The 72,089-nt window shown below is 34.6% G+C and overlaps 1 protein-coding gene and 1 pseudogene across 2 annotated transcripts; one reads left to right on the top strand and one right to left on the bottom strand.

Moving 5' to 3' along the window:
* Window positions 1-16,783: 16,783 nt before the first annotated feature.
* Window positions 16,784-26,652, top strand: LOC115992061 (annotated as a pseudogene).
* A 9,988-nt stretch (window positions 26,653-36,640) lies between these two features.
* LOC115991913 (wall-associated receptor kinase-like 8) lies at window positions 36,641-68,583 on the bottom strand. Of its 2 annotated transcripts, none has more exons than XM_031115897.1 (4): window positions 68,403-68,583; window positions 66,472-67,251; window positions 48,517-48,636; window positions 36,641-37,938 (listed from the first exon to the last, which is right to left on the bottom strand). In XM_031115897.1, exons 1-4 carry the CDS (start codon window positions 68,521-68,523, stop codon window positions 36,743-36,745), a joined length of 2,217 nt encoding a protein of 738 aa, XP_030971757.1. In that variant the 5' UTR covers window positions 68,524-68,583; the 3' UTR covers window positions 36,641-36,742. The 2 variants fall into 2 exon arrangements, with proteins under 2 accessions (XP_030971757.1, XP_030971756.1); XM_031115896.1 differs by having other exon boundaries at window positions 66,472-67,270; window positions 68,422-68,582.
* Window positions 68,584-72,089: the final 3,506 nt, after the last annotated feature.

Raw genomic sequence — 72,089 nt, 5'->3', positions numbered from 1 at the left:
TTTTCATTACTTGTGTGTTTTGCTTTCGTGTTTTGAGTTAGTCTAGTTTTATGCATTGTTTTGTTTAACATGTTTTTGTTTATTTATTTTTCAGTTTTGTTTTATTTTGCTTTTCATAAAAATAAAAATAAAATTTGAAAAATTAGAAAAATACAAAAACAGTGTGTGTTTGTGTACATTGGTACTTGTGTACCTTGGATGGCCATTGAAACAAATTTTTCTAAACTTTGTATCATTTGTAACTTAGATGAGCATCTTTATGCACAACTACGCAAGTGAGCTTTATGGCTCGTGTTTGTGACGAGTAAGATTATGTAATTTCTTGTACTTAACACTCGTATCACTTTTTTTGACAAGAAGGACTAGAAAATCCTAAGAGAAAGGCATAAATAATTATCTCACCACTGTTGCCCTCCAATCATGAAATGACATCTGTATGCTTTAGCATGGCAAAAGTGCAATGTCAAATGCTTAACATCATTGAGTATTTCTTTTCTATCTCTTATATACCCATGCATGATTTGCTTAAAAGAAAAATATGCAAAGAAAAATAAAATGAAAAAAGAATCAAAATGCTTTATATATGATTACAAGCGTGTATTCTAGGAGATGTGGGAGTTATAGAATGTACCTTGAAGGTGATAGTCCCCATCAAATAGTTATGATTGTGTGTGAGTTAAAGTGATTTTCTCATATCTCAAATCGTCATAACATGTAAACACTTATGCAATCTTGCGATGTTTTTCACACACATCATGAAATATTCTTTGCTACTATTGATACATGTGTAGGTACAATATGATTTGGCCATCACAGGGAATACATGTGTTAATGTATACTCACTAAACTGTCTTAACTTATTTTTGAAATATAAAATTGGTTAGACTTGTTGTGTGTGTGTGTGTGTGTGTGTGTGTTTTGGATCCATATGCTTGACATTTTTCTTATTGAGAGATGATTTTGAGAGCTTAAAATGTTGTTTGGATCTTTGGTTGTATAGCATGCTTGATTGCATTCATATCTGTGTTTTCTCTTCTTAAAAAACTGTTTTTAAGCAATCTCGACAACTGCTAGACACCTCTCGACAACTAGGCTATCTATCAAGCTCCTTCAACTGCTTTTTATCGCATTCTCAATAGCTTTTTGATCCATCGAGAAACTTTCTGGATGCTCGATAGATTCTCATAGCTTCTTGATCCATCGAGATTCTCTAGTTGGGGACACCTCTTGACAGATCCTGGATAGCTCTTCGACAGATAATTCACGCGTTTTAAAGCTCAATACCTCTCGATCCGTCGAGCTTTATGACTTTTCTATATATAGGGTCTGCGCAATTTTTTCTTCATTTCTCCTTGATCTCTCTTGATAGTTTTCATCTTCTCATCTTCCCAAACCTCTCTTTCACACTCCAAACCTCCAACCCAAGTGTTCTTCGGTCTTAGAGGGTATTTCCAGCTTCTGGTATGTCTCTCTTTCATTCATTCATCATGCATTTCACATTTTTGACCTAACTTTTGGGTTTTTGTTGAAAATTTAGGGGTTTTCAAAATTGTTGGGTCTTTCACAAAATTTTTGGGTTGGTTTTTGTGAAAATGGTTATAAATCATCATGCATTGTATCACATTTGCATTTTAACTATATTTTCATGCATTTTAGATGTGTGATTACTATGTTAATTTGTTGTGTTCTGGTAGGTTTGGATTGGGTTGAGCCCATGATGTTTTTAAGTTTGCATATCACATGTTCATGCATTTTCATGCATATGTAACTTCAATTCTTTATATTCTTTTATATTGTTTTGTTGGTGCTTTTCTAATTGTCTCTCTCTCCCTCTCTCTCTCTTTTTCTTGCGTTAGTCTGCTCTATAGCACCCAAACGCAAATCCACTTCATCCCAGAACCCTCTTTGTTCTTGGGCATCCACTTCTTCTTCTGACCCTACTCCTTCTTATGTACGGTTTTATGATGATAAAGCCTGAAAGGACTTTTCGAAGAACTTTTCTCGACGAGGCATTCATTCGGAACACCAAGTCATCCTATCAAATTTTTCCAATACTGACCTTCCCATTATCATCCAAAGTCGGGGTTGGGGGTCAATGTGTGACATCCCGGTCACTTGTCCCTCCATGATTATACAAGAGTTTTACTCCAATATACACGGATTCGATACTTCTGTACCTCAGTTTTTCTCTCGAATTCGAGGTATGCGTATAGTAGTTACTTCGGATATTGTATCCGAGGTACTACACGCTCCTAGGGTAGCGCATCCTGACTACCCTAGCTGCGATTTTCTGAGGACTGTGTCCAAAGATGAACTCTCGTCTCTCTTTTGTGAGACACCTTCATCTTAGGGTGACTGTCAAAATACCCCTTGCTCGGGCTGTGCAAAAGATCCAAGATTCCTTAACATGGTAATGACATTCATTCTTCATCCTTTGTCTCACTATAACTCTATTACAGAGCCTCGTGCTCGATTTTTGTTATCCCTCTTAGAAGATATTTCTATTGACTTTCCTTCTCACTTTATTCTATCCCTTATAGATGTCTATAAGGATACGGCAACCCGTGATAAGCTCATTTTTCCTTTGGCTATCACGCGGATCCTTCGCCATTTTTCTATTTCCTTTCCCGAGTTTCCTCACTTCATGGTTATGAGTGCCATAGATGCTGCTACCGTCAAATGAAGCGAGTCACAACTTAGACCGAGGCAGCCTTAGACAGAGACGACGACTCCTTTAACTTCTACCACTCCATCCACCTCCGCTCATTCATCTTCTGCGGGTGGAGTGACTCTTGAGGCCATCATGGCACAGCTTATGTGCATGAATGCTCGCCTTGACACATTTAGTGATGAGTTGTATCAGGTGAAAGCCCGTGTCGGTCGTATCACAGGACAACAGGTTGTCATGGGTGGTTTCACTGTTGCTTCTTCTCCATCTCCACCGGCTTCAGAGGATGAGAGTGATGATGGCTCCAACAGTGATGATGTTGATGAGGACAATGGTGCTAGCTCGCCCTGTGATGATGAGATATCTACTTGATATATTTACCCTTTGTCACTCATGACAAAAAGGGGAAGTAGTTTTGATATGAGAGTAGTCATATACATAGAGGGAGAGTTAGCATAGGATATTTTTGTGATAGGGGCAGTGTCTATGAGGGATGTAGTGAGGACTTTTTGTATCTTTTCTTTTCTTTCCTTTTTAGATACATTGTTTTTGTACATCGGTCTTGTGACCACTTAGTGATAGCAAACCTTGTACTTATGTTGATATATATATATATATATATATATTGAGGTTGTTATTACTTTCTTTCACCTATCTTTACATGTGTTGTTTCTTTTCTCTCTTTATGCACATGATTCTTATATATTGTATGCAATCTATTATTTCTGTTTCACACTAAGATGTCATGATGAGTTTTGTTTAAAGTGTTTTAGAAATACAGGTTGTCAAAGTCCTCTTGCCATAAACTCTCTTCTTGTAACGTTTTTCAAGAGTTTGTGTTAGGATAGATTTTATTGTATTCAACAAGTGAGTATGAGTTGAGTGATTTATGACTTCTCTCATATGTTCATTTATTTGTTGTGGTTTTGTCACAAATTTCCAAAGGAGGAGATTGTTAGGACATATGTGATTTAATGTTAGGAACATACGTCAAATTAGAATTGGCTAATCCTTTGACAAAATGCACTTTACTTGTAATTGGGTAGATCTAGGATATGTTTAATACTTCAAGGAACAAGGTTTTAAGACTAAGTGTTAAAGCCATACAATTCTGTCCAAAAAAAAAGTGAAAAAGTGTTGGATTTTAAAACTTGACAGCTAGTATCTATCGAGGTCTAAAACGCTATTCTAGCCCAATACTCGACAGCTTCTTGATAGATAAGCTATCTATCAAGGTTTATGAAAAATAGATTTTCAACTCTAATTTTCATCCAATCCGTGTGTATATGTTTGGTCTTTCTTTTCTCACAACTCTAAATATATATAAGGATTATTTTAAGGGCCGTAAAAGGTTGCGCAAGTATGAAGCAAAGTTATGCTCATGCAAATTGTGACTGGAGATAGAATTTGCCCTAGTTCATCTTTCTCTTAAAGAAGCTGTTGTGTTTGTACATTGTAGGATTTTGTAACCAAGGAATTTCGTAATCTTCATTGTGTTGATGAACTAAAAAACTTTGCAACCAACATCTTTCTCAAGTTGGTGAGTAAGCCGCGTACTGAGATCCACGCATCGAATTGGTTAGTCACGTACTGGGAGCCATGCATTGAAAAGGAGAGATTGTTACTACAGAACAAGTCCAATTGGGTATTCAGGTAAGGGTTTAACTGTAGGTTGGTATAAGATAGTTGGATTCCTTTACTTGTAACCGCTTGTTCTGATAATAGTGAATTCTCGGGAGTGGTGACCTTAAAATCATCCAATGGAGTTTTTGCCGTGTAGGTTTTTCCCATTCATAAATAAATCACCGTATCAATTTAATTTCCGCTGCATTTAGTTAATTGGTAATTTGTTTATGTTACCACGAGTATCGCATGCTAATTGAATTAATTAATTAACTTGGTTAATTAATTTGTTTTTTCATCACAAGGGGTCAATACATTCTTGGCCTATCTGTTCACATTTATTTTTTTTCCAGTACATTTCCAGCAACAAATGAAGCATCAAATTAATAACATTTCCACACATTTTTTACTGTTTAGTTTCTAACAAAACCAAAAACTCAAACTTTACTCATTCAATCTGTCCCCAATTGAACCAAAAAAAAAAAAAATTCCAATTTCCCTCATCATTCCTTCACTTAATCCTCCATTTTCTCAACAACCAATCAAAAACCTCATTGTTTCTAATTACGCAAACTGAATAATCCCTTGAGTTATACTCTTTAAAGAAAAATAACAAATAACAAAGCATTTATAATCACAACTTTCTTGGGAAACAAACAGGGATGGAAAGTGAGAGAGAAAAGTGAGTTAGGGCAAGAAGGAAAGAACGTAAACATATCCATAACAAAACAAACAACATCAAAATCTGAAATCTACAAATCGTAACAAAAAATCCCAAAAAATCAAAGCAAATATCTAAATCTATACCTATCCAACCAAATACCCAAAAACTAAGTCATATTTCATACCCAGATATAAGAAAAGGGAAAAAAAAATAATTATTGATGGCAGTTTTAGTGATCTGATGATGGTAAGTAAATGGCCTGATCGACGGAGTTAATGGCACTTAGATTTCTCTTCCTCAATCTCAATTCCTGTGTGTGCCTGCGGTTTCGGTGTTTTGAGTGTGGCAAGGGAATGGATGGCGGCAGAAAAACTGACAATAACAATGGAACTTAGATATTTCTCTCTTATCGCTGTACGAACTCTGTCTCTCTTTGTGACTGTATCTTTCTCAAGCCTTTCGTTTGTATTTTTACCAGACTCTGTTCTATTCTTCTTTCTCTGTATAGCAGGCAAGCCTTTTTTTTTAATTAATTTATGCAGGTATTTCATTGCCTCTCTCTTTCTCTGCTTCTTTCTCCATGTCCTCATTGCCTCTCTCTCTATTTCATCGCCTTTCTTTGTATCTATTTCTATGTACATTTAATTTTAACCAGTTATTTTTTGTTATTTATGATGAGAGGTGTGAGAGATTGTAACTTCTTGAAAGGGTGCTCTCAAAAAAAGAGATTTGGGTGCTTTTAAGAGCACCTCTCTTTTTGGATAAGTGGTGTGGAGTCGCCACTTATTTTTTATACAAAAAAAAAAGAAAAAAATTAATGCAAATTTACATGATCAAAATGCTTCATTGTCATTGATTAAATAAAAATAAATACAATTTTGATAAATTAAACCTTACAAGGCTTTGAGTCCTAGTTACAATATACCAAAAGAATACACGGGTTTTTTACCTAGTTACAATCTACCCAAAAATAAAAAGAAAGACAAAGTATAGGTCTACATATCCAAAAGAACTAAATTCGAAGGCTAGGTTACAGAATGGAAAGGTGTTAGGCACCCATTCCGCCCAAACAGAGTCTGGTTTTCTAGACTCTAATGACGAATATACCATTTTTGCATGATATCAATGATATGTTGAACATACATGACACACTTAACCAAAACTAAGTCACATAAATCTATCTTGTGAATGTATCCTATTTTTTTAGAAAAAAAATTCATATCTGTTTTTGTAAATAAAAAAAATTGATTTGATTCATTAAAAAAAAAAGAAACCAGATCTATTTTTGTGTAGATAAAAAAAGTTTTTTAAAGAAAATCATATCTGTTTTTATATAAAGAAAGAACAAGGTTTTTTCTAAAAAATCTCAAATCTGTTTTGGAGCAAAGTTAAAAATGGTGATTTTTATTATGAAAGATCAAATCTGTTTCGTGAATAAGAAAATCTAGATTTGTAGAGAAAAAAAAATCAGATATATTTTTTATGAATAAAATAAGAAATATACTTTTTTTAGTAGAGGAACTACACTCATGAAATAAATCTATGTTACTTGCATCAATCAAAAATTATCTCAACTTTTAAGTTCTTCTTCTAAATTTCAAAATCTGTTATTTTGTGACAAAGAAAATTTTTTGTAAAAAAAAAAAAAAAAAAAATAGATCTGCATTTAATGAAAATATAGATCAGTTTTGTGTGTTTAAAAAAAATCAGATCTATATTTAATGAAAATACTAATCTGTTTTGAGTTTTGAAAAAATTAGATCTGAAAAATTCAAATCAGTTTTTTTTTTTTTTTTTAATCTTTGTTAATTAGCAGATTTTTGAGACTCAAAAGAGGAATAATAACAATAAAAATATACTAAGAACATATTTTAAGAAAGGTTTAAACTACACATGGCAATAACATTAGAAATCAGAAATAATAAAAACACCTTAAATCTATTCATGCATCAGCAAGTAGAATTAATAGAAAGGAACAGAAAAAGAAAAGAAAAACTACCTCTTGCATGAGCATGCTCTTCTTAGTGAAGGAATATTTTAGGGTTCAAAGAAAATTATTCAATTCTCTTTGAAGCCTAAAATATTTTTCTTACAAAAAAGAAATTCCTAAGGCTAGAGCCTTTAGAACGACTTTAACGTAAGAGAGAAAGGAAAAGAAGAGAAGAGCTAGAAAGAGAGGGATCAGAGAGCGTGAAAAAGTGTGCTGGATTTTGAGAGGCATCCTCTATTTATAGAAGCTAGGATGCTTAAAAAATAAGCAAAAAACATATAGGGAAAATCCTTAAAAAAATGAGATTTGGATAAGAGTAAGCTGATTTTTTAGATCAAAACCAGTTTTAGTATTTTGATCATATATTTTTACTCAAAATTCAGACTAAGCTGAAATTTTGAGATCTGAAGGGAAATTTGATTCTCTACAACTTTTCCAGAAATAGCCGTTCGAAATTTGGGTTCTACTATGCCAAAAGTGCCTTAGGACGTGAATCTGAAATCTGCTACTTGATTAGCACGTTTTTAAAGTGTTTTCCAACTCTAAAACTGTATTTGGTCGAATTTCAAAGTTATTTTCATGATAAACCTCATTCCAAAGTGATAATTAGGACTTTTAAAATAATTATTTTGAATATAATTATCCCAAAAACCTAATTAGCTACAGTCTTTAAATATTATCAGCTTATTTGTTTTAATTCCATCCATCAAATCTCACTTTAAGAAAAATACTTAACCAATCAAAAAAATTCATTTAATTAATTTTAATCATTAACCAATCAAAATTAATTTCAATTAATCACACGTGATCAGCTTCACCCCATATAATGCATGCAAACCATGAAAGATCTCGTGATATCTTTCAATCCAATGGTCCAATTTGGGAATCGGACATACCGTCGCGATCGTTAGAATCTCAAGATCATTTTTATGATATGTAATGAATGAATTAATGCATGTAATTCAACTCTAAATTTTGGGTATATGAATGGTCATTCTAGACATTTTTCAAGATTAAATTATGGGTGCAAAATCGAGTGTCTACAAGAGGCTTTTAAATGGTGTTGTAGCATTTCCAAACAACATAATTTATCGCTTTTTAACTCATAAGTGGTAGAATTTTAAGTGGACATTTTTCCTGCATGGTAGCACCTTCTTAATTGCAAGAAAAGGCTTTTGCTGTTATATATAGCATATGATATGAGGAGGAGGTTGATGAGGATGATCCCATTGAGTTAGATGTTGAACAGGTGTATTCTAGGAGAGTAGGTCAAGAACTTATTATTGAGGAGGTCGATGAGGATGATCCCATTAAGCTAGATGATAAACAGGGTATTCTAGGAGAGTAGGTGAAGAACCTATTATTGAGGAGGTTGATGAGGATAATCCCATTGAGGTAGATGTTGAATCGGTGTATTCTAGGAGACCAAGTAAAGAACATGATCACCCATCTAAGGATAAGGCTGTAATTGATAGCAGTGAGTAGGGATGGCAAAATGAACCCGACTCGCGGGTACCCGACCCGACCCGACCCTAATGGGTCGGGTTTTACCAGACTTGTTTAACATTAGGGTCGGGTCTGGGTTTTCATTTAAAAACCCGAAGCGGGTTTGGGTCAAGTCCGGGTATTAGGCATACCCGATCCGTATATAATATATATATATATATTTAAAAAAAAAAAAAAAAAAAAAAAAAAACCCTAACTATAAATACTCACTTTTCTCCCAAATCCCTCAAACACATTCTCTCATCCTCTCACCCTTTCATTCTCTCCCAAACCACCTCCCATTCTCTCCCTCACCCTCACTCTCACTTGAGCAAGACCGCCGGCGCCGTTGCTTAGCCTCCCATGCTCACATCGCCGGCGCCGCTACTCCTTGCATACCTCACCTCGCCGGCGCTGCTCCGTTCTCCACCTCGTTGGTCTTTCCACCCTGGCTCCTTCACCTTGCCGCAACCTGCAGGCGCCGCTGCTCCTCCCTCACCTCGCTAGGCCCTCCTCCACCTCACAAGGACGCAACTCTCTCATCTCCCTCACCTCGTTGTGAACTCAAGCTCTTGCAGTGAAAATCGTTCTTTTTGTTCAAAGAATCAAATTTGTAATTTCCAGTTTTAATGTTATTTTTGTTGAATAGATCGACTTGTTTGATTTGACTTTGTAGGGTCTTATTGTTCAGACCTAGGGTTTGTATGTTAATTCTTGTTTTTGCTTTTGATGTGGGAAAATATTGTAATGAAAAAAAAAAAAGGTTTTCCGATCTGTTGGTTGCTGAGAAAATAATGGGTTTTCTTGAGTGTTCTTTTTCCCCTCCTGTTTGGTTGCCAAGAAAATCAATATTAGGCAAACATTTTTTTTTTTATTGGGCCACAGAATGGGCCCTGAAGTACCACGGCCCAATGGGGCCCATGGAGCGTGCGGGGCCTGGCGGGGGCGGGTCCGGGCCCCGAAAAGAAAATCCGTTTAGTAAACGGGCCGGGTCGGGCCGCGGGTCTTGGCCTGCGGGTCGGGTCCGGATATGGAAAAACCTAGCCCGAACCCAACCCGTTGCCATTCCTAGCAGTGAGAGTGGAGGAAGTGATAGTGGGGGAAGTGGCCTAGAAGATGAAGCAGAAGTTAACCCTAGTCAGAGGGAGTTTGTTGAAGACAGTAGTGACATTAGGGATTGGGGATAATAGTGATGATAGTTCTAAAGATGATGAGATTGGGGATGATAGTGATGATAGTTTTGAAGATAATATAAGAACACCTATGGGGAAGGAAAAGGTAGAAAAACCTGAGAAAAGGAGAAACTTCCTTGTGTTTAAGCCAGTAGTTAAGGCAGAACATATCAGATTTGAGAAAGATATGTTTTTTACTACACTTAAGCAATTCAAGGAAGCTATAACTAAATATGCAGTTCATGGTGGCTGGGGAATCAAATTTGCTAAAATTGATTTGTTGAGGGTAAGAGTTTTTTGTCAACCAAACTACAAGTTTGTAGCCTATCTAACAAAGGTTACAAAGGAGAGGAGCTACCAACTAAGAACATTGACTATGGATCACACATGCTCTAGGAGTTAAGAATCTAAGGTGTACTTCTTTATACATTAAGAAGAAGTTGATGAAGAAGGTGAAAAGACTGCCTAACATGAAGCTAAGAACATTCAAGATGTTTTTCATGAGAAGTTTACACTAAACATAAGTGTAGGAAAAAGCCAATAGGGCTAGGGATAAGGCTCAAGAATATGTTGATGGGGCTTGATGAGTCGAGAATAACATCGAATCATCATTTTGTGTCTATGATGATCCAAACAAGCGTTATGCATTTATTGTATGCGTTGATGTTAAAAAGTAACGGACGAAGCAACGGTAACAAGCAACTGTGTACTTTAGAGCTCCCATTCATGACACACTAGTCATTGCTCATAAATGCCAGAATTTATTGTCCATAAAGATGGGAAAACAACTATAAAAGAAGGAGACAACATAATTCAAAGGTACACACAAATTCTTCAAAGATGCTCGAGGCTATTTCAGAAGTAAAGAGAGAGATTCAATTTCAATCATAACTGTCTTTCCTTGAATTCAAGAGTTTGTTATTAGGTTGTTATAATATGGTTATGATAGAGTTTCTAGAAGGTTCTTGATTTTATGTATTCTCAGGTTCTATAAATAAGAGCTCTGTATAATGTATTGAACTTTAGCTTGTCTAATCTATTTTCTTCATTTTTCAAAAATCTCTCTCTCTCTCTCTCTCTCTCTCTCTCTCTCTCCCAACTTTCTATTACAGTTTTTCCGCCATTGATAACCACCTTCAAGCTCCAAAATCTCACATGGTATCAGAGCCCTAGATCCATGGTTTCAACAAAACCTACAGAATCTTCTCAATCCAAACATACTACTCCAGTTCAATCACCTCCCACTCACATAGCTTCATCCCAATCTCCATTACTGTTACTCTCCAATATGTCAAACCTCATGTCAATCAACTTAGATTACACTAACTACATAAAATGGAAGCACCAGCTGATCACTATACTGGAAGCATACTCGTTGATTGAGTACATTGATGGTACAGCTCTAAAACCATCTCCTTTTGTGCTTGATGCTACAAGAAATCCAACTTCAGTTATGAATCTTGATTTTCAAGCTTGGAAAATCAAGGATAAAGCCTTGCTTTCTTTGATCAATTCTACTCTCGCTCCTCAAGCTTTCTCACTTGTTGTTGGTATCACAAGCTCAAGGGAGGTCTAGAACACTCTAGAACAGAGGTTCACCTCCACATCAAGAGCTAACATCCTGAATATTAAACTTGAGCTCCAAAGTCTCAAGAAAGGGAGTGAATCTGTAAATAGTTTTCTGCAGAAAATCAAGGTTGCTCGTGATAAACTTCTTGCAATAGGAGTCATTGTTGATAATGAAGAGTTGATTTGCATTGTGCTCAGAGAACTTCCTAGAGATTTTGCTCACTTTTGTTCTACAATTCGAACTAGGAGTGATCCTATCACTTATGAACAACTAGCTATTATGTTGCAAAGTGAAGAACAAGCAATGATAGAGCACTCAGATTCAATCCCTCACACATTAGCTATGTTTGCTTCTAATTGCAAATCAAATAGCAACTCTCAGAATCCATCTCAGAATCATGGTTCTGGAAGAGGAAGGGGCAAAAATAGCTCCAATCAAGGAAGAGGAGGAGGTAGATATAATCATAATGGAGATTAGCAATTCACATCTCAGACATCTTAAGGTTTTTCTCCTTAGAACTATCAAAATCAGAATTCTTCTCATGCTCTTAAAGCTAATCGTCCAACATTCTAGATTTCTGGAAAATCTAGACATCAAGCCTTAGATTGTTACCATAGAATGAACTTTTCTTATCAGGGAAAGAATCTCCCAACTAAATTTGCTGCCATGGCTAGTGCTTCTAATGCAACTATCACAAACAATCAGGATCCTTGGCTTGCTGACTCTAGCACATCTAACCATCTTATTGCCAATCTTAATAACCTTGCAATTCAATCTCAAAATAAAGGACGTGAACAAGTTACTATGGGCAATGGTCAGACTCTACCAATCAACCATATAGGTAACACTACCCTTCACACCAAATATCACAAATTTATACTTAAAGATGTTTTACATGTGCCTAGAAAAGCTATGAACTTACTCTATGTTCATAAATTTTTCCTTCACAATAATTGCTCTTGTCACTTTGATGCAAATGAACTTAAAATTCAGGATATTCCTATGGGGAGACTCTTCTACAAGGGGTTGAGTGAGAATGGATATTATCCAATTTACTCAAAGAACTTTCTCAAGCCAACTATCTTCAATTCTCTTCAACACCACAATCTTCCCAGTTAGCTCAATCTCCTCAATTTCCTTCTACTTTTCATGTAAATAGGGTTAATAAGTGGATGGTGTGGCATCATAGGCTAGGGCACCCTAGTAATAAAGTGCTTAGCACAACACTGTCTTCTGTTGATGTATCATGTATTTTACCAATTGGTGATTCTATCACTCATTGTAAGCACTGTTTCAATGGAAAAATGCATCAATTTTCTTTTGATAAATATGATTTTAAAGCTTGTAAACCACTTGAATTGATTCACTTTGATGTTTGGGGTCCAACACCCATTACCTCTATTAATGATTTTCAATATTATGTTCTTTTTGTTGATGGTTACTCCAAGTTTACTTGGCTATTCCTATTAAAATTCAAGTTTGATGTTTTTGATGTTTTTAAGTATTTTAAAGCTACTGTAGAGAATCAACTTGGATCTAATATTAAGATTTTGAGAACTGATAAAGGTGGTGAATTTACTTCTAATGCCTTTAAAAGATTTTGTTCCTCAAATGGTATTATTCAACTTCTCTCTTGTCCTCATACTCCTCAGTAAAATGGGGTAGCTGAGAGAAAGCACAGGCACTTAGTTGAGTTTGCACTTACCATGTCATCACACTCTCAGCTACCATCCTCTTACTGGTCCTCTGCAATTTCCACTACAGTTCACATTACTAATAGGCTTACTACCCCAAATCTCAAGAATCAGACTGCTTGGGAGTTGTTGTTCCTCACCAAACCTGACCTTTCACATCTAAAGACCTTTGGTTGTACTTGCTTCCCTTTACTCAGACCATACAATTTTCACAAACTTCAACCTCATACAACGTCTTGCATTTTTCTTAGGTATCCTGCTTATACCAAAGGTTACATCTGTTTGGACCCTATTTCCCCTTAGATTTACATCTCCATGCATGTCTTATTCAATGAAAATGAGTTCATTACTTCACAGTCTTTACCCACTAGTTCAACTGCTACTTCTGCTCCCATATAGTCCTCCATCTCTACCTCTCCTTTACTCTATCCACTTCTTGTGCCGGACAATTCTATACCAGCCTCTTCTGTTCCTTCACATCAACCTCTAAACCACTCCATTTCATCCAACACATCTCAACCTAGCTCTTCTACTATACCTGCAACTTCTACCTCTAATCCCATCTCTACTGATCCTATGCCTATACTTGATCAATCACCATCCAATCCTATCCCTAATCCTAGCACCACTGACTTAACACCTGTTTCACAAGTGGCTTTTGTGTTTTAGGTTCCTTCCATCATCAATACACACCCTATGATTACAAGGTCAAAAGATGGCATTTTTAAGCCTAAAGCACTTGCTGCTAAGGCTAGTTCTAATGAGTCTCAGTTAGTGGTCAAGCCTGCCAAACCATCCAAGGCTACCTCAAGTCCAAAGCCTGATCACACTCTCATTGGACCCCTTTCTTATAAGGTTGCAACCCAATATCCTTAGTGGTGTGCTACAATGGATGAGGAATTTGCAGCCCTGTAGAGACAAGGTACTTGGTCTTTGGTTCCACCCTCTCCATCTTAGAATGTAGCTGGTTGCAAGTGGGTGTTCAAGTTTAAACTAAATAGTGATGGCAGTATCAATAGGTACAAGGCCAGGTCGGTTGCCAATGGATTTCATCAACAATATGGTGTGGACTTTGAGGAGACCTTCAGCCCAATTATCAAGCCTCCAACAGTTAGAAATATCCTCTCTCTTGTTGTCCAATTTGACTGGCCTTTGAGACAATTGGATGTTAGGAATGCCTTTCTTCATGGTTTCTTAAGGGAGGAGGTTTATATGGTACATCCCCCTGGGTATGTTGATTCCTTATGTCCTAATTATGTTTGTAGGCTTTGGAGGTCTCTCTATGGTCTTAAACAGGCACCTAGGGCTTGGTTTGACAAGTTTTCTACTTAACTTTTGCATATGGGGTTTCAAGGTTCTCTTGTTCATTCTTCCTTGTTCATTCTTCACCATGGCAAGCTTGTTGTTTATCAATTAGTATGTGGATGACATAGTGCTCACTAGTAACAATTAAATTCTTAGATTCTTTGATTTCTCAGTTAAGTGAGGCCTTTGAGCTCAAGGATTTGGGCCTCCTTCACTACTTCCTTGGCCTTTAGATCACAAGGTCTTCCAAAGGATTGTTTCTCAGTCAAGCCAAATATGCCCAAGATTTGCTTCTCAAGCTTAACATGCACTCTTCAAAGCCTGCCAGATCTCCTTATGCTCCTCATATCAGCTTGGTTCCCAATGAGGGGTCTTTTCTTCCCAATCCACATGAGTATAGAAGTTTTGTTGGCTCTCTCCATTATTTGACTTTCAAATGCCCAGATTTGAGCTTTGCTGTGCATCAAGTTTGTCAATTTATGTCTTTTCCCATTGATATTCATCTTACTGTTGCTAAGCGCATCCTTAGATACATTAATGGCACCCTCAATTTTGGTATTCTTCTACAATTTGGTCCCATCTCTCTTTCTGCTTTCTCAGACTCAAATTGGGCAAGTGATCCTTTTGATAGGCGCTTCACTACTGGTTTTATTGCCTACCTTGGCTACAATCCTATTACCTAGAGTGCTGAGAAGCAAGGCATTGTTTCTAGGTCTTTCACTGAGTCAGAATATCATTAGCTTTCACTGTTGCTAAGCTCTCTTGCCTTCGCTAGGTGTTGCAGGACCCTAGGATCTTCCTCTCTTCTTCCCCAAAACTTTGGTGTGATAATATCTCTGCCTTGGCCATTGCCTCTAATCCTGTGTTTCACACACGCACCAAACATGTGGAGGTAGACTATCATTTTGTTAGAGAGACGGTTTAGTGTAGGGATCTTCAGGTAAGTATATTGCTACTGGGGATCAACTTGTTGACATTTTCACCAAGAGCCTTTCCACTTCTCGATTTGTCTTTCTCAGGTCCAAAATCATGGTGTCTATTAACCCCATGGTTTTGAGGGGGGATGATAGAGGAAGTACAAAATTGATGAAGAAGAAGAATAAGGAGTTGTGTTTGAAATCTAAGGAAGATGAAGACTAACGGCTAGTTCTACCAACGATAACTTAATCCTAAGACCAAAACGGTGTCATGTGACTTGGAGGAAACGGTGTCATGTGACTTAAAGGAAAAAGGAGGTTTAACGAGTTAAAAGTGACACAGTGACGTTTTGGAATTAATACAAATGATGCCGTTTTGATCTATCTTCCTTAGATTTCCAGTTGCATGAAACATTCTCTTCTTCAAAGATGCTTAAGGCTAGTTCAGAAGTAAAGAGAGAGATTCAATTTCAATCATAACTATCTTTCCTTGAATTTAGGAGTTTGTTATTGGGTTGTTACAATAAGGTTATGACTAGACGTGGCAAAACGGGCGGGTTTGTTCGGGTCGGGTCAATCGGGTTGCGGGTTAAAAGGGTCGCGGGTCAAAACGGGTCATTTTTAAAACTGGTCAATTGGGTTGCGGGTTGAGTCGGGTCGAGTTGACCCGTATTTTTCAAACAATTTTTTTTTTTTTTTGGAAATAGATGCAATCTGTCAATTGTTTATGAGTTCCTTAATTGTGATTAGATTCTCACTAGTGATATTGTTACCAATTACTACTAAACACTTGAATTGATACCCAAATTTGGTGCAACTCTTGTTCCAGCTTTCTAGAAACTAATTTTGGTATAACCTTCAATCTATTCAAAGTAGGAAGAGAAAATGAAGGTGGCAGGTAAAAAATGACAAATTATAATGGAATATATAACATATTAAGTAAAAAAGAATAAGTAAATATTTTATAAAAATTACGCCTCAATCTCAATCTACTCAACGTTGGTAGACGTGGCAAAACGGGCGGGTCGGGTCAATCGGGTTGCAGGTCAAAACGGGTTATGGGTCAAAACAGGTCAATCGGGTTACGGGTCAAACGAGTTGCAGGTCAAACGGGTTGGGTCAAACGGGTTTGACCCGTTTTGCCATGTCTAGTTATGACAGAGTTTCTAGAAGGTTCTTGATTTTATGTATTCTCAAGCTCTATAACTAAGAGCTCTATATAATGTATTGAGCTTGAGTTAAATATTAATTAATTAATTAATAATTATTTTTAGATATATTTAAATATTTTTGTACATAATTTATGTTTATTTTAATTTTTAAAATTAAGTAACAATATATCACATTCTATTGTTTTTATTATCAAATATTTTTTTCTAATGTTTCTTATATATATATATATATATATATATATGATATCACCGACCCACCTATGACATACCCATTCTCAGCAAAAAAATAAAAATAAAATAATATATATACTCTGAGTCACAGACCCATGAGGGCCAAGAGTCATGGCCCAAGAAAATGGGCCACACCACAACAAAACAAACATACCCATTATAAAAAAAAAAAAAAAAACCATTCTCTGGTCATTCACAGACCCACAATAAACATGAGCCGAGCCGAAGGGCCCAAGGCCTCAAAACCCAAAACGAAAAAACAGGGGGAAGGGAAGGCGAAAAAAAAAAAAAAAAAAAAAAAAAATCCTCTCGGCGATTTCCGATTCCGATTTCCTATCGGATACTCGCCGTATCTCGGACGTATCCGAGCCGTGTCGGAATAAAAAAATGATTTATTCCGGTATGCCACCGGTATGCGTATGGGATACGTGTCGGATACCGATACAATGGCATTTTTGCCGTATCTAAGATATTGATATTGACCAATATTTTTGAGTGTATAATATGACCCCTTTCTTTTTCCTTGTGATGCAGATTTCAACTGAATATTACATATTTCTTCTTCTAATGAATTCCTTTGTGTTCCGAACCTGTTAGAGAAATCAAAAAGCTTTTACAAAATGAGTGCAGGTACTCTCTCTCTCTCTTTCTTTTTATTGTCCTATGTTTGGCTGCTTAGAGAAAGCAGAGAATATGAAATATGCAATTCTGCACTCCTGTTTTGTAAATTTTTTATGGGAAAAAAGTGTTTAGGAGCTCATTTAAGTAAGATAAACAATCTTAGTAAGGTCAGCTAAGTGGAAAATGGCAACATTTCAATCCTTTTTGTGCCTCTTTTGGGATTTGGAGGTCTAAGGGAAAATGGGTCCTTTGAAATATTGCTATATTGGGATTTTGACGCAAAAAAGAATGAAAATTGTGGATATGAGATTTGATAGCATAATTCCAATTTGCTTAGGGATAAGATACATGTATTTGTGGCTTGCTTGAAATTTTAAGTGTTTATCTTCATTTGTATTAGAAATGTTTTGTGATTTTTATGTATGAAAAATGGCATATTTCTCATCCATGGATTTTTGTCCATAATGGGTTTTTGGAGCTTGATTTGGTTGCTTGCTCTTTGCAAAGTACAAAATTAGTAGAGAGGCTGTATATGGGGAAATCACCCAGTTGGGGAGGTGCAAGCAAATCCTCTGATATTGTGACCTCATGGAGTGTGTTAGGCAGTTTACCAAATACTTTCTTGAGATTTTCCATATGATTATTGAGGGTGTTTATGCTACCCTTCATGGTTAGGTGGTTACGGAACAATTTGGCCATTGCGTCTCCTACTTTTATGAGCCTTTTGGTTCAGCTATGGTAGATTCATTCTATTAAATCTTTAGACCTGGAAAAGGGGTTCTAATCATTGATTTATTGGAGTGGAGAATTACTTTTGCTTTTGTACATATTGGTCTCTAATTCTTTAAACTACTAGGATTCCCCCCCCCCCCCCCCCCCCCCCCAAAAAAAAATAGATGACTGTTATAGTAACCCATCGTTTCCTTGTTTGTTATTTAAACATTCTTGATCGAGTTCCTAGAGGAAGGTTTTAACTCTGTCTCATTTGGTTTCAATTCTGGCATATCTCTTCATAAAATACCATCACTCCTTGTGTGCATAACAGTTGTTTTCATGTATTCAAAGAACATGGAACAGTGTTGATAACATCCGTTTACCCCTTGATGAGGTAAATAAAGCAAATAACTCTTGCTATACAATCATAAAGACATAAGTGTTATTGTGTTGTGTTTGTATCTTTGTCGTGCCCTTTGTCATCTGAATGGGGACTTCCAAAACTCAAAGTAATTAACTAATTATTATGAGAGCAGTTAAACTTCTTCCAGCCTTATTGATCAAACAGATACCACATCCACATGTCTGTTGAAGTTCTTATATATTTCATCATTTGTATCTTAGAGCTTCTTTCTTATTGGATCTTTTAGATAGTGTTAGATGAGAGATTAGAAGAAAAATTATTATTGATTTCTATGAGATCCCAGGTAGGAAATAGCACTATAAAATAGTTGTGGCTGAAAAAAAACGTTGGTTTTCATCAAATAATCAGGTATGCAGTCATGAAAAGCAATAACGATTATACTGCAAGTAGCAAGATTAGAAACTGCACATGATGAGAAAACGTGTTTGTAATTGTTTATGAAATCACAAATATAATCCAAATGTCTGCAGTTATACTGCCATTAAGTGTATAAATGAAATAGAGAGACAAATTTTTTAGTTTAAGAGTTTACCAAGTGGAAAAAACTGGTCATATTATCTTTCTAGGCACCAAACCTAAACAACTTTAGCTCCTCAGCCGACTCAAGTGGATCTAGTTGTCCAAGACAGCCCAAGTTTTAGGGTTCTAATAAAATCTTTCTTCTTCTCAGAGCAAGTAAGATTGTCACTCTTCAATACTCTGCCTTTATGGACCTAATATATTCTATGCCACTTAAGGGTGAGGGACACAACAAACTTTGTTGGAAGTCAGCAAAGAGTAAGGGTTTTAATTAGCATGCATATGGAACTATGACATATTACATCTTGAGAAAGTCATTATTGAATCAAAGCTTTTTCAGTTGGTGGTCGAGGAAGGGGGAAATTTTTTCTCTCTAAGGATTTTTGAAAGGGGTAAATATTTCATGCAATCCGTTTTCATGAGCAAGAATGCGGCACAAGGGCTTATGAATAATATTGAACACTCTGTGATCAGAGTCAATCCCAAGCAGTTTTTTACACTCAGGGAAGGTAATACTGCTTACACGTTGCAATGTGGTTCCAACACCTATGGTCAATTCCTAGCAGTGACAGAACTCAAAGTAGGCGGGCAAAGGAGAGCTATCATTATCCCTGCAGGCAAAGCTCAACAAGGTTGGAGGGCTTTTGGGCTTGAATTAAGAAGGATGTTGGCACCCACACAATATGCTTCGGGGGGTTCGAAATTTATAGCTCAGCCACATAAACGAAATTCAGAGATTCAATCCTCTCGGTCTTTTGTAGAAGCAGTGAAAGGTCATGCGCCAGCGAGGGATATGAAGCAAATACAGCACCCTGTTACCAGTGATCATGAGAAGCCTCGAATAGTGGAGAAGATAGCGGAAACTCCGAGATTCGATCATACTAAGTCGTTAGCAATAGAATATCCGGTTGGCAAACCATGTGATCAGGTGGTGGAAGATGATTTTCAGGTCGGTAAAGCTTGGCCGACAGTCGTGGGTGCTGCGAAAGGGAGGTTTCGGAGCATTAATGTGGGGAAGAAATTAGAGGAGAAAATTCCGGCAATGAATAAAAGCAGATTTCCTTTAAGATTTAATTTGAATTCAAATGACATTAATGCTGGGAAGGGGCGAGAAATTAGGAACTCACGCTGGACAGGGGAAGGATTGGTTGTGGAATTGAAGGAGAATGGAAGAAGGCGTGTTTCATGGGATTGTGCCAAGGGAGGATTTCGTAGCTTTAAATGGGTAGCACGGGGAATTAAAGCTCCACCTCCTGAGTATGTAAGTTTGGGCCTAAAGGATTTGGAAGCCCAAAACACCTTAGTTGGTAAGACTAAGGACTCTTTGGGCCCATGTGAGACTAGCCCGTTAGTGTTTGAAATTGGTGAATGCTCTGAGCCTGGTTTCAGCCAAAATCTTTCAAGCCCGAAAGTGATTGAGGCTGAAAATATATTGTGTCCTTCAGCCCCAAAGCCAGACATACCTGGAAAGTCTTTTATGGAACCTAAGAGCTCTGTTTTTGGGTCAACGGCAACTGAAATGTCTACAACGGTAGCAGAGATGTCCATATCGGTGCCAGCGGAACTCAACAATAGCGACGGTGATGCTCAGGAGATGTCGATCAGCCAGGCCCAGCTTCCTGTTTTGCCGGTTTTGACAGCGGTGGAGTCCCGATCTTCTCCGGTTGAGTCACAAGTGGGGTGTGAAGGAAAGGTTGCTTCGGAAATTGTTGAAATTGATTCTCCAAAAGTCTTCTTCGAGGAGGGGACCCATAATTCTCGTCCTACGATTAGGGAGTTGGTTGGAGATTTGGATAAGTCATGGGGTAATTCTAAAGATTGGATGCTGGAATTGCGTGATGGTAGGCAGATAGTGATTCCACTGTCGCTTTATCGGTCTCCAGATAGTGGGTCTCTAGATAGTGGGTCGGAGTGCTCAATCATTGAAGGAGAAGTTGTACCAGGTAATAACTCTATTGCCACTGAGGGCCAAATTGTTAGTTGGGCAGATGAGTGTGATGGTGTGTTAGATTCTTTGTCTGTTGTTACTGGGTCAGAGGATGAGCTGTGGGAAGTTGATGTAAGGTCGATGACTTGGGAGAGAGATGGGGAGCCTCTAGTTGTGGTACCTTTGGCCACTGAAATTCCTTTGGAGGATGAACACAATACAGTGAAGCAGTGTGGGTGTGAGGAGAAAGTTGATAGCAAACAGTTATCACAGTGGGTAACCAATCGGATTAAGGTGTTTAGGAAATCTGTGGGGACTTCATTAGAAGGCTTTGAGGAGCAAATTACGGGTCTGTTGTTAGCCTTAGAGGCCAGGAAAAAGGATAAAAAATGGCATGAGGTAGATAGTCAGAAGAAGGTGGTTAAATCGGGGCAAAAGGGTCATCGAGAATTGAAAAACTTAATGACTTCTTTGAACGTTGAGTATGGGTCAGCTAAGAGAAGGAGTATTAGTAGTGAGCGGGCTGTGGTGTTGTATCAATGAATGTGAAGATTATTTCTTGGAATGTTAGAGGGTTGAATGAGCAGGACAAAAGGCTTCGGGTCAGAAATTTGATTAGGAGTTGGAGGCCAGATATTGTATGTCTTCAAGAAACTAAAATAGAATTGATAACCAGAGTTGTGATTCGAAGTCTATGGGATGGCCAACATGTTGATTGGTCATATTTAGGTTCTTGTGGAGCTTCTGGAGGGGTGTTACTGATGTGGGACACACGGGTTGTGGACAAAGTGGAGGAAGCAGTGGGACGTTTTTCAGTTTCTTGTAAGTTTAAAAGTGTGGTAGATCAGTTTGTATGGGCATTTACTGGAGTTTATGGTCCTAATTTAGCGGTTGACAGAAGGTTTTTATGGGAGGAATTATTTGGGTTGAGGAATTGGTGGAATGTGTCATGGTGTGTGGGAGGTGATTTTAATGTGATAAGATTCCCTTCCGAACGTGCTGGTGCTACTGCGGTTACTGCTGCTATGCGTGAGTTTTCTGAGTTTATTTCAGAGCAAGGTCTGATTGATATCCCGTTGGAAGGGCGAACTTTTACTTGGTCTAATTCTCGTGAAGTTGCATCAAAGGCTAGGCTGGACAGATTCTTATTCTCTCCAGATTGGGAGGATAAGTTCCCTACTGTTTGCCAGCGAAGAATGTCGAGGCTCTTATCAGATCATTTTCCGATTGTCTTGGAAGGTGGATCCTTTGGTAGGGGCAGGAGGCCGTTTCGATTTGAAAATATGTGGCTTAAGGATGAGGGTTTTGTGGAAAGGGTGCAATCTTGGTGGGAATCTTATCATTTGCATGGGGCTCCGAGTTTTGTGTTGGCTAACAAACTAAAGCTTCTGAAACATGATTTGAAAAAAATGGAATGTAGAGGTTTTTGGTAATGTAGAAGAACGGGGGAAACAATTGTGGAAGGATCTTGGTGTTCTAGAGACTATTGAGGATAGTCGTGGTCTAACAGAAGAGGAAAAGTTGGAGTTGGAAAGGATCCGAGGGGAGTTAGAGAAAGCTTCTCTTTTGGAAGAAATTTGTTGGAGACAGAAATCTAGAGTTCTTTGTATTAGAGAAGGTGACAGGAATACTAAGTTCTTTCATCGTGTAGCCAATTCTCACAGGAGATTTAACTCCATTGATAGGCTTATGGTAGATGGAGAATTGTCTTCAGATCCGGAGGCCATAGCAGAGTGTATCTCTCGTTTTTATAGGCAGCTTTATTCTGAAAATGTGACCCTTGAAAATAGTCTTAATGCCTCATTTCTTGCCCTTATTCCTAAAAAGGTTGATGCTATGGAGGTTAAGGATTTCCGGCCAATTAGTTTAGTTGGTGGGATTTACAAGATTATTTCAAAGGTGTTGGCTAATCGGTTTCGAAGGGTTGCACATGGGCTTATTTCAGATTCGCAGAATGTCTTTGTGAAAGGTCGACAAATTTTGGATTCCATCCTAATTGCTGCTGAATGTATTGATAGTAGACTGAAGACAGGGATTCCAGGGGTGTTGTGTAAGTTGGATGTGGAGAAGGCGTATGACCATGTGAATTGGGGTTTTCTGATGTATATGCTCCAACGTTGTGGGTTTTCAGAGAAGTGGAGAAAATGGATAATGTGTTGCATTTCTACAATTAAATTTTCCATTCTGATTAATGGTAGTCCTTTGGATTTCTTTGGCAGCTCTAGGGGGATTCGGCAAGGGGATCCTTTATTCCCGTTGCTATTTGATGTTGTCATGGAGGCTTTGAGCCGTATGTTGGATGTGGCTGCAAATACTGGACAGTTGTCGGGATTTTATGTAGGTAATACGGCTGGTATTTCGATGATGGTGACTCATCTCTTATTCGCAAATGACACCCTTATTTTCTGTGATGCTATCCCTAATCAGTTAGTTATTTTAAGGGAGATATTGACTAGATTTGAGGAGGTTTCAGGTTTAAGAATTAATTTGGGGAAATCAGAGATGATTCCAGTTGGAGATGTGCACAATCTGGATGATCTAGTGGGATTATTAGGGTGTACGCATTCTTCCCTTCCTTTGAAATATCTGGGCCTTCCTTTAGGTGCAAAATTCAAGGAGCTCTCAGTATGGAATCCTATTTTAGAGAAGATGGAGCGGAGACTAGCAAGTTGGAGGAGGCTTTATCTATCTAAAGGGGGTAAGGTAACTCTTATTAAAAGTACTCTTTCCTCCTTACCTACTTATTTTCTTTCCATTCTTCCTATTCCAAGGAAGGTGGCTAATCGCATTGAGAAATTACAAAGAGATTTTCTTTGGAGTGGTATTAGTGGTGATTCTAAATTAAACCTGGTGAAATGGGCTGAGGTTTGTAGGCCTGTGCAAGTTGGGGGGCTAGGTATAAGACGTTTGAGAAGTTTTAACTCTGCCTTGTTAGGCAAGTGGTTATGGAGGTATGGTATAGAGACAGATGCTTTATGGAGGAAGGTTATAGAGGCGAAATATGGGAATGTTTGGGGTGGTTGGTGCACGAAAAAGGTGACAAGTGCATATGGTGTTAGCCTTTGGAGGTATATTAGAAGTGGCTGGTTGATCTTTTCTAAACTCCTACGGTATGAGGTGGGGGATGGTACTAGAGTGAAGTTTTGGAAACGTGGTGTGGGGATTGTACCCTTAAAGAGGCTTTTCCAGAACTCTATTGTCTTAGTAGGACAAGAGATGCTTCGGTGGCAAAGGTGATGGGTTGGCCTGGTGGGAGGACTCATTGGGATGTTAGATTTCATCATCCACCTCAGGATTGGGAGCAAGAATCTTTTGATCGGTTTATGGGCATTGTCTACTCTTCGACTGTGAGGGGGGTTGGCCCTGACAAAATTTGTTGGAAAACAGCTAGGAGTAGAGGTTTTGAGGTTAGAGGATTCTATCTTTCTTTCTACCCTCCTACTCTTACTTCTTTCCCTTGGAGAATGGTGTGGCAATCGAAGGTTCCTACAAGGGTAGCTTTTTTCTCATGGTCTGCTTCCTTAGGTAAAATCCTTACAACAGATAACCTTCGCAAAAGGCGTATTATTGTTCTTGATTGGTGTTATATATGTAAGAGGTGTGGGGAGTCGGTGGATCATCTTCTTCTTCATTGCCCCATAGCTTTTGAGTTGTGGTCTTTGGTGTTTTGTTTGTTTGGAATTCACTGGGTTATGCCACATAAGGTAATTGAGGTGTTTGAATCTTGGCAAGGTAAGTTTGGGCGTCACCGCAATATAGGCCTTTGGAGACTAGTGCCGCATTGTTTGATGTGGTGCATTTGGAGTGAAAGGAATGCTAGATGTTTTGAGGGATGTGAACAGTCCTTGCTAGAGATTAAATCTTTTTTCTGTCACACTCTCCTTGCTTGGAGTGTGGCTTTATCGCATTTTACTTGTTCTTCCATTCCAGTTTTATTTGATCATTGTAATTTTGTTTCTTGATTATTTCCCCCATAGTACATCCCCAATGTACTCGGGTTGGCTACTTTTTTAATAAAATTTTTCGTTATCTATCCAAAAAAAAAATACTCTTCCTTTATGGACCAAATATAGAAAAATGAAATAAATTTTCACATTTTCTTGTATTTGGTAGTATCAAAAAAGGTATCTAAAAGAGATTTTGTTTTTGGTCAATGAAAAACCCTATTAAAGTATGACTCATTTTGAAGAAAAAATTCTATCTCATTTTAAAGTCACTATTAAACTTAGAAAAATGAGATAGTTTTTCAAAAAATATAATTATGTTTTTTTTTTTTTTGGGAAAGCATTAAAGTCGAAACAAACATAGTCAAATATTACTGTAAGAATCTAAGACATAAATTCTAGTTTGTTATTCTTCATTTCCCAGCTGACTTGGATAAAGATAAACATAGGTTTACTTGTGTTCATCCAAAACCAAAAGTCCCTATCAAAAAGACTGACTTGCCCTACTAAAAAAGAAACATGGTTATTTATTGTACCTCTAGTAAAACTCACAATTCATATAAATAAATTAGACAAGCCTCAAAGGGGACAAGAATTTGACTGATCTACCCTTGGTTGCTAGAAAGCTCTCTACTCTAGTCTTCATATATCATGTACCTTTAGGATATTCCAAAGATCATACTTCTCACATAGTCACACCTGGGATATAGCTCATAGGAATTTAGAGGAAATGGTGAAAGCAGTGACTTATCGGCTCTTTTTGGCCTTCCTCTTCACATTCTCCCAAGCCAAGTCAATCATTCCTCAACCCCAGCAGTTCAGATCCTACAAGATCAACAATATCCAGGTATAAAAATACTCCTCAAAGATTCCCACATGGTGCTTTGATCTTTTTCTAAAAAGATAGATCCCTTTAGAGCAAGTCTTTTTTTCTTTTCTTTTTTTGGTTCAAAACAATGGACCTAGACAGACACAGGTTAACTTGAACAAAATTATTTTATTCCGGTAAAAAAACAAAAAAAAAAAGGTTATGTCACAATTTTTAAGTTATGCCTCTAAACTAATACTAATTTTCTTGTAGAATGTAAAGAGCTGCTCTTACACAGTATCAATAACGACAAGCTGTTCATCAACCAAATATACAAGGGATCAAATCAGTCTTGCATTTGGTGATGCTTATGGCAATCAGGTTCTTCTTAACTCACTGTACACATTACATACATTAGTATAACATAAATACATGTTTCTCTTCAATTTTATTTTATTTTTCTCTTTTGCCTAAATAGAAGTACATATACCTGTACATAAAATAATTCATGTATAAATGTAGATGAGTTCAACAGACCAAGTCTCTTATCGTCCAATAAAATATTTTGGATTTGAATCTCGCATATACCAAAAATTGTTTTGATTGATGGTAAAAGAGCAGTCATGACTAGGTATAGATGTATGTACATGACAATTTTGTGTACATTAATTTAAGTAGATGCATGTATATATGTCATGAGAATCCAGAATGGATAATTAATTAATTGTGTAACTCATTACTGTTTCTTGGATGTAATTACCATTTGTTTGATGATCAGGTGTATGCACCAAGACTGGATGATCCATCAACAGGAACGTTTGGGAGGTGCTCTAGAGATACATTTCAGATATTAGGACCATGCTCATACCAAATCTGCTATACCTTTACAGGAGTGGATTCGATGGTTGGATGCCTGAGAAAGTGACAATCTATGGTTATAACACCAAGTCTGCTACATTTTATTACAACACCATTCCTAATGATGTTTGGTATGGATTCAATCTTTGTAATGGAGCTTCAGTCAGTACAATATAGGAGGAGAAAGATGTTTCTCTCTATTTCATTTTGGGGCTTGTCAAAACTGGTTTCTGTTTGGTCTTTTGAACTTTTCTAGCCCTCTCTTGTCTTGGGTGCTTAATTAGTGACATATGAACAAAATAAATCATGAATAAAAGTGTTCATTATCATGCTACAATACAATTTCAACACAGTCTGGTTGTCATACTTTGAGTTTCTGTAATTTTTCATTGAGTATAATTTAAAAAGTTTGTGATATTGACCAAATAAAGAGTTATCATGCTTCTATCAAAAAAAAAAAAAAAAAAAAAAAAAAGGAGAGTTATCATGCTATCAACAAACCTCGTTGAATTATCTGCATTAATTTAGAACCCCATACAATTATTAGCATTAATTACTACAAGTACAAAGTGCATATAATATGTTTGCCACGCCACTACAGTAAGATTCTGTCCACTTGATAAATCTGATTTATATTCCACCCACCCCTAGGCCCTCGTACATGTGCGAAACCAGATATAAAGCCCATTGATATTGGGAAATGCAAAAAGGAAGTAAAATATTTTCTATGTAAATCATTTGTTTTTTTTTTTGTTTAGATGTTTGGTATAAGTTACATGCAAAATATTTCAAGCACAAACCATCAAAACTAGCAGCTCTAACCATCGAAACCATCAATGACCAGATTGTCGTTTTTGATGCAAGACTGGCAGCTCCTGTGACTTGACCCTTAGTATCGGCCATTTGAGTGGCAACTCTGACAATCAAATTGGCAACTTTGGCGACCGAATTATCGGCATTGGTTGCCTAGTCCATTGAATCGACGACCTAGCCACCAGATGAAGGGAGGACCACTGTTTGTGTTTGTAAATTATTTTACTATGTGTTTAAAGGTAAGACATTTTACAACTTTTTACAAATAATTTTAGGCTTAACTAAAAATATTTTTTACAAGTTTGACCACATTTTACATATAACAAAAACACTAAAAATGAGAAAATATTTACTTTTAAAAATCATCCAACCCTCTGCATGATTCAAAGGAAAGAGCTGATTTTACCCCTATGAACAAATCACAAACAAATTGCTCTCTTATGCTGAAGCTCAAATTAGACCTAAACCAACAAAAGTATCAGGTAATGTTTGGTAATGTTTTTAGCTTTCTATTTGCAGAAATTTGTTTTTAATAAATAAATAAAAGAACTTGGTAATTTGGGAAAAAAAAATTTCGAAAATAAAAAACAGATTTTATTTTTAGATCAGATTTTGTGTGTGTGTGTGTGTGTGTGTGTGTGTGTGTGTGTGTGTGTGTGTGAGAGAGAGAGAGAGAGAGAGAGAGAGAGAAGAAGAAGGAACTGATAGTACAATAGCTTTCTGAGACTATATATATATATATATTCAAAACCACAACTTGAACTAAGAACGAAACCACTGCCACAAACCCAACTAATTTAGTACCCTTAGTTTTTTACTATGGACATTTTGCTACTAATTCATCAATGGAAAGATTTCCATTTCGCCATTAACTTTTTACGGATCTACTGTTGTTCAAAGGCAGGAAGCTCTTAGACAGGTCATAAATCTTATATGAGAAGCAATAGGTTTAATTAGAGAAGCAATTTAGACAGGTCATAAATCTTTAAAATAACAAATAAATATTTAATTGCAAGCATGACCATATGCAAAAGCGTACACATATGGCTATATGGATAGAAATTTATGTTGCATTGTTTAATTGCTTCTTTTGAATATGGTTTGCACTTTATGACATAGACCTTAAACCAACAAATAATAACTCACAATAAAATTTGACATCTCTATCCATTAAAGAAATTAATTTCATCTTTAAGTAAAAATTACATGTATGACCTAATAAAAATAAAGGACCAAATATGTCAATGTAAATGAACCCAAATAAAAAACAAAACACGTGATTTATGAAAATCAGTTAATTTTTTTAATTAATTTGATCCTCAAAACTTTAATGGCATGCTTAATAAATGAGACCCAAATGGTATATTTAGTACAGATTTTCTAAGGAAATACACTAAACTTTTAGCACGGGTTCCATAGAAAATTAAATACTTTTTCCACAATTAAAATGCAAAATGGGTAATTTCATTAGTTAAGTGCTACCTCATTTTATTCCAGCTCAATTTTTGCCCCTGACTAGTTAAATTAAAGGGAATTTCATGATCTTAAACATAATTCCAAAATTAATCCAATCACATGGTCAAATTTCAATTAAAGATCAATTAAATTTAGCCAACTGCATTAAAATTGATAAAAGTTAACCAAAAAAAAAAGCGGTTTAACTATTAAAACCATGAAATCCTTTAATTTAGGACTAAAACTTCTAGCAAAATTTATAGCCAAAAAAACTGCATTATCACCAACTAGTACTGCCAATTGCATTCATGCTAAGAAATTTGTAAAGATACCACTCACCAAACTGCTAACACTATACTCGAACTTTGTCAATATTATGTTTACACTGATATGATTGTCATGTTGTTCTACTTCTATTAGGTGTAGACACCTCATTTTGTACCCCTTACGACTCGGGCCCCCATCCCCTAATGTCAACATTACTCTGAGGCTTAAGGTTGATTTTGTTGCAAAATCTGGTTTTGCATCTCATACAAAACACACAGCGGAAACAACAAAACACAGATTTACTTCATTCATGAGAGATAACATGTAACTTTGAATTCTAGAACAAAGAATAGAAAGCGTACCTTGATGTAGTGAAATTCAAAACCAAGACTTGAGAATACCTCTAATCAACATCTCAATTCCACATGGTGCCCAAGATGAGTGGTCTCTCAATTAGTCTTTTTGTACGTTGATTCTCAAAGGAAGTTCTTCTTCTTCTCCTTATAGAGAAAAATGTTTTCTTTTCTTTTCATCATACGTATATTCTAATTATCTAATTGGGTTAGCCTTTTGGGCCTACCCAATTGGGCTTTAGTTTGTGGCTTGAGATGGGACCAAAGGGAACAAATAAGACTAGCTCCAATGGATTTTAGGCTTATTTGTCAACTCTTGACAAGTCTAAAGTTACCATTAATTATATTTAATACCACTATATAAATATAATTGCACTCTAGGCCTTATTAATAAATTATATCCCAAGACTCTAATGATATCATTTGACCCCTCCATGAAATATCTGTAGTGAACAAAGTCATAATGAACTATCACTTTGTAAACAACTATTTTATCCTTGAGTACCCAGTTTAATCTTTTAGTTATTTATATTTATTGAAATCCAATTTCAATAAATATAAACTTTAGTAACTCCTTACTAAAGTGGGTGTCCTAAATAACCAGTTCCCATTAAACTTATCTCAAGGGGATATTTCGTGTCTCTATAAAAAGAGCTTATGGATTCCATTTTGAGAATATGTGTTCCCTCAACACTACGTGTGGTTACCCAACATACTGAGGTTTTGACCGTGAATATTAGATCTCACTCCTGATATATCAAAGTAATCTACATTTTATGATTGGGTTCATTATCCTCTCAGGATTGAGAGTCTATGAAATTAGAAGTCATGAGATTAATTATTCAGGTGACAGTTGTTGACTGAATAATTAATCTCACAGAGGTCCAGTTCAATATGTCTTAACACTTATGACATATCAACACATCAACTAGAAGTCTCCACTTTCATAATCAAGACAAACTATCTTAGTTGATGTGTTATAGTCTTCACAGATGAAACACCCAATTTCATCACCGACTACGAATTACGTTTTGAGTTTACAAGGAAATTGTGATTTATATCTTCTGTGGCTAAATCACATACAATGCATCTCAAGGACTATGATAATGTCCCATTAGTTCATTTATAAATAGTCTTATATAATTAAAATTTTTAATTATTTATGACATGACAATAAATTGGATTTTATGGCATAAACCCCAACAGATTTAGGGCCCAATCTTGTAAAAATTGACTTGAGAAATTATTTATGGAGAAAATAAAATTATTTATGGAAGAATAAACCTATTTTTGGAAAAGAAAGATTGTTGGAAACCCTAAGTGTATGTACTCATACACGCGTATGCTCACACACACTTGAAGAATGAGTACGCATACTTAGGGTATGCACACACATACCTCGAGCATGCGCACGCAATTAGGGTTCCAGAATTATATGAATGGAAAGTTTTTTGCATTTAAATCTGTGTCAAACAAATCCCACATCATCTCGGAGCTGCCCCACACCCTTATTTTACCACTATATAAAGCCATAAAAGGCACTTTTTCAATGGGAAGGCAAATATACGCAAGATTCACTAGAAAATAGTGAATCAAATAGGGAATTTTTTACAAAACATCCTCAAGTCAAGTTTTATTTGGTTGGGACCTATTTTAGTCTTGGCTTTTGAGTTCTAAAGCTTACTATTTTATTGTTGATTAGATTGATTGAAGGGAATGGTCAAATCAAGCACTAGTTCTTGTGTTGAGGTATAGTTTCCAACTTTGGTTCTTCACTTTTTCTTTGTTTTGTTGTTTGTTTATATGTTTTATATGCTTTAATATGTTTTATATGCTTTAATATGTTTTAATATGTTCATGTTAGTTTAGGTTTATTTTGTGTTTGTATTAGAAGCATGATAGGTTGTTAGTTTTCTTATTTTCTTCTGTTTTCTTTGCTGAGTTGTTGGGTTTAGGGTTCTAGGCATGTATTTGTACGCCTTAGGGATGGCAATTTTTCCCCGCCCCACTTAACCTACCCCTCCCCGCTTCGCCCTGCACGGGTTTTCCCCGCCCCGCAAAGGTGTTAGGGCGGGGATGGGGTAAGATTTTAGCCCCGCACCACGGGGTGGGGCGAGGATGGGTTTAAACTTTTTAGACCCGCCCCGCCCCGTGTTTATAAGGGTTATAATTGTAAATTTTTCATAATCTAATACTCTACTATTTAAACAAATATATCAATATTAGCTTATTTTATTTTACCTGATGTGGTTCTCTACCTTTATTTTGTTATGCGTTATACTATGAGATTTTTTATTTTTTATTATTTTTTATGGTTGTCTTGTTAAACACTTATATATATTATTCAATTTTTTCTAAAAATTGATTTAATTTGATGAGATAAATTTAGTTGTAATTTCAAGTATATTTTTATTAATGAAATAGGTTTCATTAAAAAAAATTGTTCTATTTGTAGGGCAAATTAACAAAAAGTAGAGTTTTATGGGGTGGGGCGAGCTTCACGGGACCCCAAGGGGTGGGGATGGGGTGAGAAAGTTTTCCCCGTCATGTGGGGCAGGGCGAGGATGGGGCAAGACAAAACCATGCAGGGCGGGCACAAAGACCCCATCCTTCGGCCCCGCCCTACCCCATTGCCATCCCTAGTATGCATGCTTTATGCATGCGTATGCATACAATTGGGATGCGCATGCATACTCATGTCCAGAAACCCTAAATCACTTTTTTCTTCTTTTTCTTTTGTTTTCCTCTTAATGTTTGGCCTCTGTTTTAGTATACCTTTCTTATTTTAAGCCTCTATTCACCTGCTTTAACATGTTTTGTTCTTTTAGTGATCAGATCTTGATTAGGGTTTTGTTGGTTGGATACCATGAACATACATATGAATATGAACATGCATTGAGATTTTGAGTTTTGAGTTGCTTAATATGCTTGGTTGAATATCATGAGTTTGATGCTTGGATATTTAGATGTGTTTACTCTGATCTGCCTTTTGATGCCATTGTTTTGTTGGTTTGTGTTGAATACCATGATAGATGAATGCTAGGCTTAGGGACGATATGCCATGTTTTCTTGCTTTAGATGCATGTTAGAATGTGTGTGAGTTATAAGACCCTTTAATGAGACTAAGATTTGGACCACAATGAGTGGAGGCTAACCCACAGGCCGGGTGGGGTTGGGTTTTTAACACCTTCCCATCCCCATACGTAAATTCCAGACACGTGCTCTGGTAAATATCAATCCTTCCACAAGGGCGCTATATTTATGGTTCCTAGACCTAATTTAGGTGGCAACTCCATTTACACCCTCCGTCATGGTCCACCCTAAGCGAAGGCATACTTCTCACGAGAAGCTCAAAAGCTCGTCACAGGCGCTTACGCCCATATTAGGCCATGATAGAGTGTTGCCTTAAGAGTAAGGAAGCTCTGCCCATATAAGCAGGTACGCTTTCCAAATTCCACCTCACTATGACATGACCATGCATACATACATATATTACAATATTTTCATATTGTTATGTGTAGGGGCCTTTTGTATTTTTGGGCTAAGGCCCTTTCTATTGTGGGTCAAAGAGTTGGGCCAAGCCTACTATCTTTGCAGGACCATGCTAAAGGGCCAATTTGTGAACAAGACAAACATCCTAAAAGAAAGACAACAAGTAATATATGTATATATGTGTGAGCGCATGAATATATATATATATATATATATATATTTGTTACGGCAGAAAGATTAGTCAAAAGAACCATTAGTAATTAAACGTAGTTAAAGCAGCAGAATGTAAATAATAAGTCTCCCACAGGAAGTGAACTAAAGAGAGCCCAAATCCCAACCTGGACAACCTTATTACTAAATTAAACCATAAAGTTGTTCATTTTAGAGAATGGGTCTAGATAGCTACTTCTTGTTTTGTTGGGATTACAAATAGTGAGTTTGTTACATAAAGAAGGGAAAAGATTTCCTATTGATGCATGCTATTTCTTTTGTGATCACTCTTCTACCTTTCTAAGTCTTACTTCACTCTCTCTTTTTTCTTTCTTATTTCCTTTTCAATTCTCTATGTTTATTGCCTTAGTCGATGTCCCTCTTCCTCTTATGGTTATTTTTCCTATTTATATTGAATCAAGCCTACATGATTTCTCCCTATTACCCTTATTACTCACCAACCATTTTTGTCTACTGTGAACACCCCTCAGAAGTGCCCACCACCCTTCTGGCGGTTCGGCCTCTACTACATCTGGGCATGCTCAGTGTTTTCTCTCTCTTCCAATACCCATCCCACAAAAAATTCTTATCCATTCCCTTCTACCGTATATCTTTCTCTATCCTTTGCTGGGTAAAACCTTAGGTCTCTCTCTACCTATCTCTCTAGCATGCATCCAATGGTCCCAGCCGATTTACTACCTATTTTGGGCCAAGATGCCTTCCCAGCAGAGCACTTCCTAAAAGAGGTCCTGGCTGGATACCGGAAATAGACTTTTTCCCCCCTCCACCAAACCACACCCTTTGTAATTCTCTTGACCATGGGTCCACCTCCCTTGCATTGGCTGGGTACAAATTGGTGGTGCTTCGACCGTAGCATTATTGTCTTATTACTTCATGTTTTGTCTTCTTCCTTTCCCATGCAATTTTTGCAGCTGCCATTGGATGTTGTCTCATTTTATTCTTTTTTGAAATTAATTCCCTTCACACATGTTTGCCCCTCATGAAAACAATGTGGGCTTGTCTCATCTTCCCCTTTTGGGCCCATGGATATCTCAAGGTATTCCCTTTATTATTTTCTTCTAACTCCTGTTGGGCCGACCCATTTGGCCTTTTTTTTTTTCCTCTTCCCTTCCTCTTGGAGCCAATCAAGGCCTATTTTCTTCTCTCTTGGAGAGGGCCATCTCACCGTGGTTGGCCCTTTCCTACTACTCATGGGCCATTGTAATATATTCCTTACTTTTTATGGGTATTCTTTGTTGTGAAATTTTAAAGTACTCGCAAGTGTACGAACTATACTGAAGTATAGTTTGACAAGAACAAGATCGAACCCACAGGGACTTGAATGAATTTAGGAAAATTAATTAAACCTTAACCAAATTAATCCTAATCTAGTTTAATAAAAATTGGTTTTCTGAGATTAAATAAACTAAGCAAATAATAAAATTAAGAAAATAGTTAAACTAAGCAAAAGATATAAAGCAATAAAAAGATGCAAACAATCAATAGAAAAGAATTAAGGTTTTGGAATCCACCTTGTAAGTCATATGAGCATATATTTATGATCATTAATTTTTTCCAACCACTACATGATAATCTAGAAATCAATCTTGCTATCATGAAAAATATCATCATTAAAACTTATGTTTAAAAATCTAACGCATTTTCTTCTTTACTTCTTAAGTATAAAATCAAATCATCAATTGTATCCATAGCCAAACAAATCACAAGATATATCCAATTCTAAAAATCAAATCATAAATTGTATCCATTAACAGAAAAATCACAAGTGATATCCAATTTTATAATCAAGAATTAATAAACCAAGCATTCAATTAATTAAGATAAATCCTAAATCATGAGAAAAACATGATTGAACTCATATCTAGAATCCCATCTTAGTCAATTGATATGAAGCAAGAACAATTAAAATCATTAAAGAACAACTATTGTGGGAAAAATCAAATCGCATAAATATTACTGATAATCCTTAACAAGATTTCATCCTCAACCCTAATTATAAATTTAGCTACTCATGGTAATTGAAGGAAATCACAAAAATAAAATACTAAACATTAAACTAGACAAATAAAATAAAACTAATTGTCATGGAAGAAAACCAAAGAAGTAGCCGCACTCTCTATGTTCAGCCCTCAGCCCTAGCACTAGCCTCGGCCTCCCCTGAATTTTCCCTAAAGAGCCTTTAAATAGGTCAAGGAATCCTATTATAAGTTGAATTCCCGTTTGGAGAAAATCCCAGATTTTTAGGCTTCAATTTACCGACGATTTTGGCCCATTTAATATCTGAATTATGATTTTTGGAAAACTACAAAGTTATATCCCTTTAAGTTAACGTTCCAGCCCAACTTGAATCATCTCAATTGGAAATCTAAGCCGAAAGTTATGCCAAAAATACTAACTGATGTGCAGGCTGGAATCCTAATCCGAATTGGACTTGGATTTGATGCAAATTTCATTTGATTCCTTACTCTAATTAGACTTAAATTTAATTGGGTTGGCCTTCTTTAACTTTATCATGGCCCTTGTAAAAGTAAAGTCCATTAGCTTTCTTCTTTGCACAAATCCGCTTATTTAATTCCATTCTCCTACAAAAGACAAATTCATGCAGAAAGATTCAATTAAGCTCAAAATTGATTATTCAGCATCATTCCAAAACCAAATATAAAATGCATGAATTAATTCAAAATAAGTATGATAATGCTTTCTACCAATGATATAAATATGCAAAATTAAGCTATTATCAATGCTCATCATTCCTTTTCTTTGGGCCTTAGGGACATGGTCCTATTGTCCCTGCCATTATTTCTTAGTCTTTTCTTTCTTTCTCTTGGTTTAATTTGGGCTTTTCTGTCATTGGGCCCTTGTTATCAAAAATGGGTATTGACATTGTGTATACCCCTCTATAAAATTATAGTCTTGCATACATGCATCCTCCCATTTCTCATGATCTCTTCAGCCAATGATGAAATTCTATAGCTATGCTACCAAAATTATTTCTTAACCTTGGTTTCATGATTTTCCATTAAAAATCAAGTTTTCAAAAACTCTTTTTAAAAAAAAATAATAATAATTTAAGCAATTATGCTGTGAAAATCCTATCTCAAAATTGATTCCCTAATCTCCATTAAAAAAAAAAAAACCGATCTTCCAAAACTTTCTTTTTAAAGCAATTATGTTGCCAAAATTATATCTCATTAAAAAATTTTGACCTTCCAAATTTCTCTTTTCAAAGCACAATTTTTTTTTTCAAAAATTCTATTTTGATTTTGGTTTAAAGGTTTCCCCTTTTTCAAAAAGCCTTCGACTAATGAAATCATGAAGGAGGTTCTCCTCTATGTAATCACTTTGTTCAAACCTCATCAATCAAATAACCACATTATTCACAACAGAATGATGGGATCTTAAGGATGGCTAGGACCTCCCATCATAACGTGGGAAACATTGAGATTTTCAGTTTATCTCAACATTAATTCTTATAAGTCACGGGTTTCTCAATATGGTTTTTAATCAAAACCATTTTTTCCCCTTTAAAATCAAGATCCATCAGTTTTCTACTTCATCTCCATATTGTGCATCTATTGCTTTATGATATGGTGCATATTGGTATACAATTAATTAATCTGATGCATAATACACAACTAGGGTCTAAACTACATGTTCTATTTCTTCTTATAATTGAACCTAATTCCCCAAATATGGCTCATAAACATAATTTCTTACACAATATTTCAAAATGAACCTATACATTGACTAGTATATTGTACATATGCCTAAAAGAAGTTACAATAGTTTACAACAAGGAAAAAAAAGTACCAAAACAGATAATTATTAATCAAAGTGGGATAAAAGTGGAAGGACAAATGATGATGAAGGTTCACCGATTTCTAAACTTGAGCTTGATAAAACAGGAATGTCATTCCAAGGCCCCATTTCTTCATTTCTAACACAATCAAATTCTTCAAAATTTGGTTGATCAGAATAAACTTTTTGAACTCCCTCCAACTCCATCACAATCTCTGTCATCGTAGGTCGTTTCTTTCCATTCAAGTGCAAACATCTTTTTGCAAGGTTAGCAATTGCCATGACTTCATGTTTATTACCGTCCTTCCTTACTTGAGGATCAAGTATATCAAAAAGACGGTTCTCTTTTATTGAATGAATGAAGTATGTAGATAAATTTCGATCTTCTTGTGATCTTGTTGAAGAAACTGGTTTTTCTCCCGTTAAGAGCTCAATAAGGACTACTCCAAAACTATAAACATCACTTTTTTCTGTAAATTGGCTTGTTTGAAAGTATTCCGGATCCAAGTACCCAAAAGTACCATATACCAGTGTGGTTACATGAGTTTGGTCAATGGCCACTGATCTTGAAGTTCCAAAGTCTGCTACTTTTGCTTTATATTTTTCATCAAGGAGTATATTTGAAGATTTTATATCTCGATGGTAAATGGGAAGTGAAGCTGCTGAGTGTAAGTAAGAAAGAGATCCTGCAACTTCTGTGGCAATCCTTAAGCGCATATCCCATGTTAGCAATGGAAAATCTTCATTCTCTTCATGAATGTATTGAAAAAGTGTCCCATTGGGAATGAATTCATAAACTAACAAAGGAACTTCTGTCTCTAAACACCACCCAAGTAGTTTGACCACATTTCTATGGTTGATTTGGGAAAGAATGATAATCTCATTAATGAATTGTTCAAGATTCCCCTTATCCACCGTGTTGCACTTTTTAATTGCCACAATTCTTCCATCAACTAACATACCTTTATAAACTGTACCTTGCCCACCTTTACCAAGAATTCTGTTTTTGTTAAAATGATCAGTCGCATTTTCTAACTCCTTTGAATTGAATAATTTTGTCTTTTGAACATTGTTGTCATTTGAAGATAACTGTTGTAATAATAAACCACCATTCCTTTTGAAGAATTTTTTCTTGAGCTTGATTTTGTTTCTTTTCTTTATGATTTTGCACAAGCACCATGTAATAGTGAATAGAAACAATGCCCCAAGGCTTGAACAAATAACTGCACAAATCAAGAAAATTAAATAGAAATATCACATCAACCTAAATTCGGATTATGTAAATTTGTGAGCAAGTGTAAAATAGATTTGAAGAAAAGTACAATGAATTGGAAATATCTTTCTCACGCGTTTTAAAAAGAAGTTACTATTTTTTTTCTTTTTTTACATTAATATTTTCTCATAATATCCTAGAATATAAATTGGTGTTAACTACTAATTAATTTCTTAGGAAGAATAAAATTTATTTTTTTGTTTTATGGAAATATTTTTTATACATTAAATTTCTTGTTAGGTTCTTGATTTTTCATGCAAGTCTATTGCGTTTTAAGGGCCTTATGAGCGCAACAAAAATTTCCCCGTTGCATGGCTCCAGCTAACTTTGCAACATGTACCTGACAGGCCTACCTTACTGTAAAAATCTATATTATAATAGATTCAAAAATCTAAATTAAAATGAAGAATTATGCAACTTTATAGACAGAAATTGTCTTTTCAAGATATATATATATATATATATATATATATATAGTCAAAGTTGAGAGAAAATCTAATTAAAATTTTAATTGGAGTCTAATTTTGCGTCACGTGTCTTATTTAATTTTTAAATTTCTGGGTCAAGTAAATTATTAGGTGCAAAAATCAAAGAGTCTAAATTCAATTAAATTCTAAATTGAATTTTAATTTGAGTTCAATTTTTCGCCATATGTCTTATCTAATTTTTAAATTTTTGTAGAAAGTAAATTATTGAATGCAAAAACTAAAGAGTCTAAATCCGATTAGATTCTAAATCATATATTTATATAAAATGAGAAACTATTACATATTAGATTCTAAACCATTATATTTAACTTACACATTTTTTAAGCCATGAATTTCTAAAATAAGTAATGGTTTCTCTTTTTATATAAACTAGCATGTAACTCCATGCATACGCATAGATGCATATAAAATTAAACAAAACTTTTATTATAAAAATATAAATAATTAGTCAAATTAATTTTTTTAAAAGCATGTAACACATGCATTCATGCATACATATAGATATATATAAAATTAAACACAATTTTTATCATAAAATATAGATAATTAGTCAAATTATATTTTTAAAGTAAACGTAATTAGTCACATATTAAAATTCTTACCTAAATTTAATACTACTTATGATCATTTTTTTTCCTGTGGTGATTTTTGTTATGTGGTGATTGTTATTTTTTGAGAAATATGTTGTGATTTTTATTGAGTATATATGATTTTTTATTTTTATTTTACAGTTCATTAACATTAGATTCTTAGTATTTTGCACTCATCAACTCACTTGACACAAAAATTAAAAAAACTTAAGTGGACACATGGCATAAGCTTAAGTGGATAATTATAGTGTAGTTCTCACATAAATTTAGACACATGACTCAAAATTGGATTATAATTTCAAATTCTAATTCAATTTTTTCTAAGGTTTACCTATTACTATATATATATATATATAGATGACTTATAAATTTGATTTTTTTTTTTTTATGGTTTATTATATTGGACTTCTCGTTTTTTACACTAAATTAACTAATTTTTTTGGAATGTTTTGACACAACTTTTATAGGAAATGAAAAAAGATGTCAAAACATTAATAACTTTTTTTTTTTCTTTTCCCATAAAACTTTTTTTAAATTAATTATTAACCAATGCCCTAAGGGCATTCGTTAGCATTTCCCATTCAATTTACACTAAATTAACTTACTTGACACAAAATTCTAAAATTTATATTAAATGAGACATATGGCGCAAAATTAGACTCTAATTGAATTCCAATTTGAAATTTAATTGGATTTTGTTCATTAATATTAGATTCTTAGTATTTTGCTTATTAACTCACTTGACACAAAAGATTAAAAAACTTAAGTAGACACATGGCACAAGCTTGGGTGGATAATTATGGTATAGTTCCCACATAAACTTAAACACATGGCGCAAAATTGGATTATAATTTCAAATTTTAATTCAATTTTTTCTAAGGTTTACCTATTAATATATATATATATATATATATATATATATTACTTATAATTTTGAATTTTTTTAGTTATATGATTATGTTTTTTATGCTTTATTATATTGGACTTCTCGTTTTCTACATTAAATTAGTTAATTTGGCATAAAAATTTAAAAATTTAAATTAGATGAGACACGTGGCACAAAATTAAACTCTAATTGAAATTCAATTTTTATACTAAATTAACTTACTTGGCACAAAATTCTAAAATTTAGATTAAATGAGACATATGGCGCAAAATTAGACTCTAATTGAATTTCAATTTGAAATTTAATTGAATTTTCTCTCTGCTTTACCTATTATTATTATTACTATTATTATATATATATAAATATATATATATATATATATATAGACTAGTATGTAATTCATGCAAACACATGGGTGCATTTATAATTAAAAATAAATTTTATTATATATATAAACAATTAGTCAATTTTTTTAATTTAAAAAATAGCATGTAACACATGCATAAGTATGGATACATTTAAAATTAAACACAATTTTTTTCATAAAAAATATAAATAATTAGTCAATTTTTTTTTAAAGTAAACGTAATTAATCAGATATTAAAATTCTTATCTAAATTTAATACTACATATGATCATTTTTTTTTTAATTTTTAATAAAATAGAACGTATGATGATCTTTGTTATGTGGTGATTTTTATTGAGTATATATGATTGGTTTTTTTTTTTTTTTAATTATAGTTCATTAATATTAGATTCTTAGTATTCTGTACTTATTAACTTACTCGGCTAAAAGATTAAAAAATTTAAGTGGACACATGGCAGAAACTTAATTGGATAATTAAATTTAGACACATGGCACAAAATTGGATTCCATAAAAATATAAATAATTAGTCAATTTTTTTTTAAATGGTAAACGTAATTAGTCACATATTAAAATTCTTATCTAAATTTAATACTACTTATGATCATTTTTTTTCTAATTTTTAATAAGAAAGAATGTGTGGTGATCTTTGTTTTGTTGTAATTTTTATTGAGTATATGAGATTGGTTTTTTTTTATTTTTATTTTATTTTATAGTTCATTAATATTAGATTCTTAGTATTTTGCACTCATTAACTCACTTAGCACGAAGATTAAAAAAAATTAAGTGGACATATGGCACAAACTTAAGTAGATAATTATGATATGGTCCCCACATAAATTTAGACATATGACGCAAAATTGGATTTTAATTAAACTTTTTTTGAGTTTTGCCTATATATATATATATATATATATATATGATTAAGAATCTAATTGGATCTAGACTCTTCAGTTTTTGTACCCAATAATTCACTTGCCACAAAAATTAAAAAAATTAGTTAAGACACATAACAAAAAATTGAACTTCAATTAAAAATTAAAAATTAAAATTAAAATCGAGACAAAAATTAAAATTGAACTTCAATTAAAATTTAAAAATTCAACTTCACTTGACACACAAATTTAAAAATTAAATGAGACACATGGTGCAAAATTAGACTCTAATTTAAAATTTAATTGAATTTTCTCTCAATTTTGGCTATTAATATTATATATATGTAATTGTAATTGTTTTTAAATGTACCCGTGTATAGGCTTGAGTTACACACTAGTATTAAATAATAGACAATCATATTATGATTTAGTACATTTTTAAGTAAATAAATAAATAAAAAAAGGCATGTAAGAGTGATGAGTAATGCAATTCTGCTAAAAGTCTGAAACTATAAAATTATAAAATGCATGGTTTATCTTTTAGTGATATATTGCGAAAAGAACAAAACTTAAAGTACTTCTTCATCTTCTAAACGTACATAAATTTAGTTTGGGAACAGCTTATTTTAGGTGAAACTAATTTTTTTTTTTTTTTTTTTTTGGGTGAAAGTAAGGTAGATAAAGCTAAAAGCTAGGTTACCATAACTTTTGAGTGGAGTTGTGGTGTGCTTTTGTGTTAGAATCCCTTTCTCTCTCCCTTGTGTGTGTATGTGTTTGTTTCTCAAAAAAAAAAAAAAAAAAAAAAGTTAAAAGCTAACTAAAATAGTATAGTGGGGCCTATGAATAGTACTAAAAAATACAATGGGAGCCATGAATAATAGCAAAAATAAGTTAAATAGTAGTAAAAATAAGCTAAATAGTAAATAAATAAAAAATAAAAAAATTGCATTTTTTAGCCAATGCTAAACACAACCTAAAAGGGCATAAAATATAGTTTTTTTTTTTTTTTAATCTGTTCTAGCTCAGAATGGTAGGATACCCAAGTGGCCAACTCATTCCCTTCCATGATCCATTAAGCTAAGTAAAACCAATAAACTAAAAGTACAATTCTATTTGCCAAGTAAAAACAAAAATTCAAATCCATACAAAAAATTAACTAAAAAAATTCTATGCTAATGAATGGATGTTAGAATTATATATCACCATAGAATCTATATATATATAATAGGTAAAGCTGAGAGAAACTCATATTAGAATTCCAAATTAGAGTTCCAATTTTGCGCCATGTGTCCTAAATTATTTATTTTTAAAGAGTTTTATTTTTTAATTTTAGAATCAAATGTAGGACCACATCATAAATATTCATCCAAGTGAGTTATTATTAAGTACAAAAACCAAAGAGTCTAGAATAGATGAATCAAAAAAAAAAAAAAAAAAAAAAAAAAAAAAAGTGTTTCACAATCATTAAAAAAAAAAAATGACAATTTACATTTTATACCTAATAATATCCTTACAAATTTTTTTAAAGAGTTAACAAAATATAAAAATGGCTATCAATATGTATCTTATTGTATATTTTTAAGCGTATCCATACATATGTATGGGGTTACAAGCTAGTTACAATAATGGATGAAAATTTGTGTATAGTCCCTCTTGTCAAGGACTTATGGTATAGTGCTTCTCTATCACGTAACTATGATCTAGTTTTTATTTTTACTTTATTTATTTTTCAAATTTATAACTATAATTTATGCCAAGTGCCTTCTAACTCAATTGGTTGAGATTGTTTTGTGTTTTCAAGATATCCAAAGTTCAAATCTCACATTTCTTGTTGTAGCTAAAAAAAAAACAAACAAACAAACAAAACAAAAAACAAAAAACACTGAAGGCATTTTACTTTTGATAAACCTCGTGATATTGGGTCATATAGATTATTGAAACCTCACAATTTTACACATAATTATTTTAATATATACTTTTAAATTGATTTTGAATTCTAATATATATTTAATCTATCCATTAGAATTTTGGCACATCATATTTTCTATAAATGCTAGAATATATAATTTTATAAGTAAATAAATTTAAAATTGTTGATACCCGTTTTTGATAATATAGACATAAAGGCCCAAACCAAACCAAGAAAAATGAGGGAGAGATTAGAGAATAGAAGCAAAACAATAGGGTCATACCCCTAAGGCCTAGAAAGTGAATAAGCATGGCACAAGCAGGGGCCTAAAGAGAAAAAAAATACCTATTAAGAACAAGGAATAGAAAACATTGGCCCATGGGCAATGTGAAAGATTCAGTCATGGGAAGATGACCCTCTTCAAGAAATAAGAATGGCCCTTGAATGGGCTCAATGAGGAAGGAAGGAGGAAAAATGCCTAATAGGCCAACTCGACAGGAATCAATGAAAAGCAATAAGGGAAAGTCCTTAAAAGGCCCATGGGCCCAACCTAGCAAGGTAAAATGGGGCAAGCCCAACAAGCCCACATCATTCTCCATAAAGGATGGATGCAAGTGGGAAGCCTCAGCCTCGACGAAGAATAAAAGGGACAAAAATCAAATAACAGCAGCAGAAACTGCGTGGGAAAGAAAGAAGGCAAGGAGCACCACCAACTTATACCTAGCCAATGCAAGGAGGGTAGGCCCACGCCTAAATGGATTATAGAGGATGTGGTTTGGTGGAGGGGGGGAAAAGAGCTTATTTCGGTATTCTGCCATGACCTCTTTTGGGAGGTGCTCTGTTGAGAAAGCATCTTTACCCAAAATAGGTAGTAAACCGGTTGGGTCCACTTGGTGCATGCTAGAGGGATTGGTATAAAGAGACCCAAGGTTTTACCATTCAAAGGAGACAGATAGGTACATGGTAGAATGAAAATGGGTGAGAATTTGTTGTGGGATATGTAGTGGAAGAGAGAGAAAACATTGCACATGCTCAGAGGTAGTGGAGGTTGAACCTATACAACAAGACAGGTAATGGGCGCCTCTGAAGAGTGTTTGCAGTAGACAAAAATGGTTGGTGAGTAATGAGAGTAAAAGAGAGAAATCACAAAAACTTGATTTGGTGTATAAATAGGAATGGTACCCATAAGAGGAAGAAGGATATTGACCTAGGCAATCTAAATAGGGAACTGAAAAAGAAAGAAGAGAGAAATGGGAAAGAGTGAAGCGAGACTTAGAGAAATAAAAAGAGTGAACATGGCAGAAACAAGATGCATGAATAGTCAAATCTTTTGCCTCCTTCACATAATAAACCCACTCTTTGTAATCTCATCGTACAAAAAGTAGCTATCCTAACCTATCCTCCAAAATGTATAACTTTATGGCCTAATCTGGTAAAAAAGTTATATAAGTTGGGGTTTAGGCTGTCTTTAGTTCACTTTTTGTGGAGACTACATTTTTATATATTATGATTCTACTTCTTTATATATACATTTATACACACACACACACACACACATTGCTTGTTGTTTTTTTTCGGTGTCTTATCTTGTGTACGGACTAGCTCTGAGCAGATCCTACGGAGATAACGAGTCAGGCCCAACTCTCCTACCTACTACAGAATGCCTTAGTCCAAAAGCATAAAAGGCCCTTACAAAAATTAATTCTATCTAATTCCTAGAATATATAGTTCTGTATACAAACACAATCATAAAAAAACAAATTCTTATTAAGATCTACTATAATTTTCGACTTCAATACTTAAGATAAAAAAAATTATATCATACTATATAAATTATCATTCATTACATAGATTAACGACTAATCTATATAATAACTAATAGCCGAAACATTTGACTTTTTGTTGATCGTGCCTCATTGCATCATGTGGCTACATAAATTATTAACACGTCTGTATTTAAAAACACTAAACAATTGTTTCTTTTGGGATTTTAACTTACTATTTAGTTCAATTCATTTCACAAGATATTAACTTGAACAATTGTGTTTTTTCATTTTGTTGATTCAATTTTCAGTAACTAACTAACTACATAAGATATATATATTTAAACAAAAAATTGTTATTGAGAAGAAAACATAAGTAAGGCGTAAGGAGAGAAAAAAGAGTAAGAAATTTGAGGGCACTACAACCGTCAAGCAAGCATAGGCTAGCAACCCACAACCGGAATTGGAATTGGTAAAGGTATTCTGAATAGACAAATTTAGATTTGGTAATTTTGGTTAGATTGATCTAACAATGTCTGTGATGATTTTAGATTTTTGGTCTCTCTCTTCTTTTTGTTTTTTCTTTGCCTTCAGATTACTTCTTCTTCGTTTTCACCGGCATCCATCGGTGTGTTTTGCTCTACATCTTCTTCTATACTTTCTCCCTCCCTCTCTCTCTTATTGTTTCTCTCTTTTTCATGTGAAAGTTGAAACTAGACTCCTCAGTAAAAGACATGAAGCATTCAAATCTACTTTTTGACAAACGTGTAGCCATCGAAAAAGGATAATACAAAATTTTGATTAAAAGATAAAGTAGAATGAAATATGATAAGACAAAAAAAGGAGGAAATAGGTGGAACTGTGGAAGAGATAAACTAAAACAAGGAAAAAAAAAATTAAATTAAAATAATAGTGAATGCCTGGAGCCATGGAGGACAATAAATGAGAGTTGAAATATGGGCAGATTGCAATATTAGAAAGACACACATTAGGATTAGGATTAAAAAAAAAAGTATCAAAGTAAAATTCAAAACCAAATAGAAAAAGAAATCCCTGTCTCTTTAGGACGTTTCCTATATATATATATATATATATATATATATACTAAGTACTCTCTTTCTCTTTGAGTGTTCTAATCTCTCCGTCGAGGTAAAAATTCTCTCATTCACGCTTTTGTTTTTGAAATAGTTTTGGCATATTTTGATTACAGCTTTAGCTTCTTTGTTGGTTGTTTATTTCAATTTTGTTCATTTTTGGTGTTATTTTTATTTTTATTTTTGGTGTGAGTGGATCTAGGGTTTAACATTTGTATTCAAAGCTAATGTCTCTCTTTATATTTTCTTTGTAAAGATTTTATTTTGTTTTGTGCCTATGACTATTTATGGTTCCTTTTCATTGTTTAGAATTTAGAACCAATAAATCTTGATGCAATTTTTCTCTAAATAAATAAAAATCAAACCAAACCAAAATTTTTGGGATGGTGCTTTGATGTATACTTATAAAATATTGACTTTTTGTTAAGGATGACTCTAATTTGCCATTTAAGTTTTTTTTTTTTTTTTTTAAATCTCTACACTTTTATTTATTAAATTTTATGTTAGAATATGTTCATGAACGACGATTTTTAGAATATGTTCATGAACAGTGAGGTTTTGAGGTTTGTAAGATTTTTTTTTTTTTTTGAGAAACATATTTGTTGTTGAAGTTTGTGAAAAGTATTTGGTTTTGATTTTTTTAAATTACCATGCAAATATGTAGATTTGAATTTTGATTTAAATTATGAAATTTGTTATTGGTAATTCCTCTCTTTTTGTTAAATATGGTCATGAAACAAGTTATAATTAATTGATTGATGGTCAATGTGATTGAGCAAGAATTTAATATCACTTTACTGTCAATTCATTAATATTAGAGGGTCTCTCTCTCCAAAAAAACAATGGTCAATTTAGTTTGATTTTTAGACAATTTCCTAATTATATAGAAATTTTTTTTGAGAATACTAAATATTTTTAACAAGAGGGGAGAAGGTCATAAAGAAACTTACAGTGATCTATATCCAAATATAGATTGTGTTTAAGTAGGATATATAACAATGTATAAAGAATAGATACTATAGGCAAATATTATGCACCTCTCTGCAAGTTAATATATGAACTTAACTGAAAATTGACATTATTAATATTATTATAAAAAATGTAGAAAAAGTGCTTATTAAGTATTTATTTTAGAGGATACTTAAATTACATGAATTTTAATACATTCTAATACCATACTTTTGTGAATAATTTATTTCGGATCTTACTTTTAATAGTTTTCCTGTGCATCGCACAGGTTAGCAACTAGTATTTATAATATTGAAAACATTTGACTTATGGTTCACCTCAAATATTTTGCCAAATAAGCTTTTGAGATTACACAACTTTATATGTCATTATAATATTTTTTAATTGAATATCAATTTGTTTCTATATTAATTTAAACCCATAATTTGAATCACAACACATTATATTTTATTTTAATGGTAGAATATATAGTTCTATATATAAATACAATAATAATAATAAATGTCTATTAGTAACTATTATGATTATTAAATTTCATATTTAGTCTTATAAAGTGAAAAAAAAATTATATTAAAATTTTTTCATGCATTACACAAGTTACTGTCTAGTTAAATTAGTATAAGTAGGGGTGTGCAAATAACCGCAGCAACCACTGGGGCCGATCGGAGCCTAGTAACCGCACCGCACCGCACCTGGAGCCAACCGCAAATTAAGTTTTTACGCCTATAACTAAATGAAACAACGCCGTTAAGTAGGCTGTAAAAAACAAAAAAAGAGGCAAAAGACGTCATGGAACCGGAAGGCTAGGGTTACAAAAATTGAGGAACCATATAAATACTTCTTTTCCAACTTTTGATCTCAGAAATCTCTCTCTCTCGCCTCTCAGTTGCTGTAGCACTGAAGCTGCTCAGTATAGCAGTGCTCACTTCCCTACCAGTCCGCCACAATACCGCCGGTAAGTTTCGATGTTTCATAGTCCACTAATCCATTGTCTCTCTGTATTCTCTCTCTATTCTCTAAGTCCACTAATCCAGTTTGTTTCAAATATTGCCTAGTATATTTTCAGCATTTTTGTATTTTTATTTTTATGTTTTTTGACTTGGGGATTTTGAGTAAGTAGACGCTGTAGAGTAGAACTACAATTGACCTGTGGTACTACCGTACTATCTATTAGGCTATTAGGCATTGGCTTTTGTTTATTTGTTATACAATAAATTCATTGTAAAGGTTGATGTATTAATGTGTAAATACGTTTATGTATTAATGTGTGAACATGTTTTTGTATTAATATGTAAACCGGTTTATGTGTGAAAAGTTTGTCAATTGGACATTTTGTTTGAAATATTAAACAGGTTGTGTATTGATATAGTTTTTTTAATATATCAAACCAAGCAAACCGATCAAACCGCCGCAAAAAATCGCACCACTATCGGTTTAGAAACCGACCTCAGGCAGTGTGCATCGGTTCCAATTATGAGAAAACCGATCCCTATCGTTTTGATAATAAATTTGAGAAAAAACTAAGCCGACCGAACTGCCCACACCCTTAAGTATAAGGCATGCGTATAACAGTTAAAAAATTGGCATACCTGTGATGGCTATCTTCACTGGAGATTTTGGCTTGTTGCAATTGTAGCTACCTTGTGTATTCACACAATCTGACTTGTTAGGACATTTATTGAGTGTCTCGTTTTCGCATTCGTTTATATCTGATTGAAACAAACAAATTAGTTTGCAAATTAGAATTAGCAGCTAACAGATAGTTTACAACTAATGCCCCTGCCTCAATTAGAATTTGTATTTTTTTTTTTCTTATATTTTTGGGTCAAGTTATTTTATGGAATTTTTTTTATTAACATATTAAATTTTTATCACACCTATAGTGAATACACTATTATCTCTTCTATGTTTTCGAAATTCATTCAAAAAAAGTTCCTTATTTAATCAATATATTTTAAGATTCAAAACCTATAAAAAGTAAATGGCTCGTGAACAAAAGGGAAAATAACAAAGCTTGAGTCTTAACAAAAGTAAAAAGAGAAAGAAAGAACATTATTATTATCTTTCAAAAAGTAATATAAAAACAAAAGTTACTTAACAGGACATTAAATTCTTTATCTACTAATTTATTCTTCTTCATAAAATTTGTGTAATAAGAAATCAAATTTGGGGTAATTGCCTAATAACATAATTTGCGGAAGTCATACTTGATGTTAATCTAACTATTAAGAATATTTGATTCATTAGTGGAACTTTAACAACTTATTCATTCAAAAAGTCGTACTTGATGTTAATCTAACTATTAAGAATATTTGATTCATTAGTGGAACTTTAACAACTTATTCATTCAAAAAGTCGTACTTGATGTTAATCTAACTATTAAGAATATTTGATTCATTAGTGGAACTTTAACAACTTATTCATTCAAAATATCCTTAAAAGATAAAAATATATATATAATGAATATGCAAATGTAATATGAGTTTTCTTCTTAAAAAATATCATTTGATATTCACATTAATGACTTTTTGTGTGTGTGTGTGTGTATATATACACTACTATTTAAAAGGCTTCTCCTGTTTGGGATTCTTATTTATTTTTTTTTTTTTTGGGGTTCAAAATACCTCTACACCCTTATGTTTAAGTAAAGACAAAATTAAAGGACAATCCGGTAAAAATACAACTCTAACTTCCACTAAAACATAGCCTAAAAAATAAGGCTACTCTTCTGTTAATTTTCAAATTGTTTTATCCATTTATAAATTAGATTTTCAAAATAAAAATTATATATATATATAACATAAAAACACATGTTTTATTTTATTTTATTTTTAATTTTGCTACAAGATATATATATATATATATATATATGTGTGTGTGTGTGTGTAAGGTTGAATTTATTCAACCATCTAATTGGCTTTATTCCGTGCCAAATTTGCTTGTAATTCAGCATTTAGTAACCCTGTATTTAGGTGGGTTTGATGTAAGGGTAGTGAGTGAGATAGAGTGAAGATTGCTCAAGAGTGTGCAAGTAAATAGAGACTCGCGGCTGGGACTCGCGGGTGACTCGCGGCTACAAGCCGCCAGACGCAGCACACGTGCCAAGCATACTGGAAGGTGAACAGTCATGCAAGCTGGAGCACTACAGGACAAAACAGGACAACTGGCCATACGGTTATCTCGCGACTGGATCTCGCGACTTATTCAAGCCGCGAGGTCAAGCCGCGAGCCACCCCTGTTTTGTTAAACCTGACGTTTCACATTCCTCTCCCACTCCAGTATAAATACCCCTTTTACCCACGATTGAAAGAGAGCTTCCAGAGAGAATTTTGAGAGAGAAACCCTAAAGAAAAATAAGATTGATTCACCCACAATCTATACCTTAGAGTCTCTTCAAATTCCTCATCTCTCTTCCTCTCTATTGTCAAATCCTTGAGAGGCATTATACCAAACCTGGTTCTCACCTTCATCATCACTGTGAGACAGTTGTTTGGATTTCTGGGAAGCAGTTAGGAAGGAACCAATCTTCATTAGTTGATGCTATGGTCTAGTAGCGGAATCCGGGAAGCTAGAAAAGAAAAAGGTTCGACGCAACCTCGTTGGAGCAAGAAGCTTGGAGGGCTTAGGTGCATTGGGTAGATTAGGCTTGGAGGGTCTATTGCTGTCCATGTATCCCAACTGTATTTTCTAGTGGATTGTTTACCGCTTGGAGGGCGGTGGAGAGGTTTTACGCCGAGGGCTTCGGTTTCCTCTTCGATAACACATCACGTGTTGTCTTTGTGTTTGCATCTTCCTTCCTCTCTATCTTTGCCTTTTTATTATCTGCTGTGGATTTTATTTTGTATTGGCTTAGATAGTTTTTAACCAATTTCATATTATAGCATATATTAAGTTTCCGCACACTAGTTGTTTGACATATTGCTTGAATTGGTTAATTTGTATTTTGGGGGTCTAAACGTTCAAAGGTGTTTATACATGTTTTTGAACTTTCAATTGGTATCAGAGCGGGTACACTGCTATTGGTTTCATTACCATTGTGTGATCCTTGACTCCCTTTTGAGATGGATAGGTCTCAATCCCTAAATGCACCTCCATATTTTGATGGTAGTAATTATGCTTTTTGGAAGGTTCGCATGAGAGCTTTTCTGTGTTCTATTGATGAATCTGTTTGGGATGCTGTTGAGATTGGTTGGACCAGACTTGAGGCAGCCAAATCCACTTGGGATAAGGCAGTACTTGCTGCATCTAATGCTAACAGTAAAGCACTCAATGCTATTTTCTGTGGTGTGTCTCCAGATGAATTTCACAGGATTTCTCACATTACCATTGCCAAAGAAACATGGGAGATTTTGGAAACCACCTATGAAGGCACGAAGAAAGTGAAAGACACCAAGTTACAAATGCTGACCACTCGGTTTGAGGAGCTCAAAATGAGTGAGGATGAGTCTTTTGACTCTTTCTATGGGAAGCTAAATGAGGTGGTTGTCAGCAAGTTCAACTTGGGGGAGAAAACGGAGGATTCAAAGATTGTAAGGAAGATCCTTCGATCATTGCCGGAAAGTTTTCGTGCTAAAGTGACAGCGATTGAAGAGAGCAAGGACCTTGATGACATCAAAGTACAGGGGCTGGTTGGTTCTCTGCAGACTTATGAGATGTCGCTGCCCAATCAACGGAAGAGTAAATCTCTTGCTCTAAAGACCATTAATGAGAAGGTGGAAGATCAAGACTCATCGGGAGAAGATGTGGTTGACAAAGATGTTGCATACCTTGTCAAAAATTTCAGAAAGTTCTTGAAATTCAAAAATAATGGCAAATTTGACGATAAAAGAAAATTCCAAAGTTCTGGAAGGGAGAAAAGAGAATTCAAAAAGAAAGATGGAAAAGAATCCCAACCCACACAAGGTGTCACTTGTTTCGAATGTAACGGGCATGGACACTTTAAGAAGGAATGTCCGAATTATTTGAAATCGAAAGGTAAAGTGTATGCCACGACATTAAGTGACTCGGATTCATCTGACTCAGAATCAGAAGAAAGCTGTGATAGAGAGGGGAACTATTCAGCTTTTATGACTATTGCTCATGTTGAGTCTTCTGATGAGTTGAATCTGCTTGTACAAGACCTTGGAGAACATAGTAATGATGAATCACTAGGAATTGTCGAAGAATCAGATGCTGAAGAAGATGAAAGTACAGCAAATCTTCAAGAGAATTATAACTCACTCTTGGAGAAGTCGGGTGAGTACACAAGGGTAGCCAAGGCTGCTGTGAGAAAAATGAAGAAGGCTGAGGAGGACTACAAAAGTCTCCTAATCCGATATAGGGAGGCCAAATGTGAGATAGAAACATTGAATGGTGAGTTGTCCGAAGCTTACACAAAAGTGAGATTTCTTGAGAATGAGGTTGTGCAAGCAAATGCTAAAATAGAGAGGGTCACCACCAAGAAGATAGATGATGTTATCTCATCTCAAAAGAGTTTTTCAGACAAATCTGGATTGGGATATACCGGAAGAAGTGGTTCATCTGGAAATGTCACTAAAGAAGTGAAGTTTGTAAAGGCCAAAGATCCAGTTGTAACTGATCTTACTGGTGAGAAGCTCGAGGTGGAGGAGAAGAAGAATGTGGTGAACCAACGGATGCTGAATCCACGTAATCAATCTGTGGGCAGGTCTGAATCTCGTGTCAAGTCATGCCCACGACCACAAAGAGGTCCTAGAGCAACTTATGTGTGTCATTATTGCGGACTTCAAGGGCATACTCGACCAAATTGCGAAAATCTAAAAGCAAAGAACAGTGCAACTCCTCAAAGGTCAGGAGGACCTAGAAATGATAGAAGAATTTGGGCAGGTGATCAATCTAGAGATCAGAATGGTGATTCCGGAATGATGAACGTGATGAAGATGATTGGTGCGTTCACCAACTGCTTGGAAAGCTTCTCACGAAGGTTTGAAAGCCCTAACTCCCGTACCCAATCCTATAAGGAAATCACGCCAAACGCAAGTGACGTGTGGGTGAAAAAGGGTACTCATGCATAAGCATTACAACATGTCCATGCATTAATACTTCCTATGCTTTGTGACAATGTTTGTTTGTTTTGCTTGCTGTTTTTGCTGTCGGTTGTTTGCTTGTCTACTTGTGCATATTTTTAATTTTGTTTTATCAATCTTTTTGTTTTTTGTGTCAAAAATCCAAAAATCACATAAAAATTAGAAAATCAAAAAGCTTGATTGACTTTGTTGAGTTTTTGTCTCAAAACTTGTTTTGCCTTGTACCTTTATGCTAATGGTTTTGTGCATTTTCGAGCATTGCTTGTTTTTTCTTGCACTCATATCAATGTGGGAAAAATCTTGAAATCTATGTGATTGTTGTAAATAGATCTTCAAACTTGTCATGAATGATTAGTGAATGGTTATGTTGATCTTGAGACATGCATAGACTTGTGTCTATATATCTTCCCACTCTTTATTTTTGTTTTGCTAAAAAAAGCTCACCAAATGTAAATCTCCAAATGAAAAGAGATATTGAGTTACAAAAGCCTGTCGCACATTCTAGTATTTGACTAGGAAAAAGGGTAAGCGACCTTATATTAAAGTGAATGTTTATTCAAAAAGCCAAAGGCTTGTTCATCAAAGAGAAATGTCAAATATCACTCTCACAATGAGAGATGATTGCCTCAAAAGATCAAAACGATCAAATGTTATGATTAAAAGTGGAGTCAAATGTAAAGCTCCAAATTATGTTATCAAGTTTTGTGGGAGGTCATATATACATACTTCTATTATTGAGATGGGTTACATGATCTAGTGCTAATTGTGTATGTCTTGGTTGAATTGATCATTGAAGCTTCACATTAGACTAAGGACTATCTCATTGTTGATATCCACACACAACACACAAGTTTATGTTCAATAAATGCCATATTCATTTGTGTGATTGTACTTGATGAAATGTGTTTTCACATGCTCAATCTTTGTTAAATCAAGCACAAAAAGATTTTTGAGTGTTTTAGGTGTTTTTGGAAAGTATTTTGTTTGAAAAATCTGAAAATTTCAAAATTCAAGTTTTGCCCTGTTTTGGCGGCTCAATCGCGGGTATGTCAAGTCGCGTGCCTCAGTCGCGTTTTTGCGGGTCATTTTTGGCGGCTTGTTCGCGAGTGGAAGGTCCAGTCACGAGGGTAACTCAGAGATTTTCGCGGCTCAGCTCGCGACTCACTCGCGGGTAGACCTTCCAGTCGCGAAAAACACTTAGAAGAATTTTTCAAATTTTTGTCTTTGAGTGTCTTGGCGGCTTGAACTGGCGACTGTGTGGTGACTTAATCAAGTCGCGAAAAACGCGTGTTTGGCAGAAACAGGAGCAGTTTTTTAATCTTTTTTAGTTTTCCCTCGAATATTTGTGACTGTTCATCTTCTCTCTAAACTTTCTCCCTCCTAAACACTCCGTGCTCCCATCTCCAATCTCCATTGTTGCATACTTTCTGCTCAAATTCTTCAAGTCACAGGTATGGGTTTTCAATTTTGAACTCATTTCTACTTGTTTTTGTGTTTTTCCCTTTAATCTTTCGCATTTGCTCATGTTTTAGAAATGGGTTTGTGTTTTGGCTATTGTTCTTTGTTCATGCTTAGCTTACGGATGCTGTTACTAATGTTTGTGTTGATCTTGATTGTTTACTTTTTGGTCTTCATCCTGTGCTTAGCTTAGTGTGTCTTTTATTTTATCTGATCTTGAGCTGTTGTGTTGATTCAAAATGTTCCGTTGGATGTTGTGAGTTTTACTGTGCTGAATGTGCTTATTCTATTGTGTTAATCTGTTGGGAGCTTCTGTTAGTTTTCAAAGTGCTGATTGTGTGTCATATCATTTTTCCATTATATGTCTCAATGACATATATCTGCCTTTAGGATAGTTTATATATCTGATGATTTTGTATGTGTTTCCTATCTTAGGCTTGTTTATCCATGTGATTGATCTAAGTAGCTTATGTTTAAATGTTCCAAGTTCATTAGTATGGATGAAATCTCTTTATTAATTACATGGTACTGACTAGTTCTGCACATATATTGTTCTATACTGTTGTGGCCTCTTCTGATTGTTCACAGATGGCTCCCTCACCTCCGAAGAAGAAAACTCCTGCAAAGAAGGCTGACAAAAGATTGAAAATGGATCCTAAACTGTTTAGGTCAGTTCATCACTTTGAGAGATACAAGGATAACTTTTTGAAAGCAGGAATTATCCAAGAAAGATTTGTAAATTTGGAGGACTTAAGACAAACCTTTATCCCCAGCTGTTTTGAAGGAAGAGAATGGGAAAAGCTTCTGAGTGATTTCCCTGTAGTGTGTGAACCCCTGATTAGGGAATTTTACTCAAATGCTGTGATAAAGGAGAATGAGTTAAGTTGCTGGGTTAGAGGTAAAGAATTCATTTTGGATGCACATGTTATAGATGATGTACTAGGACTTGAGGGATTAGAAGATGAGGAATTTATCAATTACAAGGATAGGAGTGTTTCTATTGAAACAGTTTAACAAAAGATAGGTGGGCAGAGGGAAGGAAAATGTTTGACTACCACTGCCTTTCCAGTGGACATGAGGTGTCTAACAATAATCATGATGTTTAACCTCTATCCCATTAAGAAGTTGACTACAATCAATTGTGCTAGAGCAATTTTTCTGATGGATCTCAAAGAAAAGAATTTCATATACATAAGTTCCCACATATTTGACACCATTGTGGATGAGACAAGAACAACCTCTAGGCCAAAATTGATCTTTCCCAGTTTGCTAATGAGGATTTTTAGAAGGAAGGGTGTTCCAATCCCTCAAGACATCAGTCACATGTCCACACCTTCTGCAATTAACAAGCTTACCTGCAAAAGGATAAGTGTTAGGCTTCCAGGAGAAGAAGATGAAGGTGATGAAGGAGAGGGTGTCCCAATGGAGACTGAAGCAGAAGCAGCAGGGCATGCATCAACCTCAACACCCAGGAGGAGTGGCAAAAGACCTAGAGCATCAACTTCTTCAGATACACCTCCAGATGCTTTCCAAATCATTCTGGAACGACTTGATGGGATCAGAGAAGTCCAGACTGAGCACTCTGAGAGGATGAGAGCCATGCCGGACCAGATTGATGTCTTGTCTGCAAAACTTGACAACTTCACCACTCAGCTTGAACAGTGACCCTTTGGCCATTCCTGTCAAAAAGGGGGAGAAGTTTCTTTCTGTTGATAATGTCATTGACGATTGAGAAGTAGAAAAGCAGCTCTTAAGGGGGAGTAATGTGTTGAGGGGGAGTTGTCAAAATCAAACTTTGTTTATATATGTTTATGTTTTGGGTACTTTTAGTTTTTTTTTTATGGGTTTGATACACTGAGTTTTTTTTGGTGTATAGTTGTTTCTAACTCTTAACCTATACTCTTGGTTTAAACCTTAATATATTTTGATGATGTTATTCAGGATGTTTTGTGTTTTGTACCCATGTGCTTTTGTAAGCTTTTAGGGTTAATGTTTTATGCATAGTTTGTAGGCTTTATGGTATGTACCTTGCTTATTGCAGCCTTTATGCTATGTTGAAATCAGTACTTTAATCTAAATGTCCTGCATTTTGGTTTATGTACTGTCACTCTTGTGCCCTTGTAGGATTGTTCCTAGATGCATATACCTTGTGTATTATGCATTGGTTGAGTGTTGAACATGCAAGTGTCTTGCCTCGTGCTTGTTAACTTGTATGTCCTTGTGTTCATTCCAAGTGTGAATGAGCACTGTGATCACTACCTTGTGGTGTTCACTTGGTTGATCAAGTCATGATTTGTTTCTTAACTCCATTTTTGCTTGATCACATATTGCCTGTTTCATATGCATTTTATGATTTTCTGCTTACAATGATCATGGTGTATTGTTGTGTTTCAGGAGTATTATGTTCATATGATTCAAGTGCTTCACAGCTTCTAGAGTTAGGTGTGAGTGAGTTTTGTTCAACTGTTCCCAACTCACATATTAAGTCTAGAGTCTGTTTTAGGGTTTTGTCACGGAATAGCCAAAGGGGGAGATTGTAAAGTTGAATTTATTCAACCATCTAATCTAATCGGCTTTATTCTGTGCTAAATTTGCTTGTAATTCAGCATTTAGTAACCCTGTATTTAGGTGGGTTTGATGTAAGGGTAGTAAGTGAGATAGAGTGAAGATTGCTCAAGAGTGTGCTAGTAAACAGAGACTCGCGGGTGGGACTCGCGGGTGACTCGCTGCTGCAAGCCGCCAGACGCAGCACACGTGCCAAGCATGCTGAAAGGTGAACAGTCATGCAAGCTGGAGCACTACAGGACAAAACAGGACAACTGGCCGTACGGTTATCTCGCGACTGGATCTCGCGACTTAGTCAAGCCGCGAGCCACCCTTATTTTGTTAAACCTGACGTTTCACATTTCTCTCCCACTCCAGTATAAATACCCCTTTTACTCACGATTGAAAGAGAGCTTCCAGAGAGAATTTTGAGAGAGAAACCCTAAAGAAAAACAAGATTGATTCACCCACAATCTATACCTTAGAGTCTCTTCAAATTCCTCATCTCTCTTCCTCTCCATTGTCAAATCCTTGAGAGGTATTATACCAAACCTGGTTCTCACCTTCATCATCACTGTGAGACAGTTGTTTGGATTTCTGGGAAGCAGTTAGGAAGGAACCAATCTTCATTGGTTGATGCTATGGTCTAGTAGCGGAATCCGGGAAGCTAGAAAAGAAAAAGGTTCGGCGCAACCTCGTTGGAGCAAGAAGCTTGGAGGGCTTAGGTGCACTGGATAGATTAGGCTTGGAGGGTCTATTGCTGTCCATGTATCCCAACTATATTTTCTAGTGGATTGTTTACCGCTTGGAGGGCGGCGGAGAGATTTTACGCCAAGGGCTTCGGTTTCCTCTTCGATAACACATCGCGTGTTGTCTTTGTGTTTGCATCTTCCTTCCTCTCCATCTTTGCCTTTTTATTATCTGCTGTGGATTTTATTTTGTGTTGGCTTAGATAGTTTTTAACCAATTTCATATTATAGCATATGTTAAGTTTCCGCACACTAGTTGTTTGACATATTGCTTGAATTGGTTAATTTGTATTTTGGGGGTCTAAACGTTCAAAGGTGTTTATATACGTTTTTGAACTTTCAGTGTGTGTTTGTGGGTGTGTGTTATGTGATGTTTCCACTTGTTACATAATCAATAATCAAATTCCGTTAAAATTTAGTGAAAATAGCTCATAAAGAAATCACAAGTGTGGTAAATGATTTATAAAGTAAACCGTAAGGAAGGTTAGTGTCACAAAATAAAAGTGGTATGTGTAAATTACCCTAATAGTAATTATTTAATATGCCAACTACTTTTTGAGAAATGGTCCCCTAGTATAAACATTATTCGCCCAAAAATAAAATAAAATAAAATAAAAGGTGAGTTATAAAATTTATTTATTGGCATTTTCACGTTGTGAAAGCATATGACAATGATACATATCAAAATTCTTTCCATTGCCATTTGAATCTCCTAATTAATATGCTATTATTTTTTATTTCCTACTATAATATGAAGTAATAATGACAATTTAATCTCCTAAATATTTCATAGCATGGGTCATGGGTGGATACCCGTTCTCAAGTTGTTATGATTCTACTAAAACAAATAAATTATTATGATTGCAAATATTTCCATGGATCCAAATGTATGGTTCCAATGATTAGGGTGATATAATTTGAATTAAAAAATAGGCACTAATTTTTTTATAGAAAAATAATTGGGTAAATTGCAGAGTTAGTCCTTATACTTTACACCATATGTTAATTTGGTCCTTAACCTTTCAATTATGTTAATTTGGTCTCAAACCTTTTAATGTTGTGTTAATTTAGTCATTGTAGTTATCTCTTGAATTGAAAATTTTGATGTGTCAAACGTGATAATAAAAAATGATTTTCTTTACCACATCAATGGCCAACTTAAAAACTTGTCTTTCTCAAAAAAATAAATAAATAAAAACCTGTAATGATATTGTGTTTGTGTTAGGAGTTTAACAAGGATTGAGATTTTGGAGTTTATTAGAGATTGGGATTTAATTTATTACTTATAGGGTTTAAATTGTATATTTTTATTTTCTTGCTTTGTTGTATGAGACTTTTATTGTTGGGAAAGGTTTTGCTCCATAATGGGTTATGTGGCAGCAAAAAGAAAGCAACATGTATAACCATGGATACATGTTGTTTTATTTTTGCTGCCACATAACCCATTATGCAGCATGCTGCAAAACCTTTCCCTTTATTTTTTTTTCTTTAAAGGTGAGCTAATTGGGTTGTGTTTGGATTGTATTTTTTATTTTTATTTTAATAGTTTTTGGATTGTTTTTTATTGCAGATATGGGAATCCGATTGTGGTGGAGAATACTAAAAGGGGATAGTGGGATCTCCATAAGATACGTGCAGTTTTTGGTTTAGGAATACGATTTTTTTAAGATAGTATCTATCTGAACTGTAGAATTGTAATCAATGTCTCTCTCTTTCAAATATGTGGACTTTGTAATATGTGGTGTTTTGATGTATGTGTGGTTGTAGTACACAGTGAAAGAGATTTGGACCCGGCTATAAGATATTGTGTTATGGTATAATCTATATTTTTTTGCTATGTGGTTCTTTAAAGTATATGTGCATGACAATGATTTACCTTTTTTTTTTTAATTATTATAAACAAAAATCTTATTTTGAAAGTTAGGAGACCCTTAAATAACCTTCTTTATCAAAAGTAGTACTTTTAAATCTTTTTACCCTTAATTAATTATTTTTAACTTTTTCAACGGTTGGTGATCCTCAATAAAGATAAAGTACTTGTTTTGAGGGTCATGTTGTTAGGATCATTACTGTGTAGTGTAGTGTGGTTGTGATAAATATTGTAATTCAATATTACTATACTGTGGTATGTTTTACTGTTGTATGAGGCTTGTAAGTGACTATAGTTAGTAAGGCTGGGTTAATAGGACTAAGGGGTGGTTAGTAGCAGTTATAATGTGTGGCTAGCAGAGTAGTGTGAGTTGGAGAGTTAGTTAGAAGTAACAGATCAAGTATTAGTAGAAGTAGCAGATCATGTATATAAGGGCACGTGTATGATTGAGGACATTCAAGTAATTGACTAATGATACTCTCATTCTTCTCTATCTCACTCTCCCTATCTCTTCTATTTCTTTCCCTTCTTTAATCCTTTGTTCCCTGTATCTTGTTCTGAAGGTTCAGCTGTCCTCTAAATCAGCTATTATCCACCTCAGCCATTGATAATCCTTGCAATTTGGTATCAGTGCAGGCTTTCCTGATCAACCATGATAGAAATGCGTGCTACAACAGCAACCAATGAAGCTATTGCACCTCTTAGAACCACCACTGATCATCATACTAAGGAATTCCAAGAGATGCGAACTGTACAAGAAATTCACACAAGAACTCTAAATGATATGAGCCAATAGTTGAATATGGTGTTACAGAAATTAATTTCTTTTGATCAAGGTTCACAGGGATTCGAGTCTCAGAGAAATGGTAAGAATATGAATCCTAATTCTGGTTCTGCGTTATTACCTGTATCTCGCACCATGAAATTGGAATTTCCAAGATTATTTGGGGAAGATCCTACGAGTTGGGTCTACAAAGCTAATCAATATTTCAGATACTACAACACCCTCATTGGAGAAAAGTTGATGTTAGCTTCATTTCACATGGAAGGTGAGGCCCTTATTTGGTTCCAAGAAGGTGAGGAAACATGGGTGTTTCATGATTGGGATTCTTTAATTCAAGCTTTGCATGTGAGGTTTGGTACCACTGCATATGATGACCTTATGGAAACACTAACAAGATTGAGACAGACCTTTTCTGCGGTAGTGTATAAGGCCCAATTCGAAGTTTTGTCAAACAAGATCAAGGGTCTTTCATCTGCACATAAACTGAGTTGCTTCCTCAATGGGTTGAAGGATGAGATTAGACTTCCTGTACGAATGCTTAATCCTCAGTCATTGAATGAGGCTTTTGGGTTGTCCAAGATTCAAGAGGAGTACAATTGGAGCTATAAAAAGATTTGCAAGAATCAATTGGAACCAGGTAAGTCCACCACTCTTGGTCCACCTCCTAAAATACCAACTCTGAAAAATGCTAAGAATAATAGGTTACCCATTAAGAGAATATCTCTTGCTCAAATGGAGGAAAGAAAGAAAAAGGGTTTATGTTACAATTGTGATGAGAAATGGGATCCTGATCATAAGTGTAAAAATGCCATGCTATTTCTTCTTGATTGTGTGGAGTTTATGCCTAATGCTAGTCCAACAGTGCACATTACTAAGTTAGATGATAGTACTGGTAGTTATGCATCTGGAAACTCTTTGGATTGTTAAGACAGTGGTGTTGAGGAGGTTGGTATTACATTCTATGCTTTAAATGGTACTCCTACTTCTGGTACCATGAGAGTGACGAGTAAAGTCCAGCATAAGTCTGTGATAATTTTGATAGATTCAAATAGCACCCACAACTTTGTTGATATTGCATTATTTTCTTAGTTGCATATACCTATGGACAATACACAAATCCTGGAGGTAAAGGTTGCTAATGGTGAGGTGTTTAGAACTCATGGCTTGTGCAAAGATGTTCCTATTGTGTTGCAAGGACATCAATTTTTGATTCAACTGCATGTTTTGCCTATGGGAGGGTGTGATTTGATCTTAGGTACTCAGTGGTTGAGCACCCTTGGGGTTATCCAATGGGACTTCAAATTGCTAACCATGTGCTTCTTGTATGGCCAAGGGTCTGTACTTCTCCATGGTTTAAAGGGGGCAGAAGGTAATTTCATTCAAGATGGGGTTCATTTCTTGAAGGAACCTATTAAGAGGGGTTTGGTTTCGCAGATTTTTTATTCCACTCAGACTGTAGAGGGTGCTGCTCAAATTCCTACACAGGTTGCTACTTTGCTGAAGGAATTTGAGGTAGTATTTGCCACACCTGTGGGCTTACCTCCCATTAGGGGGCATGAGCATCAGATTTAGCTCAAGGAGGGTGCCCAAGCCATTGTCTAAAGACCATACAAGTACCCTTTTTACTTAAAAAATGAATTTGAAAAAATAATCAAGGAGTTGCTTTCTGTAGGGTCAATTAGGCATAGTTGCAACCTATTTGCATCTCCTGTTCTTCGGGTTAGGAAGACTGATGGTTCATGGAGAATGTGTATTGACTATAGAGCTTTAAATCAAGATACTATTAAAGACAAATATCATATTCATGTCATTCATGAGTTGTTGGATGAATTGGGAGGTGTTTATGTGTTTTTTAAGTTGGATTTGAGGTCTGGTTACCATCAAATCAGAATGAAGAGGATATACACAAGACTGCTTTTAGGACACATGAAGGACATTATGAATTCTTGATTATGCCATTTGGCTTGACCAATGCCCCCTCTACCTTCCAATCCTTAATGAATGCTATTTTTAGACCATTTTTGAGGAAGTTTGTCCTTATGTTCTTTGATGACATCCTAGTATACAGCAAGTCTCTTTTGGATCACATTGGTCATCTTAGGTCAGTTTTGGAAACATTGGCAAAGCACCAACTTTATGCTAAATAGTCCAAGTGCATGTTTGCTACTAATGAGGTGGAGTACCTTGGACACCTTATCTTTAGTGAGGGAGTTAGAACTGACCCTAAGAAGACTGCTGCTATGCAGCAATGGCCAATCCTTAAAGATGTGAAGGCCTTGAGAGGGTATCTTGGATTAACTGGATACTATAGGAAGTTTGTGAAGGGTTATGGCCAAATTGCATCCCCTTTGATTGCTCTTTTGAAGAAAACTCTTTTGTTTGGACTTTAGAGGCTGACAATGCTTTTCAAAGGCTTAAGGCAACTATTTCTTGCCCTCCAGTTCTGGCCTTGCCTGATTTTACCAAATCCTTCACTGTGGAGTGTGATGCTTCTGGTTTGGGCCTTGGAGCTGTCTTAATGCAAGACCACAAGCCTCTTGCTTATCACAACTAAGCTTTGAAGGGAAGTAAGCTTTTTTCTCTCCACTTATGAGAAGGAGTTATTGGCCTTGGTGATGGCAGTAAAGAAATGGAGACCTTACCTATTAGGGAGGCCTTTTGTTATCAAGACTGACCACCACAGTTTTAAGTATTTGCTGGAACAAAGGGTGGGTACCCCAGCCCAACAAAAGTGGATTTCTAAGCTATTGGGATATGCTTTCATAGTGGAGTATAAGCAGGGTAAGGAGAATGTGGTGGCTAATGCCCTTTCTAGGAGACAGTGTGATGTTGCTGTTGTTTCTTCTTCTGATTTAGCTTAGTCTGAAGCCTTGGTTCTTGCTGCAAGTAGTTCCTGTGGTGCTGATGTTTGTGCTGCTTCTATAGGTACTTTATGCATTATCTCATTTCCCACTCCTTCCTGGCTGTCTGAGCGCAAGAGCAGTAATGATTTTGATCTAATGCTGAAGGCTATTTTGCTAGCTGTATAGTTAGGTACCAACAGTTTCCCAGGGTTCACATTCTATAATGGGCTGCTATTTTACAAAGGTAGATTGTATTTGGGTGACTCTAATCAGGATTTGAATGATGTGGTGTTGTAATAGGTACATGACAGCCCCTTGGGTGGTCACTTTGGCTACCTAAAGACCTTGCACAGGCTTTAAAAGGATTTTATTTGGCCTGGCATGAGGCAAGATCTAAAGCAGTATGTGAAAGAGTGTGACACCTATCAGAAACTTAAGCATGAAACTTGTTTTCCTGCTAGATTGTTGCAACCCTTGCCCATTCCTTAGAAACCATGGTTGGATGTGAGCATGGACTTTGTTGAAGGTTTGCCTAAGTCCCATTTCAAGTTTGTAGTGGTTGTGGTTGTAGATAGACTCACCAAATACACTCATTTCATGGCTCTTTCACACCCTTACACTGCTGCCAAGGTTGCTAATCTTTATTTGCATTATGTGTTTAAGCTGCATGGGATGCCTCAACCATTGTTAGTGATAGAAATCCAGTTTTTACCTCACACTTTTGGAAGGAATTGATGAAATTACAGGGTGTTTCACTAACAATGTCCTCAGCTTATCACCCTCAGTCTGATGGCTAAACTAAGGTGTTGAACAAGAGCTTGGAGCACTACCTAAGGGCCTTTGCAGCTGATAGGCCTAGCACTTGGGTGGAGTGGCTGCCCTTAGCAGAATTCTGGTTCAATACCAACTTCCACACCTCAATTAAGATGACACCCTTTGAAGCCTTGTATGGATACCCTCCCCCAAGGGTTTTGGACTATGTGGTTGGTACTACAAGGGTTGATGCAATTGATTTGATGTTAAGGGATAGGCAGTAGATTCTCTCTTTGCTCAAGATGAACTTGTGTGCTTCTCAAGAACGTATAAGGTGGTTTGTCAAGGGTGGAAAGGTCCTTTGGTATGGGGGACTGGGTGTACCTCAGATTGCAGATTTACAAGCAGATTTTAGTGCACCACAAAAAGCTAGGTAAGCTTGCTCCAAGGTATTATGGGCCGTTTAAGGTTCTTCAGAAGATTGGGGAAGTTTCCTACAAGCTAGATCTTCCTCTTGATTCCTTGATCCATCCTGTGTTCCATGTATCCAACCTTAAGGCTAAATTGGGCAATCAAGTGGTGCCAAGACCCACTTTACCTGTTGTCAATGCTGATATGGTGCTTACTCCTAAACCTGTGCTAATTTTGGATAGGAAATCAATCAAGCTAAGGAGCAGGATTGTGACTCAGGTGTTAGTATAGTGGCAAGGAGAGAGCAAAGAAGATGCTACTTGGGAAGTATTGTATGACTTGCAGACCTGGTTCCCTCACCTTGTGGACAAGGTGCTTTAAGAGGGGGGGGGGGGAATTGTTAGGATCATTACTTTGTAGTGTAGTGTGGTTGTGATAAACATTGTAATTCAATATTACTATATTGTGGTATGTTTTACTGTTGTATGAGGCTTGTAAGTGACTATAGTTAGTAAGGCTGGGTTAATAGGACTAAGGTGTGGTTAGTAGCAGTTATAATGTGTGGCTGGCAGAGTAGTGTGAGCTGGAGAGTTAGTTAGAAGTAACAAATCAGGTATTAGTAGAAGTAACAGATCATATATATAAGGGCACGTTTAAGATTGAGGACATTCAAGTAATTGACTAATGATACTCTCATTCTTCTCTCTCTCTTCTATTTCTTTCCCTCCTTAATCCTCTGTTCCCTATATCTTGTTCCGGAGGTTCAACTGTCCTCTAAATCAGCTATTATCCATCTCAGCCATTGATAATCCTTGCCCATGTACATGTAGGCTGTCAAAATTTCTTTTTTGAGGGAATTTGTTTCAAAGGTCATCAAGAGTCATGTTGAGCCTTAAAATAATTTTTTAAAGGGTTTTTCATAATTTTTTTTTTCAGGGTTTTGACCCTAAAAAAAACAAACTCTAAAAAAAACAAACTTTTTTTTTGTAGTGAAAGGGGTAACTAACCCCTATGATGGGGTGGCAAATTTGTTCAATAACCGCACCAACTGTACCATGCATACCCTCCTAAACCAGAATAGTTGGGATTGTAATTAGTAGGGATAATCTTAAATTGTTCCTTTCTTTTTCTTCTTTTTTTTCAATTTTCTTCATTAAAGTTATGGGTTATTTTTGTTTGTTAAATTTGCAATATGTGACTTGATCTTTCTAGATTCAATAATACTTATAATATTCATGATATACATTTTTTTTTAATAAAATGAATAAGAAATCTTTTTATAGGTTTATGTTTCTATTCAGATTTGTATTTCATGCAATACTCAATTGGTTCTTTAGTGAAAGATTGTCAAAAATTCTTTTTCTTTGTTTGTATTTATTAAATTTTAAATTCTAGGATTATTAAACTTTGCCTTAGGTATTTTTGCACAAACTTTATCTTTGAAATTGAGTTTCTATTGCTTAATGTCATATGTGATTTTTAACATGCCAATTTTTTTTTCCACATTAATACAACCAAATACCAATAGTTCATGCGAGTTAACTCTTAAAGAAATAAAGTAATACAATCCACTAGCAGTCAAAGAAGAGCAAATGCAATACTGGGAAAATTAAAACACCACGCAAAAATTTTCAAAAATATAATTAACAAATAATAGAGTATATCATGTAGCAACATTCCAAGGGTTATATAACTAATAGAAGGGGAAAAAAGGGTTGTCCAAATTTTCAAACTATGAGGTTAGATCTAATATAATATATATTAACTTCTCGTCTCTGTATTGTTCAATGAGTTTTATTTTGTGTAAATATATTTTATAAATTTAACAAAATATATCATATACATTTTCATGATATTATTTCATTTTTAGTTATTAAAGTACGTACATTAAATATAATAGAAAATCTAAATTGAGTTTGACAAATATATTTGCTAAGTACTTTTCAAAGGAGCATGAAATGAAGAAAAATTTCCCCCAAATTACATGGTTTTCATTCATATAATTACACATAAATAAATAAAAGTAGTGAAAACTAGACGAATAATATGCGAGAAAATAAAAGCTTGTTGGTAATTGCAGTAGCTGACCTTGACATCCCGTGGGAAGATAAGGATTTCCTTGGTATCCTTTAAGGCAATAATAATATTTGGTCCCGTAAAGTGTAGGGTACCCTTCTGAGTTCCGTCTTCTCAGCTCGTCTGGATCCACGGTAATAAATTCAGATGCTGTCCACTCCAGCACCACAGGAACGTATTCCAAAAGCTGCACTTTGTAAGTGATATCTCCTGAACTCAACCATTTATCATCTGCAAGGAAGGCATATTTGCATTCTTCACTGACTTTATTTTCTTCTTTTATGCTTCTGAAACTCGCATTAAGTACTTGAATCCCAGAAGGGATTGTGGTAATGCAGCAGTTGATGCCTGAGCAGTTCTTAAGTTTGATGTACTCTATCATGCTTTCATCAGCGCAAATCGATTTGCATCCAGCCACCACCATAGGATTGATTAGGGCCAAGTTGTCGCAACCAACCGAAATGAATTTATCCCGATAAGATGAGAAGAAAAAAGGACTACCTGAGATATCAACACCACCAATATTTCCGGAACTCAAATTCTTACAGTTGGAAGAAATAATTGGCACGTTGAGTCGAACGAGTCCCGGATCCTTCCAAAAATAATCATCATTATACGGATCAGTAAGATTGATTTCCAGGACCTCCATGCCAATGCTGGGTAGGAATGCGCCACCAGTTTCATTGCAAACAATTTTGAACCAGTGATTCAAGTAACATTCGGTAGTCTTTCCAAACGGGTATGGAATGTAAATATCTCCACAGCTATCAGAACAATGGGGTTTTGCTATAGGTGCTGCAGCTTCTGCTAACTCATAGGTGGTCAGTAGAAGAAAGAAAGTAATTCACATTACCACTTGCACAGCCATTTCTGGGTGTCTATAGTTCAACAAAGCAAACCAACTGGCCTTCATATATAAACCAATATATGTAGCCTTACAAGAAAAGTACTCCTATATCTAGAATGCTGACATTAAGTGGACAAATTCAAGGCACAAGAACCAACATGACATATTTTAGGTAGTAGGTGGAGGTTTTAATAGTTATATAAATGCCCTTGAAACAGACATTAATTTTTCTAACCCGGAAGTACTATTGACTCTTTCTTTTTTTTTCTTTTTTTGGTAGTTGGTGAAATTTTAATGAGTTTTTTTTTTTTAGAAACTCATTAATGAGTTATATAAATGCCCATGAAACAGATTAATTTTTCTAACTCGAAAATACTATTGACTCTTTTTTGTAGTTAGTGGCCGGATTTTTAATGAAACCATTTTTTTTCTCTAGTGGGTTGAATTTTAATAAATTTATTTATATATATATATATATATATATATAGTGGGTTCAAGGGCGGCTCTAGGTTTTAGGCCAATATATAAATATATATATATAATTCTTTAATTTTTTTTATTTGACCCTCCTAAAATTAATTTTGAACCACCTAGACGTAAATTTTTTTTAAGCCTAGTTGAAATGAATTTTAATAGGATCATCTTGACAATATCTTGGTCTTTTTAACCAAAAAAAAAAACCCCAATAAAAAACCAATTTGATCTAAAATATGGAGGAAAAAATAGTAAGCCTAACAACAAAAGCATAAATTTGTTCATCTAAATCTAAAAAAAAAAAAATCATTTAGATCTTAACAAATTTGAAACAAACTAATATATAAAAGTTTATCGTATTTAGATCTCACTTGGAGCTCACTTAACAACAATAATTCATATGTTGATTGTATTTAAAAACAATAGATGATTTTAAAGATTAATCTTAGCAACAATAATTATTTTCTTCATCATATTAATAAACAATATGCAATGAATTTATAGTTTATTTTATATGAGAAACACTATGTTTATAATACGCTCATAATAAAACTTAAGTGACAGATTGTTATTAATTATTAATGATGAGAAAAAAAGTAATTTCAATTGGGTTTTGCTATAAGTGCTGCAGCTTCTGCTAACTCATAGGTGGTCAGTAGAAGAAAGAAAGTAATTCGCATTACCACTTGCACAGCCATTTCTGGGTGTCTATAGTTCAACAAAGCAAACCAGCTGGCCTTCATATATAAACCAATATATGTAGCCTTACAAGAAAAGTACTCCTATATCTAGAATCCTGACATTAAGTGGACAAATTCAAGGCACAAGAACCAACATGACATATTTTAGGTAGTAGGTGGAGGTTTTAATAGTTATATAAATGCCCTTGAAACAGACATTAATTTTTCTAACCCGGAAGTACTATTGACTCTTTCTTTTTTTTCTTTTTTTGGTAGTTGGTGAAATTTTAATGAGTTTTTTTTTTTTTCATTAATGAGTTATATAAATGCCCATGAAACAGATTAATTTTTCTAGCTCGAAAATATTATTGACTCTTTTTTGTAGTTAGTGGCCGGATTTTTAATGAAACATTTTTTTTTCTCTAGTGGGTGGAATTTTAATAAATTTATATATATATATATATATATATAGTGGGTTCATGGGCGGCTCTAGGTTTTAGCCAAATATATATATATATATATATAATTCTTTAATTTTTTTTATTTGACCCTCCTAAAATTAATTTTGAACCACCTAGACCTAAATTTTTTTTAAGCCTAGTTGAAATGAATTTTAATATGATCGACTTGAAAATATCTTGGTCTTTTTAAACACAAAAAAAAACCCCATTAAAAAACCAATTTGATCTAAAATGCTGAAGAAAAAGTAGTAAGCCAAACAACAAAAGCATAAATTTGTTCATCTAAAATCTAAAAAAAAAAACAAAAAAATCATTTAGATCTTAACAATTTTGAAATAAACTAATACATAAAAGTTTATTGTATTTAGATCTCACTTGGAGCTCAGTTAACAACAATAATTCATATGTTGATTGTATTTAAAAACAATAGATGATTTTCAATATTAATCTTAGCAATAATAATTATTATCTTCATCGTATTAATAAACAATATGCAATAAACTTATAGTTTATTTTATATGAGAAACACTATGTTCATAATACGCTCATAATAAAGCCTAAGTGATAGATTGTTATTAATTGTTACTTATGAGAAAAAAACTTATTTCAATTGGGTTTTGCTATAGGTGCTGCAGCTTCTGCTAACTCATAGGTGGTCAGTAGAAGAAAGAAAGTAATTCGCATTACCACTTGCACAGCCATTTCTGGGTGTCTATAGTTCAACAAAGCAAACCAGCTGGCCTTCATATATAAACCAATATATGTAGCCTTACAAGAAAAGTACTCCTATATCTAGAATCTTGACATTAAGTGGACAAATTCAAGGCACAAGAACCAACATGACATATTTTAGGTAGTAGGTGGAGGTTTTAATAGTTATATAAATGCCCTTGAAACAGACATTAATTTTTCTAACCCGGAAGTACGATTGACTCTTTCTTTATTTTTATTTTTTTTTGGTAGTTGGTGAAATTTTAATGAGTTTTTTTTTTTTTAGAAACTCATTAATGAGTTATATAAATGCCCATGAAACAGAGTAATTTTTCTAACTCGAAAATACTATTGACTCTTTTTTGTAGTTAGTGGCCGGATTTTTAATGAAACCATTTTTTTCTCTAGTGGGTTGAATTTTAATAAATTTATTTATTTATATATATATATAGTGGGTTCAATGGGCGGCTCTAGGTTTTAGGCCAATATAAATATATATATATATATATAATTCTTTAATTTTTTTTATTTGACCCTCCTAAAATTAATTTTGAACCACCTAGACCTAAATTTTTTTTAAGCCTAGTTGAAATGAATTTTGATATGATCATCTTGACAATATCTTGGTCTTTTTACCCAAAAAAAAAAAAAATCCAAATAAAAAACCAATTTGATCTAAAATATGGAGGAAAAAATAGTAAGCCTAACAACAAAAGCATAAATTTGTTCATCTATAATCTAAAAAAAAAAAAAAAAAAATCATTTAGATCTTAACAAATTTGAAACAAACTAATACATAAAAGTTTATCGTATTTAGATCTCACTTGGAGCTCACTTAACAACAATAATTCATATGTTGATTGTATTTAAAAACAATAGATGATTTTAAAGATTAATCTTAGCAACAATAATTATTTTCTTCATCATATTAATAAACAATATGCAAAGAATTTATAGTTTATTTTATATGAGAAACACTATGTTTATAATACGCTCATAATAAAACTTAAGTGACAGATTGTTATTAATTATTAATGATGAGAAAAAAAAGTAATTTCAATTGGGTTTTGCTATAAGTGCTGCAGCTTTTGCTAACTCATAGGTGGTCAGTAGAAGAAAGAAAGTAATTCGCATTACCACTTGCACAGCCATTTCTAGGTGTCTATAGTTCAACAAAGCAAACCAGCTGGCCTTCATATATAAACCAATATATGTAGCCTTACAAGAAAAATACTCCTATATCTAGAATCCTGATATTAAGTGGACAAATTCAAGGCACAAGAACCAACATGACATATTTTAGGTAGTAGGTGGAGGTTTTAATAGTTATATAAATGCCCTTGAAACAGACATTAATTTTTCTAACCCGGAGGTACTATTGACTCTTTCTTTTTTTTTCTTTTTTTGGTAGTTGGTGAAATTTTAATGAGTTTTTTTTTTTACAAACTCATTAATGAGTTATATAAATGCCCATGAAACAGATTAATTTTTCTAACTCGAAAATACTATTGACTCTTTTTTGTAGTTAGTGGCCGGATTTTTAATGAAACCATTTTTTTTCTCTAGTGGGTTGAATTTTAATAAATTTATTACATATATATATATATATATAGTGGGTTCAAGGGCGGCTCTAGGTTTTAGGCCAATATATAAATATATATATATATATAATTCTTTAATTTTTTTTATTTGACCCTCCTAAAATTAATTTTGAACCACCTAGACGTAAATTTTTTTAGCCTCAGTTGAAATGATTTAAGAGGATCATCTTGACAATATCTTGTCTTTTACCAAAAAAAAACCCCAATAAAAAACCAATTTGATCTAATATATGGAGGAAAAAATAGTAAGCCTAACAACAAAAGCATAAATTTGTTCATCTAAATCTAAAAAAAAAAAAATCATTTAGATCTTAACAAATTTGAAACAAACTAATATATAAAAGTTTATCGTATTTAGATCTCACTTGGAGCTCACTTAACAACAATAATTCATATGTTGATTGTATTTAAAAAAAAACAATAGTTGATTTTAAAGATTAATCTTAGCAACAATAATTATTTTCTTCGTCATATTAATAAACAATATGCAATGAATTTATAGTTTATTTTATATGAGAAACACTATGTTTATAATACGCTCATAAACTTAAGTGACAGATTGTTATTAATTATTAATAATGAGAAAAAAAGTTAATTTCAATTGGTAAGTCGTTTTGCATTTGGATAAGTAGCATGCGTCTTTTGCTAGACTCATAGTTTGGTCAGTGTTAGCACAGAAGAGATAATCTCAATTGCATGATCCCATTACTCATCTTTAAAGACACATTCATGAGACCGGCTGTCTAGGTGGTTTGTCACAGAGCAAACCAGGCTGGCCTTTCACATATAAACTACACTTATATGTTCGCCTTGCATACTAGAGAAAAATAAAATATTACTCCCTCATATGTCTAAG

The sequence above is a fragment of the Quercus lobata genome, chromosome 5, assembly GCF_001633185.2.
Source record: "Quercus lobata isolate SW786 chromosome 5, ValleyOak3.0 Primary Assembly, whole genome shotgun sequence".
NCBI classification, from domain to species: Eukaryota; Viridiplantae; Streptophyta; class Magnoliopsida; order Fagales; family Fagaceae; genus Quercus; species Quercus lobata.
Note: the sequence above shows the minus strand (reverse complement) of the source record. Positions and strands in the feature narration are given on the sequence as shown.

Bases quoted from the DNA above. Each gene is read 5' to 3' on its own strand.
- LOC115991913 (XM_031115897.1), bottom strand. From the start codon at position 68,523: ATGAAGGCCAGCTGGTTTGCTTTGTTGAACTATAGACACCCAGAAATG. The intron at 67,252-68,402 runs TTATAGCAAAAC...AAGCTGCAGCAC, and splicing joins GTTAGCAGAAGCTGCAGCAC to CTATAGCAAAACCCCATTGT. The intron at 37,939-48,516 runs GTATGCCAATTT...TGATTTGTGCAG, and splicing joins AGTGAAGATAGCCATCACAG to TTATTTGTTCAAGCCTTGGG.